The sequence below is a fragment of the Sceloporus occidentalis genome, unplaced genomic scaffold (assembly GCF_023333645.1).
Source record: "Sceloporus occidentalis isolate IW3139 unplaced genomic scaffold, rSceOcc1.0.p SCAF_7, whole genome shotgun sequence".
Taxonomy (NCBI): Eukaryota; Metazoa; Chordata; class Lepidosauria; order Squamata; family Phrynosomatidae; genus Sceloporus; species Sceloporus occidentalis.
In genome coordinates, this window is record NW_028316987.1 from 57,484,789 (window position 1) to 57,556,877 (window position 72,089).

General features: G+C 40.5%; 2 protein-coding genes and 1 pseudogene across 8 annotated transcripts; 1 reads left to right on the plus strand and 2 right to left on the minus strand.

Moving 5' to 3' along the window:
* Positions 1 to 696: 696 nt before the first annotated feature.
* On the minus strand, positions 697 to 13,023 carry CBX3 (chromobox 3). Of its 3 annotated transcripts, none has more exons than XM_089533053.1 (6): positions 12,935 to 13,023; positions 9,322 to 9,372; positions 4,315 to 4,457; positions 2,775 to 2,940; positions 2,273 to 2,367; positions 697 to 1,296 (listed from the first exon to the last, which is right to left on the minus strand). In XM_089533053.1, exons 2-6 carry the CDS (start codon positions 9,343 to 9,345, stop codon positions 1,170 to 1,172), a joined length of 555 nt encoding a protein of 184 aa, XP_089389179.1. In that variant the 5' UTR covers positions 9,346 to 9,372; positions 12,935 to 13,023; the 3' UTR covers positions 697 to 1,169. The 3 variants fall into 3 exon arrangements, with proteins under 3 accessions (XP_089389179.1, XP_089389178.1, XP_089389180.1); XM_089533052.1 differs by lacking the exon at positions 12,935 to 13,023 and adding an exon at positions 11,438 to 11,526; XM_089533054.1 differs by lacking the exons at positions 9,322 to 9,372; positions 12,935 to 13,023 and adding an exon at positions 11,438 to 11,572.
* HNRNPA2B1 (heterogeneous nuclear ribonucleoprotein A2/B1) lies at positions 11,747 to 24,954 on the plus strand. Of its 5 annotated transcripts, XR_016281936.1 has the most exons (12): positions 11,747 to 11,997; positions 16,820 to 16,930; positions 18,002 to 18,148; positions 19,140 to 19,350; positions 20,122 to 20,223; positions 20,301 to 20,381; positions 20,531 to 20,593; positions 21,048 to 21,167; positions 21,733 to 21,855; positions 22,510 to 22,592; positions 23,947 to 24,050; positions 24,678 to 24,954. XR_016281936.1 is itself a non-coding variant. In XM_089533050.1 (11 exons), exons 1-10 carry the CDS (start codon positions 11,968 to 11,970, stop codon positions 22,569 to 22,571), a joined length of 1,050 nt encoding a protein of 349 aa, XP_089389176.1. In that variant the 5' UTR covers positions 11,747 to 11,967; the 3' UTR covers positions 22,572 to 22,592; positions 22,753 to 23,236. The 5 variants fall into 5 exon arrangements, 2 of the variants coding, with proteins under 2 accessions (XP_089389176.1, XP_089389177.1); XR_016281937.1 differs by lacking the exon at positions 22,510 to 22,592; XM_089533050.1 differs by lacking the exons at positions 23,947 to 24,050; positions 24,678 to 24,954 and adding an exon at positions 22,753 to 23,236.
* A 2,407-nt stretch (positions 24,955 to 27,361) lies between these two features.
* Positions 27,362 to 28,393, minus strand: LOC149309792 (nuclear factor erythroid 2-related factor 3-like; annotated as a pseudogene).
* Between the last annotated feature and the right edge of the window lie 43,696 nt (positions 28,394 to 72,089).

The following is a 72,089-nucleotide window of genomic DNA, read 5'->3' on the forward strand; positions in this document are numbered from 1 at the left end:
GACCTTTTTGCGATCTGCCAATTCTGAAATTCTTTGGCTTCCTCAGACTAAAAGCCTGATACAGCAAATTCAACGACCTTGTCTGATTATTGAGTTGTCCTCAAAAATGATCAGTGTGAGGATTCCTCATACTGACAGCCCAGTGTTAAAACATGGAGGCACAGTAGTGTGCCCTCCCCAACGGTGGGCTTGCCACCTGTGGATGTGAGCTTCCAGACAGCAACCCCTACTGACTTCAATGGCCATGTGTGCATGCAGCCCCTTTCATTCACTTCAGTAGGAAAGCATTTTTGAGTGGAATTCACAATCACAAGTACAAATCACAAGGAAAATGTGTGGCCTTTCAGCTGGTGCTGAACTACAGTTACCAATATTTGTGATTCTGATCACTATACTTGTGATCATTTGTGAATTCCACTAAAAATTGCTTTCCAACTGAAGTGAATGAAAGGGAAGAAACCATCCAAGAGTGTCTCTCTCCTATAGGAAAATGTGTGGCCTTTCAGCTGGTGCTGAGCTACAGTTACCATTATTTCTCACCACTCTCAAATATTTGAGCTGATCACCGAGTTGCAAATCAACAGACAATGGGTCACTCATTCCTTATCCCCTGTATAAGGGCATAACTATCAGTAATAGAAGCTAACTCTTGTCTAAAGACTTTGTCTTTCACATTGCTCAGCAAAAAAGCACCAAAAATATAAAACTATTTTATTGAGAACTCACCAGTATTTACAATAAAGTAAATAATATACATTGCACCTTCAACTTACTACAAAGATTTTACCAGGTCCCCTTAGAACCAAGAAACCACAAATACTAGAAAGAATCATTTTATAGATTTAAGAGGACTAAATAGGGAGAAAGATGCATGCATGTCTGTTGTACAGAGGTTACAAAAAAGCTTTTGAGTTTGAATAAACTGCCATTAAGAGTTACTATTAACTATTAAGTTTTTAAAAAACATTTTACCTAGGATGGAGGAAGCAGTATCAAATGCTCTCCTTTAATAAACAAAACAAATAGCACAGATCTTTTATTGTTTCTGTTTAGGCAAAACACTTAACTTCAAAAATAAGCAAACTTGTCTCGTTAGAACAGCTTTCCACATTTCTTGTAAGTCAAACTCATATATATTTATATATAAAAATGAACAGGGAACTCAACAATTATTGTGCTTCATCTTCTGGGCACGAGTGCCAAGTTAGCCGTTCTTCATAAAAAGCAATTACAATTTGAGGACATTTCACATTTGCTTCTTTGGCCAGCACCAGGTCTGCTTCATCGGAGTCTTTCCTGTTTTAAGAGAGGATTCTGATTAAAAATATTACTTAAAAACAAATGATCATGAGTTTCCAAGCTCAGACTTCTAAGCATCACTACAAACACCTTCTAAAGCATGGTGTATGAACAGCCTGTAAATGTTCATTCAGGCTAGCTTTATACACTGCATGGGACTTTATTCAGTCATGTCTGGCTATGTTTATCACCCATACACTTACTAGGAGAGTCAAAGGAGCTGAAAGGATTCTTCCTCAAATCATTCAAAGTGTAATAATATTTGAGAAGTGTGAGGAACTGCAGTTCTTCAGGATCTTACTGCAAGAATGAGATTCTGGGTACCATTTCCACCAGAAGTAATGGCTATGTTGCTATCCACCGGATGTAATATATACTGGTAAAGTAGCTGATGGCAACTGAGAAGGGAGATTATTTGATTATAGCTGTGAATGCAGCAGTCCCATTAGAAGTATCTCTATGATGGTTTCTGTTAGCCAGTTTCAAATACACATACACAAAATTGGTCTCTCAAATTTAGTAGTACATAAACTTTATAGAACCAAAGGTTAAATGTTAAACTGATTTCTAAACAGTCTGAATACATTGATACTAAATACAGTGGACCCTTGTTATATGCTGGGGTTTGGTTCCAAGATCTCCCGTGTATAACAAAATCCGTGTATGCTCAAGTCACATTATATATAATGACATAGCAAAATGGTGTCCCTTATAAAAAATGGAAAATCAAGGTAAATTTATACCTTTTTGGAACATTTTCAAACCATGTATGCTTAAATCCGTGTATAAAAAATCTGTGTATAAGAAGGGCCGACTGTACTACTAAGAACAGTAGTTTAAGTTTAATATATGTTGTAAGCGAATACAGTATCAAATAGGTCTGTTTTAAAATAGCAGAAAGTACAATTCTCTATCAAGATGACCCTAAGGTTAACTTCAGACTAATTGCTAACATTTCCATTCCACTACTTACCATTTCATAAGAAACATAAGTTCTCCACTGCTGTCTGTGGCTCCAATTATTCGCTCAGGATCAAGTCCTCTTGCAAATCCCCTGGGCTTATCAACCTGTTTGATTAAATATTTAAAGAGAATAATATTAACATATTTTTCAACAAATGTAGACAAATCACCATAACCATTCCTCCGAACAAGCTCAGTAGCATGTACAATGGTGCACACAACCTGAGACCTTGGGCTCCATGTAGTCCTCCACCAATCCCAGTGAACTTCCATCACTCATTTTGTGTGTGTGTGAGAGAGAGGGAGGGATGTATGAAGGATAAGAATGCATGTGCAGGTCAGGCTGAGTGTGTGTTTGTGTGTGAATGGCCCAACAACACCAAGAGACCCACACGAGTGAATAGGGATTTGAATGTAAATGGCACTGATCCTAATCTGATATAGTAACCATGATACTGCACTAATGCATTCAAGAATCAATCACATACCAAATAAAATTTTAATTAACTTACAGAATCCCGTTTTTTCTTTGCCTTGCTGTCATCAGATTCACTATCTGAAACAGATTTTCTTTTGGCACCCTCTGATTTCTCTTTACCAGCTTTCTGAGAGTTCAAAAAAGCTTCTATTAACTCTGGACAATCTAAATTTTCTTCAGGCTCCCATGTGTTATCAGCACTGAAACATTTATGGGGGGGAAATGAGAAAAATAAATAATAAAGGACTAAACCTGAATTTCAACACAAAAGCAAATACAGCTCAGTTGTGCTCCATTATCAGAATACTGTTTTCACCAAAATCCTATCCTCACTCAGTATTTTATCTAAGTCAATTGCTACAGAACTGTATTCACTTCAAAGACACTTGTGTACAGTTACTTATACTTAATACTAATAATGTCTTTAAAACTATTGCAATTTACTAAGCTGTACTGGACACAGCTAATAGTTTGTCAAGTGTACTGGATACTTATCACAAAGTTCACATACAGCAACTCCACAAGCAATGTTATAGATCTGCAGAATTGTCTTAGCAATGCTTAGTGCACAGAAATCTAGTGAATGAGGAAATATTCAGGAAGTTTCTAAATTTAGTTTCCATTCCATGTGCACCTGAATGAGTGAGCAGACTGCTTACTATTGTACTTCAAGGGGTCCCTGTGAAATCACACATACAGGTCATGCTGACTCATGTCAACAATATGATACACCATGCTAGTGAGTAATTAGCCAATCACCTATATGTACAAGTCCGGGAGAGCACAAAAGAGCCTACTGCTTCCCTGTAACTGTGCTTCTTTCAGGGGCCACCTGTGAATGCACATAACCTGCTCTCCTGTCATTTTGTAGGTCCTGCTTCCCTTGAACTTAATGTTCATCACTGCAATGGACAACTGGAACTGAGAATTTGGTGGGAGCTCCATTAAGAGCAGGCACTGTGGTGGAGGTGGGACTCTCTACAAACAGATCATTTGGCTGTGAAAATTTTCAGATATATGCTACCCATATGAGGGAATTCTGTATTATCATGAACAGCATTTTTTGTTTTGTTTTAAAATGCCTTGTATTAATTGCATTTTGTAAGTACTGCCCAACTTCGTACTGTTGATTTTCAACCAATTTATTTATTTTAAATCTGATACACCATGCTAGTGAGTAATTAGATACAGGTAGTCTACTTTTACTACTAACATCTGAACTAACTCTTGAAAAGCGATGAAGTACTATTAATAATAATTGACAATAGCAATTCATTTCTTTCCAGCTCATTCTGTACTAGTTAGGCTTACTTCTGATCTGACACACAAATTGCAAAAGACATACTTCCAGTAGTGTAGGAGGAAGATGTTACCTATGGCCATCAATAACATGATCTGCAGAAAACTTTTCACAACTGGTTAGTAATCCTTTCAAAAAGTTTTCATTCTTCTCCAGCCATGCCCACTTGCCCATATGCCTCTTATATCCACACTTTCTGTGTTCAGTTGCAGTCAACACCGTTCATCCCCAGCATAGCTGACATGCTAGAAAAAGTAGTTCTGACGTTGCTTACTCGGTAAATCCTTTCCACTTCAAGAAGTATTCAACCTTGCCATTAAAAACACGCCGGTCCAGGACTTTTTCCACAACAAATTCTTCAGGTTCTGCTTCTTCAACTTTTTTACCTTTGCCATTCTGTTTCTTCCCCATCTTATGCTACAAAACAAAATAATCTGGAAAATAACACCTCTCAACAGCAATGCTATCATCACTCATATACATAGGTTTTATTTTGCTAATTAAGATGTTACAGAGCTAGTTTTAAATAGACCCCATGCATTCTGCCATACCTCCTTTTTATAATATAATTCTAAATCTCAAATTGTTGCAAGCTATTCCCTTTGCGCAGACCAGTGTGGGAAACTTGTGGCCATCTAGAAGTCACTGGATTGTCTTTACCATAATTATTCACTAGTGACTATGCTGGCTCATGGGAATTACTGTCCAACAAAATTCTAGAGGGCTATAAGTTAGCCACCCTGTATACAATATATGGATATGAACAAGTGTTCTGTCAGGACAAAAAACAAGTTTAAGTACCTCTGGGAAGGAGTACAAAAGACAGAAGAGCTCTTCAAAATGCTCAAATATAAACCAGAAACTACAATGGACCCACTGTATTAGCAGGCTGGTATCTGCAAATTAGAGATCCTGTGGATCGTCCCACATTAGGCAATGGTGGCACATACACACAGCTGCACCAAAACATGTATGTCACCACCCATTGACTAATATGGGCTTGAGTACCTGTGTTTTTTCACAGATGCAAGGGGGGGGGGGCGCTGGACCCAAACCCCCAAGGATGGGAAGGGTCCACTGTATATGCACTGGGAATAGCTGGATGGGGATTTTTCAGATGTGTATTTGAACCCACCCCCCACAATTATATCCACAGATCATTCCAGCTTTCATTATAGAAACTATTACATATTTGTATAAAGCTTCAGAGTTTTTCTTGTCATGTTAATAGAACTTTCTTCACAGGCACTGCTATAAGTAAGGCTAGCATTCATGAAACTTTCATAATCAACCTCCACAGGTTTAACACAAGACTGAAATGGATTTAAATTCAATTCAATAGAAAGCACTAAGTGGCCACACATTATTTGGATAGCAAGCGTTTACATCCACATCATCCTCAAAGCATTTCAACTTAAACAATACACCATTCAGCAGATAATGTTATTTCCCCACCACAATTTTGCTATGTACTGGTTTGAAACCAGTGTATTAGTGTCATGTTAGAATTGTGTAGTTCTATTAGTAGAATATGCAAAGTTGTGAACACAATTTTGGATGCATTCCTTAAGCGGCCATTCAAAACAGCAAACATAAGAAAGACATAACTTTGTGATCTTTGCAAATATACAATCCTGTGATAATCATAGTGGAGAGAAACCATCTAGGATTTCCAAACTCCAAATTCTGTGAATCCAAGAAAACTTTGTGGACTTTATTTTTTAAAAAACATCACCGTTTTCTTGTACTACAAAGGAATCCTTTCAAAAAATGATTGTAGCTACTTCAGTTGTTTAAATTGAATCATATATACAGGCAGGAAGCAAGATCACTGTAAGCAATTCACACAAGCAGTTCTTTAAATCATAACCAGGATTACTGAAATGTAATTCCAGCACACCCCATTTCCTGGCCGCAAAATGGTAACGGAGATGCTACATTTCTGGAAATGGTGAAGCCACTATGCACACTGTAAGCATATACACGATTGCAGCCTGAAAACTATAAATGCTTAAATTTGTAGTAACATATATGAAAGCTATTTAAGCTGAGAAGTAAAAAGGTTGATCATGTTTGAGGGGCTATGTCATAAAAACAGATGCAGGAGGCTTGCTTCTCCCAACCAGATAGGAGAATACCAAAAGGCATTGATTACTATCTTCGTGAAACCAGCAACATACTAGGTACAGAGATATATTTTAGATTTGGATGGTACTGTATATTTTTCTTGTCTATACTAATAGTTTCATTCTGTGGTGCTGTCAAGACTGCCTTGCATAAAAAATGTATATTTGCATATTTTGAGGTTTTTTTAAAAAATGATTTTGCTCACTGCAAAAACTGAAGTACACTCATCCCTCCACATTGATGGGGTTAGGGGCACAGGACCCATGAATGTGGAAAAACCACAAACAACAAAACACTGTTTTTACCTGAGAGAACATCTCTCTAGGAATCTCTAGATCCTCCAGTGCAACTCTGTGGTCAACATCTGCCACACACTGGCCACAGAATTGCACTGGAGGAGCTACAAATGCCTAGTGGAGTGTCCTCTCTAGAACCTTCAACACAACTTTTGGTTAAAGTTGACCACACAGTTGCGCTGGAGGACCTAGATATTCCTCGTCACAAATGTAGATGGGACAAGTGTATTTCACTAGTGTTTTATTCAGGAACACTGATAAACATCTTCAGATCCAAACTGGTTCTCTTGTTCTCAAATGTTCCACTGCCTCCATATCATAACCAAGAAGGAAATGTCCATATTTTTCCCAAGTGGAAGATGTTCCAGAAGATGTAACTGCAGTTGAAAGAAGGTAAGGTCTGTGCTTTGAGTATTTTCTCTAATAATGGGGAACTAAGAAAAGCATCTCACTGCTAGCCTGTTTCTCAATTATTTCTTTGATTTTGATGTGATCTATCCTAAAACTTGCAATAGTGTACAATATAAATTCAGTTTATAAACACAGAACTGCAAGGCGCAGATGCACTGCTCCCCTAGGTTCTTCATATCTACTCCTCCTGCACATCAAAATCAGTATTTCTCACCTGTCTTTTGAAATTTATTGTTGTCTAGAGATATGTGCAGCTGCTTATTCATGTGGACCGTAGAGGTGCAGGGTATGTACTTGGTTGACAAACATAGCATTTATAGACCATGGAAGAATGTGTGGCATCCAACATTCATGATGCCTTTCTTAGAACTATACAATGAGCCCTCCATTTTCAAACCAGATTATGCTCAGGTTTTTAAAAATATTTTTACTCATTTGATGTAATAGCCAATACTTATGCATACTAATAAAGCCACTTTTTGCTATGGAATTTGTGTGAAAACCTGTAAGTTATGCAGAAATCTGCATTCATATATTCCCTAACCCTAGTCACCTGCACACCAGGGCACTCCACTGTCTCAAGAGAAAGGCTGAAGAATTTCTTGTAAAGCTAGTTAGGATGTTCTGCCCCTCCACAGGGAAATGGGGAAGGTACTAAGCATCACTGATTGCCTTTCTATATAAAATGTATGGGCAAGTAATGTTATTCTGAGAGCAGCAATACAGACGTAGGGCAGATGGTTGCACTTGATGGCCCTTGAGGACTCTTCCAACTCTATGATTTTGTGATGCACTGGATTTTATGAAACAGGTCCACAAATTTGGATTTCCTGTGATAACTAAGACAAGGTTGGTGTGAGGATCCTGCTTCTCTCCTTTCATCCAATCCTTAGGGATGGGATTTTTTCCTCTTTTTCCTTCTTCTTCAGGGCAGTCCTGTCTATACCTACCAAGAACTCTACATCTAATGGAGCAGACTACAGGATTAGCTACTGGTCCCCAACCTCTTCTTCAGATCAGGGACAATCTCCTCCTTTCAAAGCTAGCATCATAAAATTAGAAAAGGGCGCAGACAAGATTTTTGCAGCTGTGGTTTGGAAGGCCAGTACAACTATCCTAGGGGCGGAAAGGAAAGATTTCATTTGGGTGCCAGGCAGCAGATACTTTTGAGTACCTCTGTTATTTACTGTTCAAACAAGCCCAACTTTTTTTCTGCTCAAGCTCCAGGTGAAAAAAGGTTATAGAGGTATTTGTGCAAAGGAGGCATATCTTGAACAAATGATGTTTTAGCTGGAGATAGGCAGGCATCTTAATTGTGGATTAACTTTTGAAGTTCAACCAACCAAAAGTAATTTCTCTTCTGCACTCCCAACTCCATAGGTTGGACCTTTGACCTTTGCCAAACTGAGTTCATTTCAGAAAATTACCTGCTTTCTCCTCACCATGCATAACATCTCTAACATGTCTTCTTTGCTCAAATTATAGTAAAAGAGATTCCACCCAAACATTAGGAAGAACATTTTTACTGTAAGAGTGTTTGGCAGTGGAATGGACCTCCTCATGGAATGATGACGCTTACCTTTGGAGATCTTTAAACAAAGGATGGATAGGCATCTAAGTGCTTTAGCTGTTTATTCCTGCAGGGCAGGTATTTGACTAGCTGGTCCTTGTTCTACACTCACCTTTTCCTAAGCTAAGCAGTCCCAAATGTTGTAGTTTTGCCTCACAGGGGAGTTGCTTCAGTCCTTTGATCACTTTGGTTGTCCTTTTCAGCACTTTTTCATCCTTCCAACATCCTTTTTTAAGGTCCACGGACCAGAACTGTACACATTATACTGGAGGACACTACCCTATCAAGTGTGATGCTGCATATTTTGTTTAAAAAAATCCTTTTCCAATTATATGCAACATGGAGTCTGCCTTTCTGCTAGTACTGTACTAAACTTCCATGGTCAGTTGTTATATTGTCTTTTGTAAGCAAACCAGTGTTATGTACAGTATCTACTGCCTATTAATATAATGTATGTAGCTGGAACAATATGGTCATGCAATTTTAGGTAGAACTGGCAAGGGTTTCTTTGATGCTACTAAAGATTCAGTTTTTGCAAAATGTTGTCTAAAATCCGTGGCAACTTACTCCACATTTAAGACTAATCTTCCAATGATGCTTGGGTCATTCCTTCTGTTACACAGAAATGAATAATTGCATTATCTGTAGAATAGGAATCAAGTATTAAGTACATTAGCACAAAAATTTACCTGAACCTGGCAAATCCACTGATGCTAGAATTTGCATCTCCCCCCAGTTGTCTTACTTTCAGGGTCTTGTATTTGGTACAATAATGCTGGGAGATGTGGATGTATCTTTTTGCACAGAGATGCCAACAATAAATCTGAAGAAATAAGGTGGTAAAATCCTTACATATTTTATGTGGTCATGAACTTACCAATGTAGATTTATTGGTGGCCATTTTTATTGCAGACTTGCTGAGCTTTTACTAGAAAAATGCATGACAAAAGGAATGTTGCATTACTCAGAGAAAGGCATCTCAATACAAGCATTGTCCTTTTCTATCCAGGTGATTTTAAAATTCAAGCACATTAGCAAAATTGCATGTTATATCTCTATTAAGCTACGCATTATTTGGAGTTAACTATTATTACCTACAAAACATGCCATGCTTTTGAACTAGCCACATCACACATTCTGATCTCACACTCAACCAACATTTGCAAGGAAAGCTTACATTGCAAAACCCTGAAAGAGGGTGGAATCATGCAGCACTTTAGATGATGTTGGACTGCAACTCCCAGGATTCCCTGTCACCAGCTATGCCAGGTGCTAGTTCTGTGGAGAGCTGAAGTTCACAAGCATCTTAAGGGCCACAAAATGCCTATCCCCCTTGTAAGGAAATAGGGTACAGTCAATTAGTGAATCCTGAATCCATTTGGATCCTTTTAAAAATTCAATTGGACAAAACACGCTGCAGAAATAATCCAGTTTGAGACCTCCTCAACTGCCCTGGCTGAATGCTAGGGAATCCTGGGGACTGTAGTTTTGTGAGACATTCAGCCTTCTCTGTCAGAGAGAGAGAGAGATTCCCTAGCACTGAGGCTGGGCGGTTAAAGCGCTCTCAAACTGGATTATTTCTGCAGTGTGTTTTGGTCCAATATGGTGCTAACAATTAACAAAAATATAGGATTACAACTGAATAAACTGCAGTAAAGAAATAATATATAGGTGACTTATGTATCTTAAAAATGATTGCAGAATATATATATATATACATATGTCTGTCTATCTATCTATCTATCTATCTATCCACACACATTCATAATGCCTTTACACAGCTCAAATGCAGGGGCTTCTTTGCAAACCGATGCTGAGCATCAACCAGCAAAGCCCCTCTTTAGCCCCGCAACCCTGGCGCTTCCCTCCTGCCTCCAGAGCTCCAGCTCAGAACAAACGGAGCCAAGGAGCAAGGAAAGGCCTGCTGCAGAGCACCGAGGCGGCCTCAAAGGCGGTTCCCAGGAGGAGGGGAAGGGCAATAATGCCAGGCGGGACTGACTCCCACAAACCCAGAGAAGGTTCACCATTTGGGATGGAAACACCCGGCCATCACCCCCCTTCCATCGACTCCAAGGGGGGTGTGTGTATTTGTATGGGCACACACACACACACACACACCTTGCAGTCGATGGAAGTACGGTGATATATATATCTATATCTACCTAAACACACACACACACACTATATATATATGTATGTCTATCTATATGTAAAGGCCAGTCGACACCCCACGCTTCGCCCCCATTGGCAAGCACCTCAAGGCGATGAAGCGTCAAAAGGTGCGTGTGTGTATATATATATATATATATATATATATATATATCTATGCAAACTATATGTAAAAGTCCTTCGGCGGTTCATAATATAAGCCACACACATATCTATATATCTAAAGTGCACAATCTGCGCCTTCAGCCTGGGCCTCGTTCTTCTGCCTGGTTTATGGCGGAAAGGGGCTGAAGGAAGGGTTAAAATCCCGCCGCGCACTTAACACCGGGAAAGGGGGGCTGAGGGCGGTCAGAGCCCTTCCGATTTATGGGGAATTTAAACCTCGGGGGGAAAAGGGGGGAAGCATGTCGGCCTCCTCTCGCCCTCTTCCCCTCCAACCGCCAGCCATTTAAAGAAAGAGGGAGAGAGGCCTACTGCAAAATGGTCGCCTCATGAATCCCTATAACAATAGTAATAGTAATAATAATAATAATACTAATGGAGACCGCGGGCTTTCTGGAATAAACACTTTTCTCGGGTGAGATCTGGATACGAAACATAGACTTCGACGGAGAGGCGGCGGCGGCGGTTGGGCTTAGATTTAAACACGAAATAAAATGGAGGCGGGAAGCGGAGCGGAGGCCCAGGAGGAGGCCGCGCCTGGAGCCTGCCTGGGAGTTACATAAAACGCAGCGCTCCAAATGAGGCCGCCTCACGCGATGTTATGAGAGCGCTTTGAAAGGAGACGGAAAGGGAGGGATAGAAAGAAAGAGAACGATACGGACTTCAATGGCGCCCAGAAGCAGCAGCAGCAGCAGCGTCGGCGAAGGCGGCAACGGCTCCCCCGCTTTCCCTGAGGAGGAGGAGGAGGAGGAGGAGGTCTCTCGCTCTCTCTCTGCTCGCTCCAGGCGCGCGCTGCAACTGTGGCGTCGTCGTCGTCGTCTACGCGAGGCAAAGGGGGCGGGGGAAAAGAGGGGGCGGGCTCAGAACGCTCGAGCCGGGCGGGGATTGGGCAGGGCCTAGCCGAGGCGACCAATCCCCTGCCCGCGTCTAGGCCCCGCCCCTCACTGCGCCGCGCCGTCTTCGTCGTCGCAGCAGCCGCAGCGGCCGCCATTATCTCCACCCTCGAGCCGTTGGCCGCCTCACGCGCTTCTCCTTCTCCTTCCGCCGCCTCGCGCTGAGGAAGACGCCGCTGTAGCTGCTTCGCTCTCCGCGAAAGAGCAACCAGGCCTCCCCCTTCTTCGCTTCGCCGCCTCCTTTCCCATTCCTTTTTAATTATTATTCTTTATTAACAACCTCCCTTTGTCGGCCGAAAATGCCTCGCGGAGACCGGGAGAGCGACTGGGTGAGTGAGGCAACGGACGGCGCGGGTCCATGATAATGATAATGGCCGGCCATTTCTCTTAAGAGGAAAGGAGGTCCTGGCGGCCTTCGCGCCGGGAAGGATAGAAAATGGCGGGCGCTGGGAGAAGGAGGGAGGGAGGGGGAGAGAGAAGGGGAAGAGGGCTCCTTTCGGCCCTCAACGGAAACCTGAGGAGAAGCCGAGGCCCGAAATGATGGCTGTAATGGCGGCTCAGGGATATGCCCCCCAACAAATAACGACGAGAAAGCCTTACTGATAGGTAACCCCCCTCAGTGTCAAACTACAGCTAATTAAGGCCATAAAAACGGAAAGATATGTTATTTAAACGCTATTACCACCGTGGGAACTTTACGGCGTGTGGGGAATAAGGCCTTCGTTAATGGGTTCCTCCCCCCCCTTTCCCCCCTTTTGGCGCGCGAGTAGCCTTCGGGCCTCCTTCGGCAATTTCCGGAAATAGCGGTCGTGTTTCTTCGGGCTTTTCCGGAAACGGCCGAAGGAGGCCCTCGGAGACCGAACGAGCGGGCTTCGGGAGTTTTCGGAACGAGGCCGAACGGTGCCGGAAATTGCCGAGAGGATCCTCTCCCCCCTCAGATGACGAGGCGCCTTTTTGGCCGTTGTCTGAACTAACGTTTCTTGTAAACCGCCTCCCCAATTAAAAAACCGTTAATTTTTAAAATTAAAAACAACTGGAAACCCTTGGTCTTCCCTGAACATATTTTTAAAAAGCGAATAGGGATGTCGACAAAGCGGCTATTTTTTCTCAAGTTTAAGAGAAAACGGCGATAGCTTTTAAATTTGAGAGAAAATGGCTATGCTTTTGAAACCAGGGCAATTTTTGTGGTTTCGCTTTTTCTTATCTGAGGGAGGAGGGGAACGCTGCGTTAATTTCTAACTACGTCACGAAAAGGCCGCCATTTACCCGAGAAGACGGGAGAGCCGTATTCTCAAAACCGTGTTACGCCAAACGTGGTTCGTAGGCCGCTGCGAAGTAGGCGGGACGGCGCGGAAGCTACGTAAATAGCGTATTTACGGAAGGAGCGGGGGGCGGTGCGTCATTCGCCGAGGGAGGAAAGCGCTAACTGCGGCAGAGTTGCGCCGTTGGCGTAGTGCGGTGACGCAGCGGCCGTTAGCTGAGGAACGCTTGGGGGGGCGGGGCTTGGTTGCGGCGATAGAGGGGGAGGAAGGTTCTGGAAGGTTGGGGGCGGGTTCAGGGGCAGCTATGGAGGTCGGCGGCTCTCTTTGTTAACGTATGGGAGGGAGGGAGTCGTTCCCAGAAGCAGACACGGCTGAGTCTTTTTTCTGCGGGGTGCGCGCGCAGCTCCCCAGGCGCGCGCCCAGGCGAGGAAGAAGGGGCGGAGCCGCGGCGGCAGAAAAAAGACTCAGCCGCCCAGCCTTTCGCTCGGCGCCATTTTCTCTCGCAGTCCCACTGAGCGCTTCGCAATCCTAGCGTCGTCACATGGCGGAGCCATTTTCACTATGTCTCCAGTAGGGTTCCCCCTCCTTTTCTTTTTATTCAGCTAAAAGCCCGGAAGTGGGTTTTTCATCACGCCGCCGCCGCCGCCTCCTTCGTGGCCCTTGGCGAGGGCTCTGCCACAGAGGCTTTAGTACTGCTCACAGGAAATTGACACCATTTTACTTCTTTAGGATGGATTACCAGTATTTTATTCCCAGTTAATTAGTATCTGGTTTCTTAGGATTCCTTACTTGTGGCACACCATTGTCAAAGGTTTTAGTAGTCTTCACATGTGAATTAGTAGTGGTAATAATAATTTATTTCTATCCTGCCTCATCAAGAAGATTGAGGTGGCTTACATCATTGAAAACTATATAATACAATAAAGTAAATCCCACTATTCCCCTCTCCTTGAAATAAACCCACATAATAATTACAGCACAACAGTGACTATAGTAAAATATAGATAAAATCACCATTAACACCATTTTACTTTAGCAGAACAGGTTACTCTATATAATTTCCAGTTAGATCAGTATTTGATTTCTTAGGATGACTTACTTCTGGCACGCAGTTCTCTAATTCAAGGACACTACAGTACTAATTTTTTGATTCCCTTGCCTTTCCTGGTTAGTATCAAAAACAGAACACAAGATTCTGCATTGGACTGGATGGCCCTCCTGGTCTCTTCCAACTCTTGATTGGTTACATTCCAAGTAGGGATGTAAATTAGTTAAATCAGCTGCACCATGACCTCAGGTTTATCACATCTGATAGAGATGCACACTGTTTACTCACTTGAAAGGTGCCTCCTGGTAAGTCAGGAGCGAAAGAGAGTTCATTGCCACTGAATCTCAAAAAGTGAAATGTTTTCCAGCTGTTTTCTCTGCTGGCTGTTAATAGAGATTGTAGAACAAAGCATCTTAGGCCTGTTACAGACAGCCAAAATAAAGCTGCTTCGAGTCACAGTGGAGGTATGGTGTTTCAATGATGCATGCGTCCTAAGAGTCCAGAAGCCACACCAAAGCCACGCTCCAGTCCTTAGGGCTGGAGCATGGCTTTGGTGCGACTTCTGGACTCTTAGGAAGCATGCATCATTGAAACACCATACCTCCACTGTGACTCGAAGCAGCTTTATTTTGGCTGTCTGTAACAGGCCTTAGTTTCCTAGGACGGCTCTCTAATGCATCTTGGATCAACCAAACATTTCCAGTACTGTGTTGGATCTGAGAGGAAATAACCTATTTTGGGTAGAAATGCGGTGTTAAAGTATATGATCTCTTCATATCTAGAGTACTTGACTAGTCATCTCAAAATCAAAATGCATCAAAACTAAATAGAAAGTGGTTTTTAAAAAATAAGAAAAGTGTTTTTGTTCAGAGTCCTAGCAGAGAAATTCCAAAACCGAGAGAAACCTAGATTTTGGAAATGGAAGGGCGTTCACTGATAAATATCCCTGGTTATGTGGCCTAGCAAATTACTGGAGTGAAATCTGTACATATTTCTTGACTAATAAGCTTTTCCTTTTGTTATTTTGAGACAGTTGTATAGTTCTACTGTATTTTTGGTGATCTTTTGAGCTGTGGGTCCATTGGCTCTGTTCATACTGCTTGCTAGATCTCCACATGGCATATGCATTTGCATGGGAGGTTGAGAATGATGCAAGCTTTCAGATTTTGCATCTGGGAAATCATTTGGAATGCTTTGTACTCCTCCGTATTAACATTTACACAGACATATAAGAGCCTAAATCCAATTACTAATCCCAATTAGAATAGGCTCAATGAGGCTGTCAAAGTTTTTTAGAACTGTCAGTTTACATTACAGCATCCTGTACTCAGAGTAGCAGTTGGATTTGTGCCATGGAATTGCAGCTTTTAAAAAACGCAGTGATGGTATACAATCTGAAATGCTTTAAACTGCTTTACATAATTGTTACTGATTTGTGTTCAGACACTGCTAGGGATTTTTTCTCTATCCATAAATTTTTAGTCTTTATTTTAAGATGAACCCCACTGAATGTAGTTAAAGGTCCCAAAGGCCATCTTTTTCCTGGTGTAGGGGAGGACAAAAACCTGTCAGGCCATTCATAAATAAATAAAGGAGCTTTGAAAGAAAAAAAAATCAGGAAAGAAATGCAGGGGCCCAATTTTTTTTCTTTTCTTTTTCTTTGCAGGTTAAGCATAAGGCAAGCCCCTTTGAGATTACTTCTGTGCGTTAGGAACGTGACGCTTGCAGTTTGAGCTGTGAAGGAAGCTTGCAGTGCAACACTCAGGCTGATTTCTTTTATTTACATATAGCAGCGTTTCTTATTGTGGAGAGTGTCCACTTGACTATTAAACATTCGATGTAGCAATAGCTTACATAGAAAACATAGTGTTATGAATATATAGAAGCACTGGACTGCATGTCAGTAATTTTTATATAGCCAGGGTTGTATGTAGCAGTTTTGAGAATACAGAAATATGTGTAGTTACATAGTCATTAGGAACCAAAGAAACATTATTTTGTGGCACTATTAAGAGATAAACATCTGTTTAAGTTATAACTTATACCTGTAGAGATGTTCCTAACATCTCATACTACAGTAAACAGTCAAATTATAAAAATGTATTTGTGTGTCATCCTTACTAAGAGTATACTCAGGGGACATAGTACTTTAATCAACATTGCAAGTCACAATAATTTCTGTTGGGTTTTAAGATCATTTAGCTCATGAAATTTATTCCCCCGCCTGTAATGGAAGGACAGATGAAAAAGCCACACCTTTTTGCCCAGTTAGGTGAACTTAATAAGGCTCTGGAAGGGAAAGAGAAAAACATGATTACCTGGTTGCTTGGAGAGTGCCTCCCCCACTGTCACTGGGGACTGGGCAATATATTTCTGCAAGATATACAACATTAATTAATTGAAATGCATTTTGAGTACTGTTAAACTAATTAGGGGTAGTACTAGTGGCAAAATAGTCTGTTTTGCAACTTTGTTTCAGATGTGTTAATATTAAACTGAGGCTGCTCAAGCAATTAGAACGATATTTTCCACCATTTCTAAAAAATCTTGTAAGATTCTCATTTCTTAGCTTTGTTTCTGTAGCTGTGACAGATTACTGCTTTTTAATTTGCTGTTAGATCAATATCTAATTTCTTACTCCATTTCTAAATGAGCTTTTTCATGCCTTTCCTGGCGACCATCAGAAACAACACAAGAGTCTATGTTTTAAATGTTATCTCAAGAAAGTGATTGGCCAAATAGAAAATAGCGTGTGCCCTAATTATATTGGGGAGAATTGAAACCTAGTGCTGTTAAATTATTTAATTTGTGCTATGTTGCTATCTTTTTTCTTTGTATTAGAGGGAAAAGGAGCAGTTCCGTAAATTATTCATTGGTGGCCTAAGCTTCGAAACTACAGAAGAAAGTCTGAGAAACTACTATGAACAATGGGGAAAGCTAACAGATTGTGTGGTGAGTTTTATGTGATAATCTTTGTTTGCATTTTGTTAAACTTTTTGAATTGGTTTAAGTAATCTACTCTTTGTGTTAGTCTCCAAGGAGCAGGCTTTAATATTCTGTTGAAATAAAAGAACATACGTTATTTTTGGTAACTGGTTTTTTCCCAGTGCAGAGACACCATATTTAGAGACGATTAGGCTGGAAAGAGCTGTACACTAGTGGTCTATGTTAAATTGCTTTCTCAAACCTAAGATCCCCGCTTTATGTACAATGCTGATCTGTGGTATATTGGTTTAAGATGGCAATTTTTTGATTTCATGGTTCAATATTGTTTGTAGATAAAATGCCAGCCTGCTTTTGACACTGAACCAGTTTGCAAATACAAGCTGAGTGTCACTTATCTGAAATGCTTAGGACCAGAAGTGTTTTGGATTTTGAAATGTTGCATATATGTACATAATGAGATCTTGGAGATGTGACACAGATCTAAACACAGCATTCATTTACATTTCATCATCACATGTTTAATTAGGATATCATCCAATCAAAAGTCCCTCTGAATGAATGAGGCAGAGTTAAGCCTATGTTTTAACATTTTTGTTGAAATGTGAAGCTGAAGCCCTAAATCTAATTATTAGAGTAAACCCATTGAATCAATGGGAACTTGGTAAGTGAACAGTTACCTGTATATGTTTCATTCATTTAATAGGGCTCCTGTAGTTGGGACTAACAATTTGATTTAGGGCACATTTCATGCACATCTTATACACAAAGCCTGAGGGTAATTTTATACAATAGTTTTTAATATTTTTGTACATAAACAAAGTTTGTATACTGTGAACCATCAGAAAGCAAAATTTTCATTGCCTCAACCATCCATGAATTTATTTACTTTGCACACGAACAAAGTTAAATTTCAGGATTTTGGATAGAGACTCAACCTGTACTGTTAAACTGTGGTTCAGTGTTATATAGCTTCTTTCTCCTTATCTGTAGCAAACAAACAAAAAAATCAATGTTACATTTTAGGCATTTAAGCAGAGAAAATATCTTCATTAAAATTCACATTTCTTCATTTTGTAGGTAATGAGAGACCCTGCAAGCAAACGTTCACGAGGATTTGGTTTTGTGACATTCTCTTCCATGGCTGAAGTTGATGCAGCAATGGCTGCCAGGCCTCATTCAATTGATGGAAGAGTAGTTGAGCCTAAAAGAGCTGTAGCCAGAGAGGTATACTCTTAAGACTGGGAAATTTCAGTTTGTGCTCTCCTTACTTGCTTCCTGTACCTTTTAAAATAGTCAGGCACAGTTGAAATTTGGTAGTATTTGGGGACCTAAGGTGTAGAATATAGTAATTTAAAGGAGGTGTTTTGACCAGTGAACCAAACTCCTTCACTCTTCACCTGTTTATGAGTATACATGTGGTGTATTTGACAATAAACAGTTAATCTGCAGGATGTGGTTAATATAAGTACAGCCGTCCCTTCCCTTACACAGGAAAAATGCGGATGCTGAAGCCACATTCAAGCGGCACCACAGTGGCACGCGGGGCACACGTCACAGGAGCGTGTACCATTGTTTTCTTCTGGCGCGGCTTCCAGCATTTGTTGGAAGCCATGTATGATGCGGGCGCACTGTATCTGCTTTGCAGTGCATGCTGATCTGTAGCATATTAGGGTGTCAAAATGGTAGATAGTAATAATAGAAAAGATAATTACTGGAAATGGTTTAAACAAATCCTTAAAGCAAGGGTGGGCAACTGTAGAAAGGTAGGGGGCCACAATAGCCCTCCCCCAGAGGGCTATTGGGCCATACCACATCTGCTCCCTCAAGAAATAAATGTCCTCTAGGGCACAAGGGAGAAAACGTGGAAATCCCCGCTCTCCAGACATATTGGGGCAAAAAACTTTTTGTGAAAAAAGTTTGCCCCCAAGAGACCGCCAAATGATATGGGCATGTTGTTCTAGGGCCATTTTGGAGGAAAACAATTGACCCTCTGGGGGCCATCTTGCCCTATGGGCTCCACCTAACCAACCCTTATCTAAAGAGTAATCGAGTTCATACTGTTTATAATGGCAGTCCCATTTTTTAAATAAAAACCCACATTCAGTGTAGCATTAATAAAGATAGATGCTGACAGTGTTTCCTGTAATAATATCAAGTAGAAATTCGTTTAGGGAACTCCACAGCTAATCTGTCAGTTTTAATTAACTTTTTCAAGGAATCCGGAAAACCTGGAGCTCATGTTACTGTGAAAAAGTTATTTGTTGGTGGAATTAAAGAAGATACTGAGGAACATCACCTTAGAGACTACTTCTCAGAATATGGAAAAATAGACACAATTGAAATAATTACTGACAGGCAGTCTGGCAAAAAGAGAGGCTTTGGATTTGTAACTTTTGATGACCATGACCCTGTGGATAAGATTGTGTGTAAGTAAAAATTACTAAATTTTGCTAGTGTTGAAATACTTTACATGTATGTGATTGTGGCCTGGTTCTATGTACCACTGCCCAGGTAATTAACTTGTATACAGATGTGGTGCAGCCAGTGCTGGGTGATACTTTTGACTTAAAATCCACTGTTCTCATACTTGCTAAGGAAAAAGCAACAACCGTCAAGTGCAATTTTTCATTGGCCTTGGTAGACAATAAATGACTTTGGAATTGTTACATTTGCTTAGACTGAATTTCATAATAATTTTTAAATATGCATAACATGTACAATATACATGATTTTTTAAAAAAAATAGTGAATATAATCTTGAAGAGTTTAAGTTACTGGCATTTATTTCCCTGATGACCTGGGCAGAAAGCTCTTTTGAATGGTAGCCAAGAACATGCATTTCTTTCTTGTAGAGACAGAGCATAGAAACATACCAGCTTTTCTCTTTACTCATCAGTGGTACATTGAACACTTTTTACAGGGCCAAGGAAGTTTCATCTCTTTTTCCCCCCCTCTAGAAATGGAAAAAGAAGAGCCGCAATCATGTTCTGCAGGGCTGACAGTGAGCAGATGTTGGCATACAACTGCCAGGGCACTTCTTGTCAACATCTGCAGTGTCCAGTTTATGGGCAGGTCTGGTGAAAGTGAACTGCATTCTGGCATTGCAGTCTTAGTTACTGTTTTCTCTAGCATATTGAATGAGATGGTTCTGGGTAGTGAAATTTCCCTTAAGAAAATATCTCCTTTTTTCCTTCCAGTGCAGAAATACCATACAATCAATGGTCATAATGCTGAAGTAAGAAAAGCTTTATCTAGACAAGAAATGCAAGAAGTTCAAAGTTCAAGGAGTGGGCGAGGAGGTAGGTTGTGAATTGGCTATACTTGCATATAAAGCATTTTTAAAATGCTATAAATTTACCATGCAAAATATTTTCAGGTAACTTTGGCTTTGGAGACTCGCGTGGAGGTGGTGGAAACTTTGGTCCAGGACCAGGAAGTAACTTCCGAGGTGGCTCTGGTAAGTCAGATTATCACTGTCAGCAAGAGACCATATCAATAAAGACAGCTACCAGTTTTTCTCAAGAATATAATGATTCTTCCTCTGCAAGGTGTGGGAGCACTGGGCCAACGCTAGTTTATTAACTGAAGCTGCTTTCTTTTCAACAGATGGTTATGGAGGTGGCCGAGGATTTGGTGATGGTTACAATGGATATGGTGGGGGACCAGGAGGTTAGTATATTAAGCACTTCCATTTGAGAAACTAACATAATTATCTTCTTCTATTTGGGATTTCTGTTTGCCAACTTACCTTGTACTGAGTTTGTTACTCTTTAAACACCTTGTAGTTTGTTGTTTAGAGATCTTTCCCAAATAAGCATTCAGAAGTTCCAGTATATGAGGCACGTTTAAAACACTTTTCAGGGCTGAAGATTTAGCATTCAAATTACAGTCCTGTTAGTTGTAGTAGAACAACCCAGACTAGTTCTGAAGTCTTTCCCAGCCCTTCAGAGTCCACTTTTGGCTTGGAGAAGGCAGGAGTAGTTAGGGGGACTACCCCTCCCATTTCTACTGGATTCTGGTAGACTGGCCATACACTGCTGTAAGGTCTTTCCCATTGCAGTCACTATCATAAGGCAAACTGTATATAAGCAACATATTTGTCATGTTTTTAACTTTATAATAGGGGGCAATTTTGGAGGCAGTCCTGGATATGGAGGAGGAAGAGGAGGCTATGGTGGTGGAGGACCTGGATATGGCAATCAGGGTGGGGGCTACGGAGGCGGCTATGACAACTATGGAGGAGGTAATGGTATTGGATCTTTAAGCATGTTTGAAATGGGGAAACACTTTAATACTATTAACAGTATTTGGTAATCACAAGTCATTATTTAAAGCATAATGATGAATTACGAAAGCTATATTTTAATACAGTTTTAGTAAACAAGAAAAAGCATTGCAAGGAATCCCTAGCCTTGCTTTTCAGCTCTCTTCTTTGGTTTACATGAACAGAAAATGTGGATCAGAAAAAAAATAGGACTGCAGAGGTGGCAGGGTGCAGGAAAAGAACGACATAATTTTCACATGCCATCTGAATTTGCCTCCAGTGCAGGTTTAGTGGAGAGAAGGGGAAAGAAGAGGCTGTTTCAGAGAGAAAAAAAGGCAATGTAAAGAGTGTTATGTTGGCTTAAGCCTCCTTCTGCCATTCAGCTCCCACTTAAGTGAGTGCATCTGTCTGGCTGAAAAGGTTCTGTTAGTGCTTTAGAAATAGGGATACAGATTAGTTTTCATCTGTGCAAGGATTTGACGTCATAGCATCTTGTTCCTGGTGCTACCATTCTAGTTATTGAGAATAAACTTTTTTTATTCAGGCAATTATGGAGGAGGAAATTACAATGACTTTGGAAATTACAACCAGCAGCCCTCAAACTATGGTCCAATGAAGAGTGGAAATTTTGGTGGAAGTAGGAACATGGGAGGGCCATATGGTGGAGGTACGTTGAAATGAAATAGCAGCTATATTTCCCGCCAACTTGAATAACACAGATAGAACAAGTTGGTCAAGTTGACTGGTCTTTAAACTGCCCTGTGAGAAAGGAATAGGAAATTTGCTACTTCGTTAGTTGATTTTAGCCTGTTTAATACTTCCATCTTTTTCTAAATTTGATATGTTTTCAAAGACTCCTTCCTCCATTAAAAATAGATTTCCCCTGTTCCATAGGAGGGTCTGTCTTCAGAAAGGATTGACATTTTCTCTTGCTCCATTAGAATTCCTGCCAGTTATGGCAGGATTTATCAGGTGGGGGGTAGTGCCCTCCCACTGTAACTCTACCTGAAGGCTTTACTTTATTTTCTTGTTTAAAAATTAATGCCAGCCATTCATAATTGGCAAAAAGTAAGGCAAAGAGGGGTTCTTTCTGGTGACCCATTAAATAAGAATCAATTTTGTTCCTGCACAGAACCCTTTCTGGAGCTTTTTGGTAGGCTGTGTTTTAGATTTTGTTAGAATTGGTGAACCCTAAGCCTTTTATTATATTCAGTATGTCAATGAGATGCTGAAAGTATAACACTTTGGCATGTTTTTATCTACTTTGATATGGGCTCTTGGTCAGTATTAATTTTGCCTTGGTCCATTTTCACAAATGCAGGGAACTATGGTCCTGGAGGAAGTGGAGGAAGTGGGGGATATGGAGGGAGGAGTCGTTACTGAATTTCTGAAAGCTTTTCATGGGTGAGTGTACCACTTTAAATATTACAATTGCAGTGTTTCTTGGTTTAGTTGCAGGGGTAAAAGCTTTTAGGATCATATTATCTTTCCTTTAAAAATAAAAAACTGGGTAGATGGATAATTTCGTAACCTATTTTTTTACTCTTTACTTCTGTTGAAACAGGCTTCACTGTATAAATAGGAGAGGATGAGCCCAGAGGTAACAGAACAGCTTCAGGTTTTCGAAATAACATTGTTAAGGAAACACTTATCTCAGTCATGCATAAATATGCAGTGGTATGGCAGAAGACACCAGAGCAGATGCAGAGAGCCATTTTGTGAATGGATTGGATTATTTAATAACATACCTTACCGTGGAGGAAGGATTGTAAAAATGCCTTTGAGACAGTTTCTTAGCTTTTTAATTGTTGTTTCTTTCTAGTGGTCTTTGTAAGAGTGTAGAAGCATTCCTTTGATAATGTTAAATTTGTAAGTTTCAGGTGACATGTGAAACCTTTTTTAAAAAAAATTCTCAAAGTTTTGAAAAGCTATTAGCCAGGATCATGGTGTAATAAGACATAACGTTTTCCTTTTAAAAATTTAAGTGCGTGTGTAGAGTTAAGAAGCTGTTGTACATTTATGATTTAATAAAATAATTCTAAAGGAAATGTTGTGTAATTATAGATTTATTTAAAGTACATTGTAAATTAAGGCAAGGAGTGGGTAGTAGAAGGTCCCACCAATACTACAAAGTTACTGTTGTACATGTACAATGTTGGTCAGATAACGTGTTCTGTAAATCACCAGGTTTAAAGTATCTAGATAACTTAAGGGATATCTCTGCAAGGAGAAACACCTTTTTAGATCTTTTAGATGCTGCTTCTTCAATGGCAAGGAAAGGAAATATCCCCAGCGAGGTACTCTTCCAGGGACACAGGTCTAGTGCAAGAGAACTCTTGAGAACGGCACTAAGTTCAGCCAGTCTTAAAAAGCTGTGCTGTACTTCTGCAAAGCTTTAACTACAGTAGTTTTAAGGATGCCAACGAAAGCTGAGGGTGTAGAGCAAAATAGTTCTAAGCTTCAGTTAAACTTCTTTAGGTAAGATCTTATTTACTTTTTCTTTCTTAATATTCCAAAAAACAAGAAACTAATACTATATGACAGTGTACTGTTTGAGTATAGTGGTTATATTATTTAGTTTAACATAGCAATGAACCAAGTTAACAATTATATATTGGAAAATTAAGAAATTCTATTTTTGTTTGTTTGGGGGTGTGGGGTTTTGTTATGTTTTCGTTGTTGTTTTTGTTTTGCTATTACATTTTCATTTACTTTAATTTCAGCTGCTTAACCTATCTTTTCCCCTACTGGAATCTAGCTTTATGCATCATGGACAAGCAATAGACCTGCTGAGCAAATGAACCAGCCAAGTGTCCATTAATGCTTTGCAAGGGTTCGGTCCCTGCAATGGTTAGTTAAATGGTATGTTACAGCTCACTTACACAGTACAAATTGTCATGTTTGTCTTTCGTTTCCTTGAAAATCTAAATATTAAAAGTTCTGGATGTTAAATAAGCCAGTGAAACACATTCAGAGCAACTAAAAGTATTTTATTTGTGGAAGTTAATTGTCTTTGAATTAATGTAGAACTTCTGACATGTGAAAACATTCTTTTTTGCTGATTTGTGGCAGATTTCTTCTTAGAGCTGTCTAAAACGTGTATACAAGAGCTTATTCTATAACCAGGGTGAAATTTATGATTTGCTAAGTTTGGTTGGGATAAAAATTAGTTTTTCTTGCATAATTACGTTGTATTTAATTATAATTCTAATGTTCACACTGCAACATAGACGACAGAGCATTTTGTTTAGATTAACATACTGTTCGATTGAAGTAGTCTGCAATGGCAGAATCAGTCACAGATTTTTATTCTACTCTTTAAAAAAAAGACAACCAACATTTGTTACTTGGTACACAATCTGCCCACTCTTAAAAAGCCTGGAGTTGCCTCATCTATGCTAAACAACCAATTGCTGATATTTTTCCTGCCAGTAATACAAAGAGGCATACATGATAAACGTCTTCAGATACTTTTTTTTTCTTTGGCAGGAAGGTGCCAGGCTGCAGGTAACTAATGAAGAAGTGGTCAACCACAGAAACCTCAAGAAATAAGATATTTCTATTGTCATCACAAAATACTTGGTTTTACTGGTTTTATTAACTTTTGGAGGTTAAATAAATACTGCAGCCTTCTGTGTAATGCTTTTAATCATACAGCTACAACTGTTTATAGAATTCATTCTGGCTAGGAAATCAAGAGTAATGTGATGGTAAATACTGTGTTATTATATTTTTATACGTGATAATAAACTTTTATACAAAAATATTCCTAGTCTGATAACCTTTTGGCATACATTGCAGTTAATCCATAATTCTTCCATGCCACTGTAAATGTATGTGTTTTCTGAAGTAAGTCTTCAACAATGCAAACACTCACTTTTATGATACCATACATGCTAACAGTGAACTCAAATTTCTGGCTATACCGTTGCAAAACCAAACCGTGCTTGATTGTTATTTGGGAAGAAAAACCTAAAGCACCTCACTTCATAGGTGTTTGCTAAGGGTCACTGTGTGTTTAGAGGCAAGAGTAACAGGAATGGAGTATCCTGGAAGAAGGTATAAGAGGATGGCATGCTTTACAGAAGTACCCTGCACTGCAGCATTTTGTTATAGGTCTCACTAGTAATTTGCATCCAATACACATGATAATACTGCTGGGAAAGGAGGTACAGTACAATTATGGGAAGAGCTTTTTGTTCAAGGGTCAGTCACCCATATCAGAAATATCACTTCTGATACTACTGGGAAATACCAGCATTTTTGTAGTTTTACATACTATGGTTTCATGTGTGAACAAAAGCCCCCAATAAAGTACATAGCCAAATTATTAGAGGATATGTCATTTTTCCATAATGAGGATCCATCCTGTTCAAAAGCAAAACCATGAACCTGGCTTTGGTGAACCAAATGTAGAACCTGTTTGAGAGGATGCACTCTAATAAATTCCACTAGAAGGTAACACTTCATACAGAAAAAAGACATTTCAAACATGGTAGTATGCCACTATTTCTAGAAGGCATGGCAGGGTGAATGTTGATTATTAACATGACTAAAACATTCTGCGCTTAATTGTTCAACATAAGACACTTGTATCTAGCCCTCAAATGCAAAGAAACAATTTTGATGTGGATGCTGGATTCCTATATTGAGGACAAATTAGCTGATGAACTGTCAGATCTTCATAAAGCATTTTCCCAAGCAACCAGTTTCAAGTGTAAGATGCTCTGTTGTGTGCCTTCAAGATTTGTTGAGAGGTTTTGCCATTGCCTTCCCCTAAGGCTGAGAGCATGCAACTTGTCTAAGGTCATCCAGGTAGGGAGTTGAATCCTCAGTCTTCAAACACCACTGCCACACTGGCTCCTTTTCAGAGATGCCCACAAGGACATACTGCATTCTCTGCTTGGAAGCCTGGGAAGCAGGTTCTGGTCTTACTGAAAGGTGAAGCTCCCCAAAAGTCAGCCAAGTTACTCCTTGTGAAGGTTCTCAGCTTTGAAGTAGAAAACATTACCAGTTATAGGTACTGGCAGCTGGTCAGAAGATTTGATCAACACATTGTCAAGTTGCTGAATAGTCTTCAGAAGGCGAAAGACTGGAATGGTGTTTTCTGATTTGTTTGTGTGTGTGCACCTCCAAGTTGCCTGTTGTGTGGTCACCCCATGACTAAGGAATACTCAGGTAGTTTTGCTATAGCCCCTAATATTGGTGCTCACATCTAGGTACTGACCAGAATTGAACCCTGCTTAGCTTCCAAGATCAGATGGAATCTGGTGCCTTTAGGGCATTTAGGCCACAATTGCAAATTTTTTTCTGGTTCAGTGCTGTGTATGGTTAAACTAATTGTACATCTAATGAGTATGAGGTTTATTTCCCTCCCCCCCCCCCCCCAATCAAGTGTACTAAATTGTTCAGGATTGTTTTATCACAAATAAGATCCCAATCTGAAGCCTTAGAATGCAGTTCCATTTGGCTGGAAATCAGCTAGGTTATGTCAGGCAAGCCATAACACTCAGCCTCATCTCTCGCCTTGACTTTGTGAACCATAATGAGAGGAGGATTTGTTGTACCAAGGACACAGGGCTTAAACATTCAGAATTTAACAGTGATAAATTATGCAAAAGAAATGTGCAATTTCTATGTCTTATGCGAAATATAAGTAACTTATGCAGATCAGGAAAGAATAGAATCGGAGTTGGAAAAGACCGTAAGGGCCATCCAGTCCAACCCCCTGCCATGCAGGAAATCTAAATCAAAGCATCCCCGACAGATGGCCATCCAGCCTCTGTTTAAAAACCTCTAAGGAAGGTGAAACTAAACTGTTTTAGCATCAAGTGTTCACAGCACTATGTATGTAGTAGTTGAGAATATTTTATATTGAACTGAAATTTATAACAATTCTAGGTTCATAGGAGTGAAGATTAGCAAAAAACAGCCATCTGCCAATGGCTGATTCAGTTTCTTTTAAAATAGTGCACTTTGGAAATTTAATGGTACAGAAGTTATATGGTGTATTGTGATAATCTAAATAGATAAGGTAAATCCTTTTAGTTACTGTCCTGCATAGAAATTTGACCCACAACAACTAAAAAAGCCCACCCAATCCTCATTTACATCATTGTAACTTTTTAAAATCTTTATACCTGCTGTGTTATTTGAAAAAAAAAATGCCTTATTCATGTTATAGTTCCACTCCTGGACACAGCCAAAACATTGCCATTGCCATGGCTGTAGCAGTGTAGAGTATGTTGATTTAGATTAACAAGTGTCCCTTAATCCACTGAAAATGTCCCAACGATGATAATTTATTTTTTGTTTTATGTTGCTGATTGATTTATTCCACAGGGCCTTTTCCTTCTTTAGCTTTTCCCTTTGTGTTGGAGGGTGATACGCATAATCTTAGCTTTGTAATATTTTACATCAGCAGTTTTGAGCAGTGTTTTTTCCTCATCTTAGGTTACAAATGAGTAATAGTTGTTTATCCGTTAGGTGGTAATTTGATAGCATTCTAGTAAATGAATCAGCAGGTAAGGTCACAATATCATTTAGGGTGCATGGAATCCTCATAATTCATAATTGCTTTCTTTTCTATTTATGTTGCTTATGTTTCTAATTGTGCCTTTACTAGACTTCTCCAACCATATGTCATGCTTTGGCATTTTGATGTGTGCTTTGACTATGTGTGGTCAAGGAACATGTCTACAAGTGATTCTGCAGTCTGACCATAATTTCTTTGACAGTCTGTGCAGCAATACTGGCTATATGCTAGGCAATAACATCCGAACATTCAGAAGTCAAAGATTCCATATCACTGTTGCAGGTAAAAAAGGATGAATTGCTGTGATTCAGATCTAAAGAAAGGCCAGCCTCCAAGGCTAAAGATGTCAGGTTTATTTCATCAAGTCCATTTGCATCCACATTAAAGAAAACATCCTGGTTTGTTAGGCTCCTACAGATAAAGATAACAGCTGGTGAAAATATCTCCAACAAGATCATACCAGGAAGTTGTATATTAGAATTGATTAAGCTACAACTTAATGACGAAGTCTCCATCATCTCCAAGTCCCTTCTCTGCATTTATTGTAGGATAAATGTGATCCCATTACAGTAGCACGATGAAGGTTCACATCTTGATTGATGATCAGGGTTAAATCTCCAGTGTTGTGGAAGTTTGACGAATTCACACTCCTGCTGTTGCTGACCAACATGAAATGGAAAAAAAAGTGAAAACATGTTCCCTATGAACATACTGTATTAAAAATAAGGCTGCTTTCCTTATCCCTTGGGAAATATCTATGCATCACTTGTCCTTAAATTTCTGAAAGAGTGGTCCTTATTTAGAACATTTAGTTATAGTCGCTACAGAATTTCTCTTCTTATCCAACTATGCAACACCATTAAAAGTGACAACACAAACAAGACCATTTGTAAATAGGAGATAAATGTGCATAATATGGAATGTCATTTTATTTAATATTTTCCTACTGACAATGCAAACTGAAGGCCATCATCACCCAGTCCTACTGAAACAGATGGAGCCTAAGCTGTTTCTTAAAAGGTTATTAGGCTGAATTATGTAAAATCCCAGGCCCTGGGTTTTATAACCTACGTTCCATCCCTTGTTACCAAGGCTACTCAACAGGCTGGAGTTTGGAGTTATGTGAGTACAGAAATACAGATATGCAAAAAACAAAACAAAAGCTGTGGAAATATCAAGCAGCTTGAAAAATGGTATAGAATTAGCCTTTAGTTTGGAGCAGTGATTCCCAACCTTTGGTCCTCCAAGGGTTTTGGACTACTGCTCCCAGAAGCTCCAGCCAGCTTGGCCAACAGGAATTAACATTCATTCCTCAATCCTTTAAAAACCTCTGGCTATCCTGCGGTAGGAAACACCTCCTGTCCAGCTTTTCCTTGCCCCCATAGAGCATGAAGCTGTAACACGAATCACTATTTGCATTTTGTGATATGCTTCACCATTTAGTGAGGCCACACACACATAGTAACAGTTATCATGTCACAGAAGGTATCCCTTGCTAACGTACAATTCTAATGTAATAAGGGCCAGAGGAGAAAGGCAGGAAAAAGCAGCTCCATCCTGCATTATCTGCAAGAGGGTCAAAACCCTGCTGTCTGCACCGAAGGTAGCCCAGACACCCACGGTCTGACCACACTGCGTGGTATCACACCACAGCATGTGATTATTCCCCCCACCTACCCAGCGTGCATGTGCACCAACACACTGATTTATAACTGGTTTGTTAAAGCAAAACAGCTGATTCTGCAAGTCAATACCAGAGTGTCCAGTTTCCAGAGGGGTAGTCTTGCTAATCTGTTGCAGCAAAACCAAATCCAGTGGCACCTTAAAGGTTAACACATTTATTACAGCAGGAGCTTTTGTACACTTTAGCCAACTGCAGCAGATGCATGAAATTACCCAGCAATTCAGGTATGGATTGTACACACTGAGGTCACAGGGAGATTAAATGCAGAAAATATTGACAACACTGCCATTTGAAGAAAGGATTGTTCTCAGTTTCTCTCTCTTTTTGAATGTTTAAATGGATGTCCTAAATGGATGGACTCTATTAAGAAGGTCATGGGATGGGGATGGGTTTACAGGAATGAAGCAGAACAATGGAGGACAGGGAGTCTCGGAGATGTCTCATCTACAGGGTCACCGTGGGCTGAGATCAATTCAAAGGCAGTTAACAACAACAAAAATACTTGTTCAAACTTCCATTACAGTGGGTAAAAAATTATTAAAAATTAGAAATAACAGATTCATCTGACAAATGAATGGATTATAATTTTCTTTATGTTTGAAAATTTTCTTTCAAATGCATTGTTATCAGTACAGTATGTATTTCTTCTAAAGAAGCAATATTGAAAAAAAGAAAAGAAAAGTATTGTCCTCCTAAAATTATTATCCACCAGAATATGCATCAAAAACAAGCTAATGTAATGCAGCATATCTTACTTCATTCATATGTTACTTCCCATACAAAAAGATGCAATTTTTGACCAACACTGGAGGAAGAAAAGGGAGAAATGTGCTTTAGCGTTTTTTTAATGTGCCTAAAGGCAGAATGTGGAATGGGAATAAAATGTACATGCCTGATGATGGAAATATTACATTTGTAGTACACACCATATAAGGTAACAAAGATTTTAATCTTCCTGTGTGAAAATGTCCAAAGATTTAGCACTAAGGAGATTAATATTATTATACATTTGGATAGAACATATGTAAAACTTTAATGTATTAATGTGAAATATAGTTTTAGTACCAATGCCTCAAAATCTATGACAGAACTGCATTGTCAATGTAACTATGCTGCCAGAGATCCATCATCATAGTTTTTTCTGAGGATGTCATCCTGTCCAAAACCAAAGTGATTCCAAGGTGTTGCCAATGTGACCGGCATTGGAAGCACCCTCCCAATTGGGAGGCCAGGACTAGAACATGGAGCTGGAGACCTGTCATTGTTTTGCCACAACTGCTTGTCCCCATGCACCCCACAACTAGGAGAGTGCTAGAGACATCATTCCCCAGTGCGCTGATCTGCAGTACCTCAGAAACATTTCAGTTGGTGCCAGGATGCAAAGGTTGGCTTCTGGGGTCATGTTAGGTTGTTAATCACTGTAAATGTCAATCCCAAGGAGTTATGTGATTGTACATCCAGTTTACAATCTCATAACTGCTGAAGAGGATGCTGGCCCAGATCTATATGCTGCAATCACATTGTTAATACAACTAATTAGAATCTACTGAACTCAAAGCCTGGATACTGCAATCAAAACTTTTCTTAAGTGTGTACAAAGTGATATACACACCATGATCACAATCCAGTAGGCAAGCACAAGAACCCATTGATTTCATTGTGCCAAAGCAGGAGTGGAGGACATGGACCCTTCAGATGATTCTGGGTTTAAAGTCTCTATCCTGGACCATTAGCAGTGCTGACTAGACTTAAGGGAAGTTGCAATCCAATATTATCTTTCCCAATCCATAGTTTGAAGTGTGCTGTGCCTCCTCCTGTCTGTCTGTTCACATATTTGATATACTATATATTGTAAGGTTTATGTTTTTAAAAGGGATCTACAGTACTTTCTGAATTGCACTTAGAGAGAGATGAATCACATTGTGCCCTTTTAGATTTAAAGGCAATGCATGAAATATATGCTCAGCTGTTTGGGAGATTAGGAATCAGGATGTAAACCTGATAATGCTTTCTAATCATGTTTGTTAATTACACAACAGCATTGATCTGCACATATGATGGTTTGTTTTTTTAAAACCAAGAGGTTATTAAAAAGCACACTCCAGTTCATATTAATGCCAGCACAGCTACCCCACTTGGCGTTACCAAAGGCTGTCAGAAAATAAATATAAAGATCAAACACACACAAACACTGATGTTTGAAACACCAAATCAAGTTGGAACTAAATGGACTAATAAGCATCACGGCAAACATCTGGAAGAAAATCAGTTGCATAAATCATCATCTATTCACTGTCCCAAATGCTCTGATATGTGTTGGTGCGCCCTCCCAATCTGAAAAGGCAATATTTGCTGTATTCTGAGAGTTTGCAGTACTGGCAGCTATGTCATTTTTTTGTCATGCAGTAGTGAAATGTCCCTAGATTTAAAGGGTGGTACAGTGCTTATTCCAGAGCACCACAGGAAAATGCTTCATAGGAAGGCAATTCTGAATGCTGGCCCTATCAAATTCCACAAACATACTATTTGGAAAGTTAGCATCTAGGTATATCTGTAAAAATATGTGTTGGATCCATGAACTTTCCTATGCTATCCTATTCCCCCAGAAGTCCTTCCACTGCCCTGAAAGTGCTATATACAAAGGATGCTGACAGATGAGTTGAAATGTTATCAGGGCTGGATACCCAAAAATTGCCATAAGCCCCTTCCTTCCATGAACAGAACCGTTTTATTTTCCAAGCAACAGCATGGAAAGTTACTTTTAAAAGATTTGTTGCATAAGTCGTTACAAAAACCCTCCCCCAATTTAATTAATAAGTATTAATGGTGCAAAAAAAAAAATCCAAAACAACCCCTGAGCATATTGTTTGTTATATTCATTGCTCTTTAATTACATTTTTAAAAGCAGAATTAATAAAAGGATGACAGAAAATGTGAAAATATTCCATCAAAATGTATTTTCAGAAAACATCAAAACATTTAAAAAGTCAGTAAAGGTAGCTGAAAGTTAATTAGAAAATGTTGCATTATATTTTAGTGACATACCTACTTGCTACATTATTTTTAAAATACAGCTTTATTGCATCTTCATTATCAAAAAGTAGCTGTTTGCTGGAAACTCTGTTGCTTGCTAGCTCTGAAATAGGCATATCTAACTCCCAGGACTAAGTTGCAGGAAAAATAAATTTGGATCTACCTTCTCTTCAAAATAATGACGTTGTGGAAGAAATGAAGAAAAGGCTCTTTTCTTTTATCCAAGAAAGAAGAAAAATACAGGATTCCTGTTGCTTTGTGCATGAAAAACCTGAACCTCAAGGCCAAACCAACAGTTTTAACACTGCTGTGATATACTGCATAGTGAGTTTGTTGTTGTGTGCTGTCAAGTCAGTTCAGACATATGGCTACCCTAAGGCAAACTTATCATGTGAGTTTATCACACGGGGCAAATCCCAAGAAGAAATGGGGTTTTTCACATTATGTTGTTGTTAAAGTGGTGTTAACCCGAATGGAAAGTAGACAAAAGCTGCTCCTTTTTACTTTCAGAAAAATCCCCAAAGTAAAAAGGAGTGGCTTTTGTCTAGTTTCTGTTCAGGTTAACACCACTTTAACAATGAGATGTGTGAAAATCAACCTGCTTTTGAGGTTTTCCCCTAGCTTTTCAATCCCGTTTTTGCACGGGATTTCTCCCATGTGATAAACTCGGTTTTCTTGGCAAGTTTCTTCAGGGGGGATTTGCCACTGCCACCTGCTGTGGCTAAGAGAGTGTGACTTGCCCAAGTTCACCCAGTTCAATGGGTTTCCATTGCTGAGTCAGGATTTGAACCCTGGTCTCCCAGTGTCCTAGTCCAACACTCAGACCACTGCACCATGTTGGCCTTCAACTCTGTGAGCTCCTATATCACAAATACTGGTGAAGAGAGACTGAGCTAGTGAAATTTGTTTTCTGTGCCAGGACTCTGCCTCAAGTCAAGCAAAGCAAGAAGAAGGCAGTCTCTTTGAATCCAACAGATGACATGTTTCACCAAACTTGATGTATAATGTACTAGAGGGAAGGGATGCAGGGATCCAAGAAGACATTTTTAATAGCAGGCTACATCCTCCTGTACATATTTTAGAAACAGAATGGTCCAAAACACACTGCAGAAATAATCCAGTTTGAGACTGCTTTAACTGCCCTGGCTCGATGCTAGGGAATTCTGGGAACTGTAGTGTTTGTGAGACATTTAGCCTTCTCTCTCAGGAGAGCTCTGGTGCCACAATAAACTATAGCTCCCAGAATTCTCTAGCACTGAGCCAAGGCTGTTAAAATGGTCTCAAACTGGATTATTTCTGCAGTGTGCTTTGGACCTTAGTTAGCGTCTCCATCCCTAACTAGCCACTAGCCAGAAGAAACAGGGCTGTTAGGTCAGTTTGGCAGCATCTCTGTCCACACAAGATTGCACCTATATCCATCCAGGAAAGGTCAACGTAGTCCAAATGGCAGATATCAATACCTCTTTCAACTTGCTGTTTTCTGGCACAGTCAAACCTATCTCCCTCCTGTTATCTTGTTTGTTTCTAAGCCTGAGGGCAAGGCCTGTGTCTCTTTCTGAAACCACTGCCAATATCCTCCTGTTAACTTAATCTTAGAGAGGCAGTGTGGTGTAGTGGTTTGAATGTTGGACTCTGATTCTGGAGATGAGGGTTCAGTTCCCTGCTGGAGCATAAAAACCCACTGGGTGACTTTGGCAAGTCACACACTCTCAGCCTCAGCCTCTGAAGAAAACCCCATGACAGGTTCACCATTTGTGTGTGTGTGTGTTCAGTTTGTTTCTTACAGCAGTACTAAGGTGAACCTATCTAAGGAGCTTACCACACGAAGGAGACTGGGAGTTTAACCCATGAACATCCTGGAAAAAACTGAGTAGTTATGAGAAACAATTTCACAAGACGTCACGCAAAACTAGCCATTAAAGTGGTTCACAAGGAAACATCAACGCGCATCTTTTTTCCTTCCGGGATTTCAGCAGCAATGCATTTCTGATATCACTTTATTTATGCAATTGCGTGAGATAATCATTTGTGCAATTACTCACCGTTTTTGCTTTATCTGTGGGATGCTTCAAATGCGCTTTCATCTCTCTTCAATGCTGAAACTAGCTCCACTGTGATCAACTTCATAGGGTTTTCTTGCCAGGATTTGTTCAGAGGAAGGTTTGCCCTTGCCTTCCTCTGAGGCTGAGAGAGTGTGATTTGCCCAAGGTGGGGCTTTCATGGCCAAGCCAGGATTTGAACCCTGGACTCCAGAGGAAAGAAGGCAAGGGTTTCGCTTCCTCGCCCACGGATTCTCCAGCTCCTTACCTCTCCTCTGGGCAAGGCTTCCTCCCTCCCTCCCTCCCTCCCTTCCGCAGAGCTGCCCTTTTGGGTCTTCTCCTTTGTCAGAATCCCCTCAGAGGGAAGGGCAGCAGCTCTTGTGGAAGTTCCTCCTGAGTAGAAGGCTGACATGTAGGACATGTCCTGGAAAAGGAGGGCATCTGGTCACCCGGCCCTCGCAGACCCCTTCCTCCTCCTCTGCCTTCGACCAACTGGACCAGCGGGCAAGGAAAGTTCCTGTGCCACCTTCCTCTTCCTCCTCCTCCTCCTCCTCTCTTCTCCTCTCCCCTTCTTTCCTCTCCTCCTCCTCCTCCTCTCCTCCCTCTCCTCTTTCTCCTTTTCCTGCTCCTCTCCTCCCTATTCTCTCCTCTCACTTCTCCTCCTCCTCCTTTCCCTTCTCTTTCTCCTCTTCCTCGTCTCCCTCTCCTTTCTCTCCTCTTCCTCCTTCTCTCCTTGCTCTTTTCGTCCTCCTCTCTTCCTCCTGTCTTATTCTTCCTTCCTCTCCTCTTTCTCCCCTTCTCCTTCCTCTCCTCCTCCTCCTTCTCTCCTTGCTCTTCTCTTCCTCCTCTCCTCCTCCTTGCTCTTCTCTTCCTCCCCTTCCTCCTCCTCCTCCCACCAATCTCCAGTCAGCCAGTGCAGCAAGTGGAGCTGATGGTCAAGACATTCCAGCAGGTGGGACCCTTGCACTGGATACTGGGGGAGAGGGATGGAGCTGGTGATAGGACTTAACCACACCAACAGCTGCCATGAACCGACGCGCACGTCCTTACGTCCCACCAATACAAGTGGCCTAAGTAGCACAACACTGCCTTGGCTTAGATCTGCCAGGAGTATTTATTTCATTTCATTTCTATTCCACCTTTCTCCCCGCAGGGACCAAAGGTGGCTCACAGGTAAAATGACAGCTTTCTGCAACAGTGGATATTCTTCTTTGCTGCCAACACCTACAACCTGGAGCACTTTCAAGAGATGAAGGACCTGTGGTCATGTTCCATGGGAGGGGACCTGGCATCCCTTCCTACAGGACTCTTCATGCACCAGTGAACAAGCCTGCTGCAGAGCAAGAGCCATGCACACCTGCAAAACTGCTGCTTTATTTGCCCAGGTGTGCAGCTTGTCAGTAGTAAGTCCCACTAATTTAATAATAATAATAATAAATCATTTATTTATATCCCGCTTTTCCTTGGAGATCAAGGCGGGTTACATAATGATAAAACATACAATAAAATACAAGATATAAAAACAGTAACAAACAAAATTAAAAATACAAATTACAAAACAACAAGACTAGCTGAAGTACAAGTGCAAAGGGGCGGGGGGGAGAAGGGGCATTACAGCGTCTGGGGGAAGGCTTGTTTGAAAAGAAAGGTTTTTAATCTCTTCCTAAATAGGTCGAGGGAGGTGGTTGAGTGGAGCTCGTCGGGAAGGGAGTTCCAAAGCTGCGGGGCTGAGATAGAAAATGCCCTCCGTGCAGTCATAGAATGTTTGGTAACTGGAACCCTCAAAAGTAGCTTCCCAACCGATCTGAGTGTTCAGGGTGGATTATATGGGGAGAGGCGGTCCTCCAAGTACCCTGGGCCCAAGCCATTTAGGGCTTTACAGGTTATAACCAACACCTTGTATTGCGCCCGGAAGCGAATAGGCAGCCAATGTAGATCCTGCAGGACTGGTGTTATATGGCTGGTCCTGGAAGATCCAGTGACCAGCCTGGCTGCCATGTTCTGCACTAGTTGAAGCTTCCGGGTTTGGTACAAGGGTTGCCCCATGTAGAGCGCATTACAGAAATCCAACTGAGAGGTTACCAGAGCATGTACCACTGTTTCAAGGTCCCACTGGCCCAGGTAGGGTCGCAGCTGGTGTATCAGCCGAAGCTGATAACAGGTACTCCTGACTGTTGCATCCACCTGAGATGTAAGGTGGAGTGACGAGTCCAGGAGCACCCCCAGACTGTGAACAGAGTCCTTCAGGGGAAGCGTGACCCCATTTAGGACAGGTGGACAAATCTCCAACCCTGGGCCTGAGGAACCTATCACGAGTACTTCCATTTTCTCTGGAATTCAGCAGGCCTTGTTCCTGAGAAGACAGTCTGGCCTTACTCCTTATTTCTGAGTTCAGTGGTCACAACCTTAGGGCCAGAGCTGTGTGTACATGCATTTTATGCAAACATTTAGTCCTACTTTTGGTGATGGAGTTTATAATGTGAGAACCTAGACAGGGTGGTGGGAGTGCTGGAGCACCCCTTCAAGACTAGGCTGTTGAGCTGGGTCTCCACCCAAAATCAACAGGGGAATGCCATTGACATGTAGATGTAATGGGGGTCACTGGGGTAAAAAAATTGAGAACCCATGAGTTACATGATTCCTACTACATACCCCCCCCCCCCCCCCAACATGCCTTCATATAGGAAATTAAGCTTCTAATGTAGCAGTCTCCTTGGCGTCCGGGTTTTCTATGTGATAAATCCTCCATCACCATTGAAAGAACATTGCATCACAAAAACCACAACCCCAGGAGTCCAGACCGAGTACAATTAATAATACTGTTGGTTATTTGTTTCATTTTTAATGCATGTCATATTTTCTCCTATTATGGAGCTCAAGCCAGCATACATAGATTTCCTCAGAAGCCAGAGATCCAAGAATTGACCAGAAATAGATGTGCAGAACTTTCAACAAAATTACTGCAGCTTTTGCCCTCTAGTTCATGAGAACCAGACCTAGGTTGGCTGGTATAAACCTGGACTGGATCAGTGCAGAATGAAATATATTTTTCCATTTTTAAACTTTCTCATTAAATATCAAATAGTAATAGTGACTGTGGTGGGTTTCTATGTCAAAGCAGTAGTCAGTCTGCATGAGGATTTAATCTGGAGTCTAGGGTTGCATCTGCACTGTAGAAATAATCCAGGTTGACACCACCTGTGTGTCAATGCTATGGAATTCTAGGAATTGTGGTTTTTTCTGTTTTTAACTTTTGTATGATATTAACTCAGTCTTATAGTGTTTTAGTGTCGTGTTTTACATTTGGATTAAAACTTTTTGTAAAACTTTTTAATTTGTTGTAATGGAAGCCACCATGGGTCCCAGCCTGGGGAAAACCAGGTATATAAATAAAGTAAACAAACACACACACACACAAATAAATATGTTGGTCTATAATTTCTATCATTTCGATGAAGAATGGTAAATGCTGTAGTCCAACAAATATGGAGAACATTGGATTGGGAAGGGTGTTTAGGGTCTCCGTAAATGCATCTGACCACTCTACTAGAATATTTACAAACTCATATATTTTCTTAAATCCCTTAAAAAATTGTATGTGAACATGGTAAACCTTCTGCTAGTCCTTCCACAACCCCCTTAAGACCACAAAAAGAAATGCCATTTAGAGAGCCATTAACAGAATCACTCGATCTAAGATTTAATGATAATGCCATAAAACAAGTTTGCTTTGATGGTTGGATGCTTTGCAGTTGATTTCAGCCACTACATTATAGTAAGCAAAGATTTAGAAGAGAGGATCAAATGTGACAGTCAGACTAAAGACCATGGGGTAAAGGTTAATGAAATCTGTTATTGGGAGCATATTTCAAAGTATTTAAATTGTGTCACAAAAAATATGTGAAGAAGTGCCCTCCATTTCCACTGTAGCCACAGCAGTTAAAGAGAGGTTTATGTGCAGCATCATAATTTAGCCTGAATATACAATTATAAATGGTCAGCTTTCCCCAGCCTGGTGTCCTCCCCCACCCCCCACCCCCCCAATACATTGGACTATAAAACATTACATTTCCAGCCAGGATGGCTATGCTGAATGGAAAAGATGGTAGGTATAGCGCAACATGTCTGAAGGGCTCCAGGTTGTATCAGGATGGCCTAGCAATACATTTAGCACCCTTTTCTCCATGTTAGTCATGTGGTGCTGCACATAAACCTCTCTTTCAACTGTTGGCTATAGTAGAAATGGAGGGCACTTCTTCACAACTTTTTTGTGACACCATTTAAACACTTTGAAATAAGCTCCCAATAACAGTTTCTATCCAACCATCAAAGCAAACTTGTTTTATAGTATTATCATTAAATCTTAGGCCCCATTCCCACTGGGCTATAAAGCGAATCAAGAATCGGATTATAGGGACATTGTTCCCATTTGAACTCGTGTTCAATCCTTGTTTAAGGAAAATCGTTCCCATTTGAATTCGCGTTTGATCGTACTTTGATCGATTTCTCCAGTGAAAACCCAAATCAGTGGTGGATAACTGGGTTATCCTGACTGCACTTTTCCAGCGGGTTTTTTTTTTTTTTTTTGCAGCTGCCATGTTGGATCCAGGGCAAACTAATGGGAACGACTGGTGTCCGAATCAGTATTTCAGGAGGGGAGGAGCAATGTTCAAGGGGCTGTCCCAGGGGTGTCACCAGCTTTGTTCTCTTTCCTGGCATTCCTGGCGCCATTTCCCCCCGTTCATGTAGCTTTTCCCCTGGTGGAGCGGGAAGCAGGGCAAGGAGATAATCTGCGTAGACAAATGTATTTATTTTTTTAAAAAATTAAGCTTTCGATCTCCTAGGCACTCTGTTGGGTGTCCGATCATTGCAAATTGCTCCATTGGCCTCCAAACGTGGTAAGCGCATGACGCCCCCCTGCCAACCCTCCCTGCTCCACATAGAGACCCACTGTGAGGAGACCCACTGCACACCCTTTTTATAACTATTGTATCTTTTCCCCCCTTTTTCTGTTTTTGCTGAGTGCCTAAGCGCCTCAGTGCTCCAGCGTCTGGGCGGCAATCACAATTACGCCTAGCCACCCAAGTGCTCAGACACTTCAGCGATCCACTGATCACCACCCCCCCCACCCCCCAGAAAACAGAAAAACAGGTTTGGAAAGACGCAAATGGGAATGGGAAACAAAAATAGCTCGCATCAAAATGCATCGAATCAACTGATGTCACTGTGAGTTGAATCACCTAAGCATTTGATTGACAGCTTAAAAAGGGAAAAAACGGTTCCAGACAGTCAATGGGAACGGGGAACAAAAAAGTCCGTGTCAAATTACAATGGAGAAATATAAATGGAAACGAGAACATGGGTCAAGAAAAACCAAGTCCATTTGCTCCCTTTTGTAATGGGAATGATGGACATGATTCCAATATGACTCGGGAACTCGCTCTGAGTTTGACTCGCAGCAAGATTCGACACATTATCACCCAGTGGGAATGGGGCCTTAGATAGAGTGATTTTCTCTGTCTCCTTGGTTGCTGTCTCCATCTCTCTTGCTATCAGTGCTTTGGTCTAGGGATGCAACAGTACTACCCCACTGCATGTTATTGATAGCATTATATTTTTATCTATAGACTTTCTGTGATGGCATTTAATCCTCCCAAATTTTCCTAGTTCATTGTACTCAGTTATGTTGTTTACACAATGGCCTATTCATCTAGTCTTCTTGGGAAAATGTTTTCCATATTTTCCCCCTTGGGTCATGGGACTTGGAGACTACAAAAGGGACCAACCTTTGGCACTGGACTTGGCTGGCTTTCTCTTTTAGGACTCAGGGCTTGAAGAGGGGAGGTTCAACAGGGTCAGGCTTCCTGAAAATAGACTGGCCAATGACAAGCTAAATGGATTAGTTTGCCTCTGGAGTCAGGGGTCACTTGACATGATGAAAAGGAGGTGAAATTACACCTGCTTCAGCATATGCCGTACTAAGCACTAAATATATGCTTCATCATAAACACTAAGCATATGTTTCAGCATATGTCAAATTTAGCACACTAAGCAGACCTGCTGCGATAAAAAATAAATAGTTAATGAAGCAGCTCTTAGTTTATCGGTACCATTTGTTTGTCCATTTCTTTATTCTGAGTAGGTGAGCAAATAGAACATAGCACAATGCAATCTGATGAATTTTTACATGGAAACAAGTCCTATGGAGCTGACTTCTGAGAAAGTTTATATAGAATTTTGGTATTACAGTTATCAGGCAGTTATCAGGCCCAGCCTCACTCTCCTCAATGCAAGAGTGGATTAAGCAAAATGTTCAACATTATATGATTATGTCCTGAATTTGTAGGCGAAACACCTTTTTCCAAAGGAGATCTTAAATTACAAAAACCAGATATTACAAATACAAAAAATGCAAGAGTGGGTTAAATCAGAGTTTGTAAATCAATAAAGTATTGGGACAAATTCAATAAATATTTTATTCTCCAGTATGTTTGCCTCCAGACGTTGTTGGACTACAATTCCAGGGCAGCTTACCAAAGGTAAACACACTGAGGGATGTATTTTTACATATTCCTTCTGGATATCACTCCCACAAATTCCGTCTCCTGTGTTGTGCTTCTGTTGATGTATTTTCAAACACTACTTGTTCTGCAGAGGTTTTTGACAACAATTCCCAATGATATGTATATTTACATTAGAAACCTTTGCCATTTTGTATCTCAGCTTTGGTCATTGGGCAGGCTGTTCAAGTTTTCAATGTGAAGCCAAAGGCTTTCATGGCCAACATCCATAGTTTTTTGTGGTTTTTTTCAGGCTATGTGGCCATGTTCTAGAAGTGTTTATTCCTGATGTTTCACCAGCATCTGTGCCAGCCACAGATGCTGGCAAAACATCAAGAATAAACTCTTCTAGAGCATGGCCACATAGCCCAAAAAACCACAAATACTATGTTCATGTTTTTTCAGACCACTAAAAATAATGAATTATACACACCGTAAAAGAAACTGAGAGCCCTCTACTGGTTGACACTGCTCACCACATTTATTTGATTTTGCAGTCTTATGCAATTTACTTTTGAGTGGATAGGTATAGGATTATGCCCGTGTTCCCCAACAGAATCATCCTGCGATGGGCTGGATTACAAATTCTACCATCCCCAGAAAGCTAATAATGCATTGGAATATCATTCAGCTTTTTTAAAAGCTTTTTTTTTTCAGAGCCACATAAATAAGCTGTTACTGTATTATGGGTTATCAAATAGGCTTTGACTTTTGATAACCCTGTGAACAAGAGATCTGAAATAACCTGTTTCTAACACCCCTACTCTGGCCTTGAAAACTCAGGGCTTTGGCTTTCTTTATTGGGTCAATCAATCTATCTGTAGTCTGGTCTAACTCTTTTCCTACTGCTTTCAACTTTTCCCAGTACTGCTGTCTTTTCCTGTCATTTTTAAAAATATAATATGCTCAAAGTACAATAACTTTTGTTGAGGCATTTTGGCTTCTATTACAAAAACTAGATTAGGTAGACATGATTTGCTATAGGACCCATTTATTTGTCTTTTTGGTGGTCCATGGCATAGAACCACATTTCACATGAATTGAGTTTTCCTCCTTCTGTTACTGCAGAACAACAAATAGTAAGTGCAATTAGGTGTCTACTGAGTTACACAACAGGGAAAATATTTACAACATGACTGGAACCATGTAGTTCAGTGATATGTATTAGACATCTAGTTCATATTGGATGTGCAAAGCAAGTAAACAGTGTTTCCAGAATACAAATCTTTTAAGGGCATATTCTAAGAGAAAATGCCATATTGTGCATTGATGCTCTGATATTATAATGTTTGTAAAGAATGAATACAATTTAACTATACTAATATATTGCAACGTTATGATACCATTGCACTGGGTTTATAAACTATAAAATGCTAATGTGCTTCAGACACTTTGAACCATTACAAATTGGCTGATCTTGCTTGCCATACTGTAATGTAGCTATTAAAAGCGAATTCAAAAGCTCTAGTAAGGGAATAACTTTTATGAGGAGCATAAACATGTGATAAAGTGGTGAGCGAGCCTTTGAGTTCTTAAGAACTCTTCTTCACAAGGCGGGGTTGGGGGTATTTAAAAAGACTAGGTATGATGAGGTACACCCCAAAGATTGCAGCTTTTAACAGTGTCACCATTCAGTTAGACTTACTCATAAATACAGGATTGTAACCTGAATTAGCTATACCATGGTAAGTTCCAGATACGGTTACCAGGCCAACAGCATCTTCTTACCTGAGATTTTAGAGTAAAACCTAACAATAGGCACAGGCCTTTGTTTACTGAAATCAGCTTTTTAAAGTTTAGAATGCATGTCTGACTACACTTGGCTTCCCCTTTCCACTGTATTACAAATTCCAGGAGAACATGGTCACTCCCACCTAAGGATCCTGTCACTTCCACACATTAACTAGGTCATTACTGTTGGTTAGTATCAGATCTAAAATAGCTGATCCCCTTGTTTCCTCTTCCATGTTATGGACAATGAAACTTTCTATAAAGCAAGTGAGGAATTTGTTGCACCTTAAATTCTTGGCAGAGTTTGACTTCCAACAAACATCAGGATAATTGAAATCTCCCATTATGACTACACCTCTCCTTTTGGAATGTTTGGTCATCTGTTCCAGGAAGGCATCATCCAAGTCCTCAGTCTGGCTTGACATCTGTAGTAAACAAAATTGTTGTTTGTCTCCCCCTTAATTTGTATCCAGATGCTTTCAACCTGGCTTCCAGTATTTAACTCATGGCTCTCTTCACATTCTTGACACATATGCTACTTGTTCTTTTTTCCTGCTTTATCTATTTCTCTGAAATAGGTTATACTCCTCTATTACTACATTGCATCTTATCAAGTTTCAGTGAAGTCTATTTTATCATATTTGCATTTTCCTGTGACTTCAGCCAGTACCCTGAGTTATGGCAAACCAGATTTCAGATCTGTTTCAGTGAATGAGGGGGACTGGGAAAAAAACACTACAACAGCTTGAAAAATATAAACTCTAATGGTTACTTGTTCAGCTCTAAAGAGGATAAACAGACAGCACAAGTAAGGAGAAAAACAGTAATCTTTAATTTAGCAAAAGCTGGAAATGACTTTTAGTTGATTTACATTTAGGAAGAATCAAAAGAAGAATAATTAAATAATAAAGTCTAGTGACTGGCAGATATGTAATCTCCAAATGTTATGTCCTGTCTTTAGGCGAAAGAATAGCCTTCTGCAATCTGATGCCCTCCAGATGTGAGAATATGTTAATTGTAGTCTAACATATCTAGAGAGAAAAGGGTTGGGGGGAAATGGTAGAATATAATTGTTTTTCAGATCTAAGACTTCCTTCTTGAACTGCTACCTTAATTAAAAGCGTTATGGCATGGGTGAGGAATCTTTCACCTTTTCTAGATGAACGGTCCCTTACAGTTAGCCTGTCTGAGGTTTCTGCAAACTAAAGTTCAAATAATCTGAAAGACAAAATGTTTTTCACTCCTTAGTGTCTACAATATCATTATTGTTTTTGTTGTGTGCCTTCAAGTTGTTTCCAACTTATGGCAACCCTAAGACTCATGAGGTTTTCTTGGCATGATTTGTTCAGAGAAGGTCTGCCATATCAGATAGTTTCACCTTAAAATTTATAGAATTAAAAATAGAGACTGGTAGCATTAATTGGCATTATAGAATGGCACAACAAAACAATAACCGATTTGGGACTTTAAAAAAAACGAATAAAATATTCACACAGATCCATTAGAAGAGGTCTCTTTTAATAAGATTTCTGATTATTTGCTTTCCAATATACATAAAGATATCAAAATCTGAAACTAAACAGGCAGATGCAATTGATGATATTGGAACAGTATATCACAGAACGTGTCTCAAAAATGACTGGCCAATAAATCTGTTTGACAATTTAATTGGTGTAATTGATAAAATCCATGTAGTTCACCAGGGAGGAAATTTAATTACTCTATACAAATCTGATTGAGATTTAGACTAGAATTTTCTGGGGGAACTTGGTTTCATGCAAATTGTGTTACGGCTAAGATCCCCTTGATTTAGAATATGTTTGGGAAGCATTCTCATCAGAAGTATATTTGTTTCACTTATCATGTCATAAACTTCTATACTGGATTACTAGAATGGATTTCTCTACATTAGCAAAATATAAATGTTTCTAATGACAAAATGCAAAGATTGTGCCTGTTCTATGCACACATGCAGGGTTTTGACCGCACTTCAGCCCTTAGAGCAGTAAATTAATTCATATCAAATTACAGAAGCTTTGACTGCATTTGTCTCCTGTATATCAGGTCACCATCATTTTCAAGCTTCAGACAGAAAAATATAGCCAGTACAGACCAGAAACAACTCACTGGGTCCACCCTGATGTACAAATACTTAGGAATAAACTACATTGAGTTAAACACAAATTATTTCCAAATAAACATGCGCAGGATTGAGTCCTACTCAAAATCTTTTTTTCCATTGTTCTGTTCTGAACTTTAGTGTGTAAATTGTGGCTTAAATTCAGATGTAAATGCCAGGTCTAAATTAATCTGTTTGATGATAGATAGTATATGAGGATACGTTGTATAAGATCGTCTGGTTTGTATGTGGAAGACTGTAGCTCCAGCAGAAGTATACAACACCTAGTCATTAAGAGTCCCATTTGTTCAATTGCACTGTTGTAATTCAGCCTTGTCCAGTTGCAACCCTGCCATGTTTGTTTAATGCACATACAATTTTAATTCATTTGATATATAATTTATTAAATAAATATATCTGGCCAAGCCATTTCCTTTCTCAGTGAAAGTTACTCTGCGGATGCTCAGAGGCACTGATCTTAAGGAAGCAGAGGTCAATCACAGGGACTTTGACTGTGTGCATCAGAGTGGCCCCAGAGTTTTCACTGGATTCATGTAAGGTCAGCTACATTAAAAAAGATTTTTCAAGCATAACTTTTTATAATGCTACTAAATGGCCAGTATCTCAAATAAAAGGCATGACAGATAACAACAAAATGTCTATTACAAAAAAATATCTGGAAAATGGAAAGCTCAAAAAATTCAATACCAACCAACGGTTTTGGAGACAACATTGGGAATGATTTGTGTGAATTGGCCTTTAGATTCTGTTGTGTATATACCTGGGGAGATTCACTGTTGTTGTGTGCTTTCAAGTCACTTCTGACTTTTGGCAACCTTAAGGCCATATCATGGGTGTTTTCTTGGCAGGATTTGATCAGAGGGGGGTTGCCTTTGCCTTCCTCTGAGACGGAGAGATGGTGACTTCCCCAAGGTCACCCAATGGGTTTCCACGCTTTCAAAGTTCTGATGTAAAGCATGTGGCCATGCACTGCACCGGCATGTATTCATGGTAATGAAACAACCTTCAAAAATAAATTATTCTGGCTCCAAGAGAGAGATAGAACAGACAAACAAAATGAATACAGATTTCATTGTGTGAAGCAGGGGGGCTTCCCCCACCTCCTATGAACATATTACTCTACCTTTGTTAGAAAAGGGAAATCAAAATGATCAGAGGCTCATACACTCAGCGCTTATATGCTCTGTATTCCAGCTGTGCTGTAATATTGTAATAAAAATGTTTGGCCAGTCATTGTTATGCCAGTGCTGTTTAGCAGCTTGCTTCCAATATTGCATTACAAAAATTACATATTTCATATAATCAGGTCTGTCTCTTACTTAATCATCCTACACTACATATAAATCTTTACAATGGACAGGTCCATAAATCACATGCATTTTTTCATTTTGGATCTTATTCTAAGCCAGGCAGATTCTTATTTAAATTGCCCCATGAATAAATCTAATAAACCTTATTCACTTACATCATCTCAAACTTTAAATCTTGTTCTGACTGAGGTCATAAGTGAAATCAGGATTGAGGGCAAAACTAGCAGCTGTAACAACTGTAATAGCTTGCCAAATTATATTAAAGGTCTCAAATAACATTAAAAATGAGGAAGAATTGAATTACTTTATTCAAACATGTTATGCTGAATCAAGCAAATATAGGGCTTAACCAGAATGTGACCGTACTAAATTTAGCATATGCCTCCCTTTAATTTGGGACTGAAACCACCTGCTATCTTTACAGTGAGATACATGTTACACAACAGATCCTAAAATTTGGTGACTGTTGAGATTCACATGTAAATACTGACAATTTCTGATGTGAATGCATAAAGCAGCTACATATATCTCCTGCTTTTTGGAGATAGTGCTATCACAAGAGTTGCATCAATTTGTGTTGTGAATGGGAGGTTGGAGAGAGGGACTGAAGAATTTCCAAATGCTCCCCAAGGTGTATCTGTTTCTAATTGCTTGGAAAAGTTACTTTTTTGAACTAGAAGTCCCAGAAACTCCCCACCAGCCTGAAGAGTGGTGATTTTGAATGCACATAAATGTAAAAGGAGCCAGTGGGTTGAGTGCTGGACTATGACTATAGAGACCAGGGTTTAAATCCCAGCTTGGCCATATAAACCCATTGCATGAACTTGGGCAAGTCACATTCTCTCAGCCTGAGAGGATGGCAATGGCAAACCTCCTCTGAAGAAACTTACTAAGAAAACCCCATGATAGGTTTGCTTTACGGTCGCCATAAGTTGGATACGACTTGAAGGCACACAACTTCATATATAAAAACACACGTACATGTACATAAATTACTTGCACATTTTGTGCAAATCTTCCTTTCCTTGTCCAGTTTTTGAGTGAATTACTTCCTCCTTTTTGGCATGGAATAGATGGCTATTTTACTCTCTGGCCAACAACTGGGGGATAACTGCACTATGCAATTACACAATTACACAACACAACTACACAACTGCACACTTTGCTAGCACTTAAGGTGAGATGGTTCTATTCTATGGAATCCTGGGATGCTTAGTTTCATAATGTACTTAGAGCTTTCTGCTAGAGGGCTCTAATACTCAGAGGAGTGAAGTGGAGCATTAAGTATTCTATGTCCCTTACCAAACTGCAGATTCCAGGATTTCAACAGATGGAGCCATGGCAGTTAGAATGTCCCAGTGCTATCACTGGGTTGTATGGATACACCTTTAGTTATTTCCACTGATACATTCAATTGATCTCAAGGTTTAGATTCTGGTATCCATCTTCTGGCCACTTCCAGAGTTAACCAATAGTCAGAATTGATGCAAGGAAAATTTAAATGCCCAGCAAAACTTGCCTAATTTCCCATTCCAGCTGAAGTTACTGTATCTGCATTAGAGAGAGCATATGGAGCAATGGTATGAAAAGAATTGTGTAAGTACCAACTGACATGCTGAGTCTCCTTTGTGGGATCTTGATTAAAGCCAATTGGGCTGGAAATTACATATTTCCAAAATCCACTGGTGGTTTCTCTCATTGTGAAGAAACATTTTTCATCAATGTAGCCAAGTGACTTCTTAAGACAGATCAGCCCTCTACTGATTAGTGACCAAACTAATTCAATTGGACAGTGTCATAGCATAGACTATGACAAATAGCACTGTATCTATTTCTTGGCAAGAAAAACTGACATAACTTGCCAGACAGTGCTTTAAAGAATGCCACAGGATATGCTGGTGGGAGGATTCTGGGTGTTGTAGTCCAAAAACAAGGTAACCTTTCCAAGCTCTGCTTTTTGTTGTTCCTCTCAACTACTGCACTAGTATTAATTTTCACACACACTTTTCTATTTCTTTTTGTTCCTGAGATTTATAATTGCAACCAACTGGAGAAAACATTTGAAACAGTGACATTGGGTCAATCAGATTTGGCTATGCTATAGACAAGCCAATTGAGACTAAGGCTATGAAGCACTGGCAACATTCTTACTGGGGTACTGGGAAAGCCACATTTTGAACATGGCTCTTCTTCACATCTAGTGACGCATAAAGTATCACCATAAAGTATCACCACTGGGAAGGCTGCTTCTTGCCTAAAGGGAGAAAAGCTTTATGAAAAGCACTTGTCTCAGTTTCAGTTTCATATTTTTTGACAATCTCATTTAGGTGACCCTCAAGATTCATGAGTTTATATCTGAGTTTTTAAATCAGTTGTCCTCAACCAGATGTGACTTTCAGATGTGCAGCACTCCAGACCTCACTATGCTAAGTTGGAAAGCCATTGGTCATGCCATCTGGAGACTACATTGTAGTCTAGCACATCTGGAGGGCACCCAGTTGTGGAAGGCTGATTTAGACATTGCCCTGTAATTTCACAGATAAAATGTGCAAATTCAGAATGGTAACACAGTCAGAATACCTTACCCATTCACTGTAAATTCCCACACAGACACTTCTACAGGAGAAGATACAAAAATATATTGCAAAACCTATAGCTGGAGATAATTGATCAACTATGTATTGTGCAATCCAAACATTGGTACATATTACATTCTTTACCAAGAGCCATACTGTGAACATAAACAGTGTTTAACCCATGACGACTTTCTTAAATTGGTCAAGATCACACAAAGGAGACCCAGCATGCTAATTGGTACTTATGAAGTTCTTTTCATATCATTGCCTCATGAAGTAGACCCAGGGTTGTCCTCACAGGGGAAATAAAATGTCCTCCACCATTTCCCAGATTGCCCAGCCCTGATGACACAGGGCCCAAACTCCAGTTCTGGTGCAAACTGTCTAGACAATATTCAGCCAGTTCAACACCAAACCAGAGGTATAACACCCTTAGAACATTTTAAATTTACTTTTTGCTCTGGGAAGATCCAGAACCCTCTGTTATGACACCAGGCAGCTATTTTCAATGACTCTCACACTCTGAAGTCAGAGCGAGGCACTCAACCATGTGATAGACACAGGGCACTTCCTTCTAACCTCAGAGTGAGTGACTCACGCCACTGACAGTGGCACTGGGCAGCACAGTCAGACACACATGTGAACAGCTGCCCGATGTCACATTGGCATACCCAAGGTAAGCAACTTCAGGGCTAGAATACTCCAGACTGCTCCTGGAGTATTCTGGCCTGTGCAGACCCATCCTTAGTCTACAAAACCTTATGCTACCAACTTCATTCTCTCATTTAGTCTCAAAGGCACTACAAGATCACAAAAGGCACTACAAGATCCCTAAGTGGAGAGTAATTTAGTTTAGTGTGGGGGACATGGTAGCTTAGCACTTAAGATGCCAACTCTAACAATCGCAAGGTTCAAGACCCAAGTGCTGCTTGATGGAGTGAGCTCCCATCACTAATCTTAACATCTGCCAACCTAACAATTTGAGAGCATGTAAAAGTGTAAGTAGATAAATAGGTACAACTTCGGTGGGAAGGTAATAGCATTCCAAGTGCCTCAGTATTTAATCATGGCAATGGAATTGTCTTTGACAATGGGCCTTATCACATATGAAACAGGAGCTCCAATTCGAAGCGAGGGGGGAGCAGAGTCACTTCGGATCCAAGGCAATTCACGTGATGTATTATCATACTTGAAGAATGAAATTGTGGTCTCTACTTGGGTAAAGCGGAGCGAGTGCACACTGTATTACCACACCAGAGGGACTCAACGATTTGAATTGGCACCCTTGTGCATGCTCAGTGGGGCTCTGGATGCTGTCATCCTTCCCTGCCCCCACCTTAGCTGTCATCATTCATCAGGGCAAAGGAGGAGACAGGAGATGATGGGACAGGTCACTGGAGGTCACTGGGGGCGAGATCGGGGTGAAGGAGGAGGCAGGAGATGATGGGACAGGTGGCAGGGAGTCATTGGGGGTGAGATCAGGGTGAAGAAGCAGGCAGGGGATGATGGGCCAGGTGACAGGGGGTCATTGGGGGTGAGATTGGGGTGAAGGAGCAGGCAGGGGATGATGGGACAGGTGCTAGGGTGCCAGAGGGGGCAAGATAGGGGTGAAGGAGGAACAGGGGATGATGGGACAGGTGACAGATTGCCAGAGGGGGCGAGATCAGGGTGAAGGGGCAGACAGGGGATGATGGGACAGTTGGCAGGGTGACAGAGGGGGCAAGATCAGGGTGAAGGAGCAGGCAGGGGATGATGGGACAGGTGGCAGGGTGCCAGAGGGTGTGAGATTGGGTGAAGGAGGAGGCAGGGGATGATGGGACAGGTTGCAGGGGGTCACTGGGGGTGAGATCAGGGTGATCTTCCACATCAGACCAATTCAAAGTGAAATCAGAGTGAGCTTGGAAATAATTTTTGTGAATTCGCTTGTTACCGAATTCACAACAATGAGGAGTCACTCCGAGCTGACTGGACCCGCCTCGAAATGACCCCCATTATTATCATGTCTGGTAATACATCATGTTATAACGTGAATATGCATGGCTAGACCCGCAGTGACTCCGGATCTGAGCTGCAAAACCCCTCATGTGATAAGGCCCAATGCTGGCTCCTTCTGCTTAGTAACAGGGATGGAGTCGGACAGGACTACAGTCGGACACGACTAGACAATCATCTCAAAGGGGAAACCTTTACCTTACCTTTACCTTATCTTAACTTTTACACCTTCCTGAATTTTATGCCTTCCCATTTTGTTTCTCACCTTCAGCAAGATAATGTCTTGGGCCAGCCACAGCTGGAAGAGACCCCAAGGAGATTATCCAGACCAGTTCCAGATCACTTCACAGTTTTTCAATCTGGTTCGGTAGATTCAACTGCCAAGGTGATGGGCAGAAGCAGTTAAAATAATGTGAGCTGGTTGAAGACCACTAAAAGGGGGGGGGGGGGTCGTCAAACAAAGCACTATGAGATCCTTTCATTCATGTTGATACATGGGTTCTTCTGCATACCTGTTTTAAAAATGAATAAGCAGCATAAATAATTGTCCCATTAAAATTGATAAAAACACATTATTAATGTTTTAAAATTTAAAACTGTGAATCACAGTAAACTAGGGAAACTTTACGTTACATTGGAGAATGATACATAGAATCATAGAATCATAGAGTTGGAAGAGACCAGAAGGGCCATCCAGTCCAACCCTCTGCCATGCAGGAACTCTCAATCAAAGCATCCCGACAGATGACCTGTTTAAAGACCTCCAAGGAAGGAGACGCCACGACACTCCAATGAAGTGTGTTGTACTGTCAAACAGCTCTTACTTTCCTCATGATGTTTAGGTGGAATCTCTTTTGCTCAAACTTGCATCCATTGTTTTGTGTTATAGAATCTAGAGCAGCAGAAAACAAGCTTGTTTCATCCTCAATGTGACACCGCTTCAAATACTTAAATAGTGCTATCATATCACCTCTGAACCATCTCTTCTCCAGACTAAACATACCCAGTTCCCTAAATCTTTCCTCATAAGGCATGGTTTTCAGACCATTCACCATTTTAGTCGTCCTCTTCTGGACACGCTCTAATTTGTCAACATCCTTTTTGAATTGTGGTGCCCAGAACTGGACACAGTATTCTAGGTGAGGCCTGACTAAGGCAGAATAGATGGCACTATTATTTCCCTTGATCTAGACACTATACTTCTATTGATGCAGCTTAAAATAGCATTGACATTTTTAGCTGCCACATCACACTGTTGACCCATGTTCAACTTCTGGTCTACTAGGACTCCCAGATCCCTTTCACACATAGTCTCATTCAGCCAGGTGTCTCCATCCTATATCTATGCATTTCATTTTTCTGCCCTAAGTGCAATACCTTACATCTCTCCATGCTGAAATTCATTTTGTTAGCTTTAGCCTAGCTTTCTAATCTATTAAGGTTTTCTTGTATTTTGGTTTTGTCCTCTGGGATACTAGCTACTCCTCCTAATTTGGCGTCATCTGCAAATTTGATAAGCATTCTATTCCTTCATCCAAGTCATTGATAAAAATGTTGAATAGCACTGGGTCCAGGACAGAACCTACTAGTCACTTCTCTCCTGGATGAAGAGGAGCCATTGGTAAGCACCCTTAAGGTTCGTCCGGTCAATCAGTTACAAATCCACCTAACAGCCACATTGTCTAGCCCACATTTTACCAGCTTATCTGCAAGAATATAATTGTCAAAGGCCTTACTGAAATCAAAATATGCTATATCTACAGGATTCCCTTTGTCTACCAAGTTGGTAATTTTATCAAAAAAAGAGATCAGATTAGTCTGGCATGACTTGTTTCTCAGAAACCAATGTTGATTTTTTGTGATAATGGCATTGCTTTCTAAATGTTTACAGACTCTCTGTTTAATGATCTGCTCTATAATCTTTCCTGGTACAGATTTCAGACTAACTGGACGATAACTGCTGGGATCCTCTTTTTCCCCCTTTTTGAAGATGGGGACAATGTTTGCCCTCCTCCAGTCTGCTGGGACTTCTCCTGTTCTCCAGGAGTTCTCAAAGATGATTGCCAATGGTTCCAATATTACATTTGTCATTTCTTTTAATACCCTTGGATGTAGTTCATCTGGTCCTGGAGATTTATATTTGCTTAGATTAACCAGATATTCCTGTACTACCTCTTTACTTATTCTGTGCTGGATTTCCCCTATTGTGTCCTCTGCTCCATTATCCTCAGGTTGAGCACCCTTTTCCTTTTGTGAGAACACTGAGGCAAAGAAGGTGTTGAGTAACTCTGCCTTGTCTCTGTCCCCTGTTAGCATTTTGCCATCTTCTCCACATAGCAGCCTTACCATTTCCTTTTTCTTCGTTTTGCTATGGACATATCCCCCAAAAGCTCTTTTTATTGTTCTTAACCTCTCTAGCAAGCCTGAGCTCATTCTTTGCTTTTGCTTTTCTGACTTGCCCCTTAGATGTGCTAGCTATTTGCTTGAATTCCTCCTTGGTTATTTCCCCCCTTTCTCATTTCTTATACATGCCGCATTTAAAACTTAGCTCAGTTGAAAGTTCCTTAGTCATCCATCCTGGTTTCTTGAGACACCACCCATTTTTCCTCCTTGTTGGAACAATTGGAAGTGTGCCTTCAGTATCTCCCTTTTGAGAAACTCCCATCCATCCTGAACTCCTTTCTCTTTTACTATTCCTGACCATGGGGTCACCCCCAGTATTTCCCTAAGTTTACTGAAATCAGCTCTCCTGAAGTCTAGAATACGCATCTGTCTATGCCTGTAATTCTTTGGAATGGGTACCAAACTCTTCATTTTCTAATGCAGCATCAAGCAAGGAATGCAAAAAACAAAACAAAACAAAAACACACAACTCCAAAACCAACCAACCAACAAACAAAACACCCAAAACACCATCTGGGCACAGTTTCTGTTGCTAGCAAAGAAAATAGCCTGGTCATGGTCCATAAACTCTAGTGGAATGAATTGGTGATCATAGATAAGACATATGAGGCATCCATTATGCATTACATATCACTGTGTATCAGCAGAGGTTATTAATGCAAAAGAACATCTTCTATAATAATAATAACTGAGATTGCCTGTCTGTCTTCTAGTCTGTGGTGGTCATAATTCGTGAGGACTCTGTGCAAAATTGGACCAAGTGTCTTGTGTTTTCAGTAGTCAGCCAAGCTGAAATTTCAGCCTTGAGGGTGAGAGCATGTTGAAGCAAAGAAAGGTGCCTGTCTCTTTCATTTTCACTCTCACAATAACATTTCCTTCTTCTTAACTCCCTCAGTTTGTCATCATCTGCATACAAGTTCACTCTCCAACAAACAGTCCATACTTCTCATTTAGTCTCTTTTTCTAACCTTACTTGCCATCATAGCAGATGCCTCAAAAAAGAAGGCTGGGAAAACAGAGGGCCCTTCTTGGGGCATTACAAATAGACCCATTTGGGACATGTCATCTGGAAAACAAGAGACACTGAGTGAGGCACTGCTGCTAAGATTCCTAAAGTAGGAAAACAAGATTGTAGAACAGGAGATCTAGGAAAACAAGATTGTAGAATGGGAGAACCAGCATGGTGTAGTGGTTTGAATGTTGAACTATGACTCTGGAGACTAGGGTTTGAATCCTCGCTCAGCCATGTAAACCCACTGGATGACTTTGGGCAAGATACTGTCTTTCAACCTCAGAGGATAGTAATGCAAACCTCCTCTGAAGAAACTTGTCAAGAAAACTCCATGATAGGGTCGCCATAAGTCAGAAAGAACTTGAAGGCACACAGTAACTACAGGAACGGGAGAGGTACTGCTCTCCTGAAGTTAAAAATTGGGGAGCAGGAAAATAGGAGACCCCATAGACCCCTTTAGAGATACAGACCTAGACAGTACCAGGTACACTTTGGTCAGTACAGTCGGTCCTTCTTATACACGGATTTTTTATACACGGATTCAAGCATACACGGTTTGAAAATGTTCCAAAAAAGTATAAATTTACCTTGATGTTCCATTTTTTATTAGGGACACCATTTTGCCATGTCATTATACTTAATGGGACTTGAGCATACACGGATTTTGTTATACACGGGGGATCTTGGAACCAAACCCCAGCGTATAACAAGGGTCAACTGTATGTATAAAACTAGTTGGGAAGAGAGAACAACATATAGCTAAGTCAGTTACAAATGACGAATGGCTGCTCATTAAAAACAAATTATTTAACAAACCTCTTTGAAATGAAGGACCAACATTTGCCACCATTTTATTAAACCAAGCTTTGGTGCACAATAGCTATAGGACTCATCTAAATTTAAGCATATGCTTAAGGCACTTACGTTCAAATCAATGGAACTTTATTTTCAAATACATTGTGCCCAATATTTTATATCATTTCTATTTCTGCTTTTAATAACTAGGACTTGTCAAATCCATTATATTTCAATCGGTGCAAGAAATTAAAGAGGGCAAAGTTTAAAGAGAAAATAATGAAGCTTTTCCTCCATAAATTATTTTTTTTAAAAACTAAGATTCTGCAATCTTGTAACAGTTTTGTAATCCACCAACCGTCTTACATTACTTTATCTTTATGAAGGTGATAAAGAAAACATTACATGGTGCACTTGATTATAAATTCTAATTTTATGAGGATCAAAAATTGCAGACTTGCAAAGCTTATGTTCTTGTTTATATGCATACACATTTAAGTGTCAGCAGATGTTCTCTGATCAATAAAACTCTCTTTAGATATATTACACTGAAGTGTCCTTGGTCATAAAAGCAGGCTGGGGATATTTAACTACAGTTTGGCTATGAATGATGATAATCAACTATAAAGTTACAATACACATTGCCAGTGTGGCGAGTTTTATTTTGGCTAAGGAAATAAAAGTTATTGATTTTAACCATGCCATTGAGACAGACTCTGATTTAGATTCTGCGCTGCAGATTTATGGAAATAGGAAGAGGCAAAGATTAGGTGTATTCAGCATGCCTGACTATAAGGACCTTCTATGCAATCCAGCTGCTTCTTGTGGATATTGGCTGCTTCAGTGAAATGTTGTGGAAACATCCAGTTTGTGTTATTTCTGATAACTGTAATGACACAAATATGTTGTTTGTTTGTTTGTTTATGATATTTCTATATTGTGAAGTCGAAGGCTTTCATGGTCGGCATTCATAGGCCCCATTCTCACTAGCCCATTTGCTCTGGATAGAACTGGTAGATCTGGTTGCCCCCATACCGAATCAGCCCAGGGGCCATTCAGACTACCTTTTCTACTGAATTGTAACCTGGATTAAGAGTTGGAAGTTCCCATTGGCACTGGTTTAAACATATGTTCCACCCTCTGCCCTCCCTCTGACCTAAATCCCTCCCCTGAACTTGACTCAATCATGACCGGGGCCCAGTTCACATTTGCCAGCAGCAGGGAAGAAATGGGTTTTCCTAAAAGACATGGGAAATAATCCACTTTCGGACAATGGCTCCAAGGTGGATTTGCCCTGGTTCGGGTGTGTATAACCTAATTCTGATGTGTTTAAACCGGTGCCAATGGGAACTTCTGACTTTTAATCTGGGTTACAATTTGGTACAAAAGGTAGTCTGAATGACCCCTAAGTTGTGGGTTTTCTGGGCTATGTGGCCATGTTCTAGAAGAGTTTATTCCTGATGTTTCGCCAGCATCTGTGTAAGGCTATGGAACGCCCTTAAAGACATGGGAGTGCCAACACATCTAATAGTCCTGATGAGGAATCTGTACTCAGGACAAGAGGCCACTGTCAGAACAGAACATGGAGAAACAGAATGGTTCCCAATTAGCAGTGGGGTCAGACAAAGCTGCATCTTATCACCCTACCTGCTTGGTTTATATGCAGAACATATTGCAAGGAAATGGACACAGGAGGAGGAGGAGTGAAAATAGGAGGAAGGAATATCAATGATCTAAGATATGCAGATGATGCCACAATACTAGCAAAAAACCGCATAGACCTGGAACAACTACTAAGGAAGATCAAGGAAGAAAGGGCAAAGGAAGGCCTACTGTTGAACAAAAATAAGTGCAGGCAGGAAATCAGAAGCAGATTAAGAATGGGGAAGGTGGCTATGAAAGAACTAGAAAAGTTTCTAAAATGCAAAGATACACAATTGAACACAAAAGTTAGAATTGTGCAAGCCATTGTTTTCCCTAATTCCATATATGGATGTGAGAGCTGGACCCTTAAGAAAGCAGATAGGAAGAAAACCAATGGATTTGAGATGTGGTGCTGGAGAAGAGTGCTGAGGATCCTGTGGATGGCCAAAAAGACAAACAAATGGGTCCTAGACCAAATCAAGCCAGAAATTTCCCAGGAAGCCAAGATAACAAAACTGAGGCTGTCTTACTTCAGACATATCATGAGAAGCCATGACTCACTGGAAAAAACAATAATGCTAGGAAAGGAGGAGGGAAGCAAAAAGAGAGGAAGCCCGCATGCCAGATGGAGGGACTCCATTAAGGAGGTCGCAGGTATGGGTTTACAGGACCTAAGCAGAGCAGTGAAGGACAGGGAGTCTTGGAGATGTCTCATCCACAGGGCCACCATGGGTTGAAATTGACATGAGGCCAGTTAATGAAGAAATGGTTAAAAAAATACATCAATTTTAATTTTAAAAAATGGTTTGTTTGTTTTTTAAAAAAATTGGAGAGTGGGGCTATAGTGGGGAATGTGTTCCTTGACTGAGGGGATACCTTGAAGTAGAGGGCTCTTCTATGTAAAATATGTGCATAAGAATTATCTGTTACATTTATATCCTGTTCTCTTCCTGTTTATTTGATCCTCACAACAAACCTGCAAGGTAGGTTAGGCCAAAAGAGAATGACTGTCACAAAATCATCTAGAGAATTACACTGAAGAGAACAGAACCTGGACCTTTCAAGTCCCAGTCCAACATTTTAAACAATGTTCCATGGCAACTCCATTTCAAGTAAGATATATAGGAGGGTTATGCACTGCAGTGTTCCAAAAAGCACTGTGTTTGGAGTATATATGTAAGTAATCCCCTAAGCAAATCACATTCCAGCAGTTATTTTTTAATTAGTCCAGTTTCAGATATGTAGATGAAACCAAAGAAGGCCAGACTGAACATAAACTCCATCACATAGTGCTGAGCACAAATAAACTCAGCATTGAATATTTGTTGCCATGAACATTACTGAGCAGCTGCCATGTGCCTGATAATATTAGCAATACTGCCATCTAATGGAAGCAGAACCTGCACAACAGCTGAAACAAGACTGCCGACTAGCAGGGAAATGTGTGTGTGTGATTTCCTACATTACAACATACTGTACTAGGGTAATCCAAATGAGGTTGCACACAATATTGGTAACATCAATGGAAAGAAGAAAGAGAATGATTTCAGAAAGCATTATGTGAAATGTGTCTTCATCATGCAGCAGAGATTGAACTTGCAATTCTCCAGCTGTTGTTGGAGTACAGGATCATTGGCCCTAACCAGCATAACCTAAGGAGTTATGAGATGAGAGCTGTAGTCCAACAACATCTGGAGTGTCACACATTCATCAGCCCTGAATTACATGCATAAGCATCAGTTGGTTCAGAAAAATAATCTTGAGGCTTCTTTACAAAAGACAACTCTCTGCATCTAATTGAAAGGTTATCAGAGTATAGTCCTCTATAGCGGTTCCCAACCTTTGTTGGGCTGCGACCCCCACTGTGGATGAAAGTCCCATCCATGGCCTCCCTGATTGGTTGGGAGGCCAGGAAAGGGCGGGACTTTTGGCCACCTACAAGCCCTAGCGGGCTTTGCAGCCAGAAGACTCACACCTTCCCGGCCACCCAACCAATTAGGGAGGCCACCAGGGGGAGAATGGGCGGGACTTCCGGCCACAAAGGCTGCTGGGGCTTGCAGTCCCGTCCCCATCCCCGTCCCCCTCTCCCCATGGTTGTCTGGCAGCCGCGGAGAGAAGGGAAGGAGCCCCGTCCCCGTCCCTTTCTTCCCACGGTTGTCTGGCAGCCGCGGAGAGAAGGGGAGGGGGAGGGAGGCCCGTCCCCATCCCTTTCGCCCCGCCGGTGCCTGTGCCAGTGCCGGCACCTGCGGGGAGAAGGGGAAGAGGAGGCAGACACGTCCCTGTCCCCTTTTCCTCACGCGGTGCCTGCGCCAGCGCGGGCACCCGCAGGGAGAAGGGGAGGGGGGAGGCAGGGGGATTCCCAACCTGGTGACCCCTCTGAGAAAGGGTCGAGCGACCCCCAAAGGGATTGCAACCCCCAGGTTGGGAACCCCTGAGGGATCTTCTGTTGGAAGGATACATCAGTCTTGTGTCCTATTATGTTGCTGAACATTAATCCCAAAGCATGGTCCATTTGAAAACCCTTTTGCATATGCCCTGTTACAATAAATTAGAGCTGAACAAGAGCACAATCATATAGTAGAAACACTATAGCACAAGGAAAGAGAGAAAGTAAACAGATACATCTGGTGGGAACATGGGAGCAAAGACTTTTCTATTTTGACAGAATGATGCAAGGCCCATCTTGCACAGTGTGCTGGATATTGCTGATTGCTGTGCTGGTGTGTGTGTGTGTGTTAATGACATATGTTTTAACCTGGTTTTAATTTTTTCTGATTGTTTAATTGATTTACTTTTTGTATTTTGTGGACTTTTAAACAATGTTTTTGAGTAGATGTTAGCTGCTTTGAGTTCCTATCTGAGAAAAAGACAGGATGGAAATCATCATCATCATCATCATCATCATCATCATCATCATCATCATCATCATCATCATCCTTGCTTGAAGAACTGATTTGGAATGAGTGGGATATAGGATAATGGATCATGAGTGAGGTGTGGGCTCCAAGAGATCTGGTTGCCATTTCTTCCACCTGGAATTTCTGGAGAACTGGCTCTTCCCAGACCACGTCATATAGAATCCTTAGTAATGTTATTTGTATGAATGGTAATAGTGTGATATAAAACAACTAGCAAAATTAAAATTATATCTTTAAATTCAATATCATACACTGTTGATGAAGATTTAGGTATGAATAAAGCAGTCATGGAAATAATAAATAAGGTTCTTGAAGTTTAGAGGGAGGAAAGAAGGAGAAGGAGAAGTGTTGGGAAAGGAAAGAAAGAAGGAATATATGGAAAGGTTAATAGTAGAGGGTTCTAGCAAGGAAAGAAGTGAATGAATGGTAATGGATAGGGGGGTTGAAGAAAAAATAAATATGAAAAATATAAGAGACAAGATTTAAATCCCACTCTTTCTATATACAGTATATATGGAAATATATATTTCCATATATACATAAACATATATTATCTTCTTTACTCTGTATGTATTAGCATATGTATAAGTGGTGGTTGAGATTGTATGTATGTAAAGAGTTGTAACTGCATTGTAATGAATTGTTTTAATAATAAACTTTTTTAAAAAAAATAAATTCAATATCATACACATAGCTTAAAAGTATTTACATGGACTAGTTTCATGTGGTTAAAGTGAAAATTTGGTAAGATTTGATGTTTTAAAGAACATTTTAAAATAATTAAAAATGTAATTAAAATATATAGTGTGGTCCGTACCCCCGCACCCCTTCATGATGCCACTGCCAGGTACATTTATTAAATGCCTGACTTCACTGGCTTTCACAATACTGATAAATAATATCAATTGCAGATTTTTGGACTACAATTTTCAGAATCCTCTTTAGCAATTCAGCTCTGGTAAATAAGGTAGGATTCTTCATTACATTTGAGGCAGCAGGCTAATTTAGTGGGCTAGGAGAGGCAGTGTGTTAGCCCTATCCTCCAAGTGAGAGGAACAACCAGAAAGTTCAGGTGGCAACATCTAGACAGATGTTGGCATAGTCCTCCAGCATCTTTCACCTGTGTCTAGGGTTGGCCTTGGCAACTCTCCCACTTTATCAAATACTACTTGTGCAGGAGTGCATCTTTCTCATCAATACATAGTTAGGGATTAGATTCCAAAGCTACTTATCAGAAAAGCCCAAATAACACAGTATTTCAAAAATCAATATGAAATGACCTTGGACTGTGCTAAAAATAAAATGGAAGGCAGTACAGTTTCAGGAGCAATGCATTCCTTGCCAAGAACTTGACTAACTGTGGTCTAGTGAATTATAATTTGTACATTATGGGAAAGGGGGGGGGGAGTGTGCCTTTTTCACAGAAAGCACAGATGCCATCAGCTCTGTTTATAAGCAGAATACGTCAAATGATCCACTACCAAAAAAGAACTCTTCCCAAACACTACCCTACTCTGAGTGGCTATAAAGTCAGACCTCTGTATCCACAGATTCCACCACCCATGACTTAAAAATATTCCCAAACAATAAAATTATTCCAAATAGCAAGTCTTGATTTTTCTGTTTTTAAGGGACACCATTTTACTATCCCACTGTATATAATGGGACTTGAACATCCATGGATTTTGGTATCCACAGGACCACAGGGCTCCTGGAAGCAAGCCCAGCAGATACCAAGGGTCCAATGTATATACAATACATGACTTTTAGAACTTGAAATTACTTATTCTTGCTGAAAACCTATGGAGCTAGCTACTAGAACTGATACTTCTTGTTGTTGTTAACTGCCCTCAAGTTGGCCCTGACTCATGGTGACCCTGTGGATGAGACATGTCCAAGCCTCCTAACCTCCACTGCTCTGCTTAGGTCCTGCAGATTCAGGCCCTTGAATTCTCTGACTGAGTCCAGCCATCTGGCATGTGATCTTCTCTTTCTACTGCATTCAGCTTTCCCTAACATTATCATCTGCTCTAGTGAGTCATGCCTTTTCATGATGTGGGCAATGTATGACAGCCTCAGTTTCATCATCTTGAGTTCCAGGGAGAGTTCAGATTTAATCTGTTCAAAAACCTATTAATTTGTCTTTTTCTCAGTAATTTGTCATTAATTTGTCATATCCTCAGCACTCTTCTCCAGCATCACATCTCAGATGAGTTTATTTTCTTTCTGTCAGCTTTCTAGCTCTCGCATCCATATAAGGTAATGAGGAATATAATGGTTTGGATGATTTTAACTTTAGTGTTCAGCTATACAGTATATCTTTACACTTTAAGATCTTGTCCACTCCTTTCATGGCTGCCCTTAACATTCTTAAGTCTTCTTCTTAGTTCTTGACTGAAGTCTCCATTCTGATCCACATTTGATCCAAGGTGCAGGAACTGATGTCCACACACATTATTTTCAAATGCAAAGAGTATAGAAGACTGCAAAGATATGAATCATACAACTGTCATAGATTAAGCTCTCTATGGAGTCTGTGACAAAGAACCTATGCTCTATTCAGTTGTCTAACCATACAGCACAGTTAATGATATACTCATCCATAATGAAAACAACCTTGTAATGACAGGCTAAGGCATTTTTGTGGTATTTCACATTTAGCTCACCTATCAATTTGGTCTAGGCAAACATATGGTGACCATCTGTGGGAGAATGGGACTGTCTGCCATTCAGAACACAATCTGAGAACAGGGAGACATTTCATTTTCATTGGACTCTGGAAAAACTACCCTTCTGACTACAGCTCACAGATTCCCCCAGCAGCAGGACATGGCTACTGGCCCTGCTGGCTGGGAAAAAGTGTGGATGTGTCTCCATTATAGAGTTACACTACACCAGTTTCATACCATTTTAACTGCTATGGCTCCATCCTTCCGAATCTTGGGGCATCTAGTTTGGTGAAGGACAGAGGTTTTTGTTGACTGGTGTTAGTGCAGTCTAGTGGAGAATTCAAAGTACCTCACTAGACTATAAATCCCAGGATTCCATAAGATAGAGCTATGGCAGTTAAAGTGGTATTGAATTGATATAACTCTTTAATTTATATACACTCTGGGAGTTGTAACAAAAAAGTAATTTTCCCTCCAAACTCTGTTTTTCATCTAGCAGAGTATTATATGTAAGACCATATTATTAATGGATAAATGGTGGCAGTTGCCTTAGGCCCCTTGCTGACTAGGGGGAAAATATATCTTGCTTCCTCTTCTCCCCCAGCTACTTCCTCAGTCTCTCAATATTGTTGTTGTGATCAACATATACTCAGTTATCACACTAGCTCAGAAACAGAATTAACGCAAAAATAAAGCGAATGTAATGGGGACAAAAATGACATCTTTTTACTTTCGGGAAGTTCCAAAAGTAAAAAGGTGTTGTTTATTTCAGGTTTGCAGAAACGTCGTGTGATAAACCTCACACATTTGCAGGGTTTTTCTACTTTAAATCTACTTTAAATCCCATTTCTTAGCAGGATTCCTTTAGTGTGATAAGGTCCTAAGTGACTGAGTAAAAACGCATGAAATCAGGCAGTAGGCTCATGGTAGTTGAAGGGCTAAAAATGGATTCAGAGGTGAAGATTTTTGTGTTATTGCCCACTATATTTTCTATGCCATCACTCCTAGAATAGCTGGCACATTTGCATACAAGGGGCACCAGTGGGGAACAGCTCCAGGGCCCAGCCCACCCAAATCTGGACTTGGTTATTAGGGTCTGTGTGACGATGGCCTTCCCAAGACTGGCCCCCACAATTCCTAGTACTGGATACCTGCCACTCTCACCATCGACTTTGAACCCTTCAGAATACCTCACTTTTGGGGTGACTGGCTCTGCAAGTAAACTTAATGTGGTCTAGTATGTGTTAGTTTTGTGTTCTTTATGGTAAGTATGACCACCATTTGATTTAGGATTAGAGAAGACAGTCTGAATCACAGTTAACAAAACACCTAGAGAATTAATGTGGTTTATTATATTCTGTAGAAAAATAAATGCTTTAAGTTCAGTTCTTAGTTCCAAACATACAGTCAGCCCTTTGTATCATGGATTCAAGCATCCACAGCTTGAAAATAATAATAATAATAATAATAATAATAATAATAATAATAATAATATAAATCCCAAAAAGGAAGCCTCGATTTTGCCATTTGATATAAGGGACATCATTTTACTATGCATTCTATTTAATGGGACTTGAGCATTCATGGATTTTAATATCGGGGAGGGGGGGCTGGAACCAAACCCCAGTGGATACCAAGGATCCGTTGTAACAATATTTAACCTGAGTTATGTCAGACCTTTGCCCTTCAATCAATTCAGACAAACAGTACACATTCACCTTCCACTGACTCTTCCAACGTGACTCCTCCAACTAACAACTATCAACTACTTCTCTGTCTGTGTGTCTGAATACACACTCCTGATTTTTATACTTTCTGGTCTCCATTTCACAGTCGCTCTGAACTGTGATTTGTTGCCTTGAAGTCAAGTCAGCCTACCACCCCCTTCACAGTCTGGCTTGAGGTGTTCTCTGATTGTGTGAAACTCCTAAGCTTTCTGGAGTAGTTGTGTTATTCATCTTCTTGTGGAAGAATGGTATAAATGTAGTGTTGTTGATGTTAACAAAAACAATTCAGAACAACAGCAAGGCTGAACCCAGATAGCAAGTCCATATCCTCCCCAGTAAGTCTAGGTTCATCTCAAGGTGCATCTACACTGTAGAAATAATGCAGTTTGACTACACTATAAGTGCTGTAGCACCATTTTATTTTTTATGGAAATGTGTAGTTTTGCCATGCCCTTAGCTTTCTCTGCCAAAGAGTGTTGGTGTCTCACAAAACTCAATACCAAGATTCTGTAGGATGGAGCCAGGCAGTTAAAGTGGTCTCAAACTGCATTATTTCTACAGTGTAGATCCATCCTCAGCCATGGAAGTTGGGAAACTTAGGCTTTCCAGATCTTTTGGTTTACAAATCCAGTAATCACTTACAGTTGACTATGATGGTGGAAGCTTCTGTCCACTGAACTTTAAAACAACTAGAGGAACATTCCCCCCCCCCCCCCAATTCCTGCTCTGAGGTCTGAACAAACAAACAAAAAACCAACAGCAACAGAGTAAGAAAAATTCTTAGGGTAAAAATGTGGCTGAGTGTGTATCAGCATCTCCTATCAGTTACTGTTCCAATATTACCACTCTGCCACATCCTCCAGCATTTTCCAAATGAAAGCTGGGACATGTGCAGCCAAGGAACATGAGAGTATGATCAAGATGGCAAAATGTATTAATGAGGAAGAACACAAACTGCTGAGTTACCGTAATTGAATGTATTTTTCCACTTTATTCTCAATTTGCATCAACTGAAATAAACTGAAGAAAAGGGGAGAAATTAGTAGGAGGAGAGAACCCCAACCCCATCTCTCTGCCTCTCTCATATGTGTATTAAAGAGGACCATTTGGAAGAACCCCAAGGAACTTCTGGGCAAAAAAAAAAAAAAATGTTTTTAATTATTTTAAAACTGTCTCTAAAAACATCACATCTTATCAAATTTTCACTTTAATCACATGAAAATATGTACATGTAAGTACACTTAGGCTGTGTGTATGATATTGTAATTTAAAGGTAATTTTAATTTTGCTTTATGTCTAGGGCTGCCATAATTGTCCACTTTTACCAGGGACAAAATGTAGGACAAATTCAAGACCAAACTGTAGGGCAACTGCAGGACAAAACTCAGCTCAAAATGTAGGACATTTAAGGTCCACCATTTTTCTTCAATGTCCTACATTTTGGGCTGAGTTTTGTCCTGCAGTTGTCCTACAGTTTGGTCTTGAATTTGTTCCACATTTTGTCCCTGGTAAAAGTGGACAATTATGGCAACCCTATTTATGTCACAACTATTTTCATTACATTCAGTGATATATGGAAATTACAGTTTATGAGTAGCATTAGTACACATTTTTTTTTTTTGCTAAGGATTCTGTATGGTGTGGAACGGGAGGAGGTCAATGAAGCGGTGGTGGTGGAGTCACCCTGAGTTACTGCATCAGGTGATGCCAACAATAGTGACACTACTGTCTGGACTGCCAAGGGAAGGGGCAGATTGGTCCTGCAACAGGCCTACCAAGATCACTAGCAGATAGGGTTGCCAAGTGAAATAAGAGATAGGGCTCCTGTCTCTTTAATGCAGGTATGGGCAGCAATAGAAGGGTAAGGGGCCTGAATTAGTCTTCGGGAGACCTTGGAGGACTGCACCTCCTTGCCCTAACTATTCTTACAGAAAAATATAAATAAATTCCATTCTCATCAAAGGCTAACTATGGTACAAGGGGAAATTTTCACCATGTTTTGGGGCTTTAATGCCCAGGAAAAGCCTTTTATAACAACAGAAAGTGAGTTTTACAAAAGGCCCATCCTGGTTCTAAATTGGCCTGTGGGGGCAAAACATGGTGGGAATGCACCCCCATACCCAGTAGAGAGGGCATTTTTGAACAAAAATACTTGTTAAATGTTGTGGACCTTTTTTCTAACCATTAGAGGGCCTTATGGGCCATAAGAATAGCCCTAGGATCTACACACAACCTGTGGGCCACACTTGCTTTACCTTACCAAGTGGAATAAGGCTCCTTTAATGCTTCCTGTTGTACTGGTTCTATAGAAAGGGAATTTCAGCAGATTTGCTCATCATGCACAGAACACCTGCTGAATTTTCCTCTTCTACATAACCATTAAAGGAGCCTTGTTCCACTTGGCAACCCTACTTGCAGATGGCTTTCGAAATTAGCCCATGGACCACATGCCTCACTAGGGCTGCACGTAGTGCACCAACTACTCAAAGCAAACACGTTCAATATAAGAACAGGTAGAACAAAAAGGATTGGCGTGACTAATGTAGGAGGCAAAATCTTCATACCTCTTTTCATCGGATAGAAGTTGAAAGAACATGTTATCATAGTAAAATATTATTCTTGGAATTATGAGAAGGTCAGTGTTAATTTAAGAGACTTGTCTTTTAGTAAAGTTTGCTCTAAAGCCTGTTGCAGTGAATAAAAAAATAGACTTTTATCCTTCTTGCAACTAATACCTGCCAAAAGTGCAATTTTCCTTAATGATCTACAGCAGGAATGGGCTACCAGACAATGAGCCCACCCATCACAACAGAGGTTCATTTATTTTCTTTTAAATGGGTATTTAAATTGTTGAATAGTGCATACACCTCACTCTGATTTCGTAGGCAAATACTCAGAAGTGGTTTTGCCAGTTCCTTCCTCTGAAATATAGCCTACAGCACCTGTTATTATTCATTGGTGGTCTCCCATTCAAGTACTAACCAGGGCTGACACCACTTAGCTTCCAAGATTGGTTAGGAGCTAGTGCCTGTAGGTCAGTTACCTATTTAACAAGTGAATTGACCCTCACTGAGACGTCCAGGAAGTCTCCATCTCTGTTTTGAGGAGTAGATCACCAGAGTAGATCATCACCAGCAGGATTTCAACATTGTACCAGCAGAGCTAGAACCAATCTACTTGTCATGCAACTTTTATCATAGGTGGCTACACATGTCATATGTCTTTCTGAGGAGTTTCAGTATGAAGCAAGTTTATTCCTATGGTCACAAGTTACATGTTTATGAGCAATCTGAGACAGTTATAATGAGCTGGCTAACCACATGAAACAAACACATTGTCACTTCAGACAAATTGTTCATTTAAAGAAGGACACAGCAATCAGCTACCTCTGAACAAACTGGATATCACAATGTTGGAAGGGGAGTCTTGATGCTTTTGCAAGAGTGTTGTACAAACAATCCACAGAAGCTCCAGTTTAAAATGATATTTTAATTTTTGTTTTTCTTATTTAATATTTAAGTGGAGTTATCTAATCCATTTGCTTTTATTAGCGTCAGGAGGAACTCAACATACATTGTTTGCCATAAGGAATTAAGAAATTCTGTATCTAGATGTTATTTCCAATGGGGTTATAATTCAGAGACATAGCTGTGTTTGTTTGAAATACCAGTATGCAAAGGGATCTTGTAACACCTTTGAGACTAGAAGAGCAAGAGAAGTTGGACACCAGTTCATTTCATGCATCTGAGGAAGTAGACCATGTTTATGAAAGATTATGATACAACTTTTGCTCAATTAGCCTCAAAGATACTACATATTGCATACTGTTATTTTCAGTGTCAGTGCAACATGTTACATGCTACTAGCAGGCACAACATTACACCCAGTATAGTCAGGTAAATGCCAGAATCTATCAGGATGATACTGGTTACCTCCATCTCTATTACCCCCACTCCCCCTTCCTCTCCTCTCTTTTAAAGAGACTATGCAAAGCCAGAGAACCAGAAATAAACACAGCAATAACACAATTACAGCATGGTGTAGTGATCTGAGCATTGTACAAGGTGTCTGGATACCAGGGTTCAAATCCCCACTTGGTCGTAGAAGCATACCAGGTGACCTTGGGCACTCTCTCAACCTCAGAGGAACACAAAGCCAACCCGCTCTGAACAAATCTTGCTAAGATGGTCACCATAAATCAGAAATGACTTCAGAGACACACAGTAACAACCACAACATGCAAAGCCAGGCGTACCATTAGGCAGGGTGAAGCAGCTACCTGAGGCAGTACATTTTGAAAATGTAGCAGGAAAATTAATTTGTTATTATTGCATGTTGTTTGCAAGCTGTGGTGATAGATGCTTGATGGATTTGTTCTGCCTTATGTCCCAAAACATCTCTTTTGGACCTTGGTGGGGGTAAGTTGGAGGGGACACTATCTGCTGTTTCATCTCAGGCATAAATAAATATCACACAAGTAGTTTCTCAGAAATTGCATAAGTGCAGTCCCTAGTATGGGCAGTCATTCCACAAATACACCACTACCATCTTTCCTCTCACTTTTGACTTGGTGGATGGGGCGCTATTTGATGAGTTCACAAAGGGTGAACTCAAAGCCTTGGTGCCCATTGAACAATTGATTGCACAACTATGGGATCCAGTTGTAATTACTCTAGTTTATATTTTCACAACACTAGAAGTCTATAGGCTGTTGGCCGTGTCTTCTTCAACAAAACTTTCCATCAGACTGCAGGTGATGGAATATTACCAGAAAAATCTGAATATACTGTATTCTCATACTCTTAACCAATTCAATGCACACAGTCTTGTTTCAAAGTATGACTTAATATTTAGCAGTAAATGAAGCCAGACAGCCCACTGTTCTTGCTGTGGCAGAACATGGAAAAGTTACTTTTTTGGACTACACTATCCAGAATCCATCAGTCAGTATGTCAGCATTCTGTTCTTATTCTTACCAACTCTGGCAACAATTTTAAAGCAGAAAAGATGCTGGCCACATAGGATTCTTTTCCTCCTCTTTAGATTTGTTTCATATGATTGTATTAACATGCTGTTGTGTGCCTTCAAGTCATTTCTGTCTTATGGCGACCCCAAAGTGACTCTATTATGGGGTTTTCTTGGCAAGGTTTGTTTAGAGGAGGTTTGCCATTGCTTTCCCCTGAGGCTGAGAGCATGTGACTTGCCCAAGATCGCCCAGTAGGGAAAGAAACCTATTTCCCATTTGATGCAGTTGCCCCTCTCCTAATAATTATATTCACAGCAACCAAGGCTTTCATTCACTTTTTCCTTTTCCAGGTCAGTTTTAAGATTCCTTTGTTTTTATTTCTTCTCTCCTGATGGCTCTCTCCAGAGCCATAGGTTGCCCTCCTGCTGTCCCAGGGACACGCCACCTTAACATTTCACGCATCTCTTGTTTCTATAGCAACTGGGGTTGGCTAGATGCTCTGCACACAAGTTATTTATTCAAAAAGACCAATTTTGGCATTTTACTTGGCTCTGTGCACCATCAGATACTTGGTTAAGAGGTAATCTATAACTCTTCAGGACTGACTGGATATAACCAGAAGGCAGAGCGTAACATCTGTTCAGGAGACAACATTTCAGCATCCTTTTCCCTTTGCTCTGGGGTTTGATTGGAGTTGCTGTGGTTTCCTTTACTAGTGAGCTATGGTGATGGAGTAGTGCATAGTTGCACATGCTGGATATTCTATTAACCTATAATTAACAAATAATATAGACTCTAACAGACTCCCAATCTATATGTATGCATTAATCAACACATATTTGGGGGGGAGGGGGGATGAACTTAATCTTTAATGTACTTAAACAGTCATTCGTGTGAATGATGGCATAATTAAATTGCTTATAAAGCTTATTGGTGTAATAGCAGGATTGATTTCTCAACACAGCTTAGATTTTCCGGTTTTTCAAAAGCAGGGTTAACAATGTAAATATCCAACTTTCTGCCATGCATGGTAGCATTCTCAACAGGATCATTGTCCATGTCATGATGCATCGAAATTCACAAGCACAGGGGTCTATTAAGCAGGGTCACCTTAAAGGTTTAACTATTAATCTTAATTGACATGCATGTGGCTATTAACTATATTTTGATCTACAGAGAACTTGAGATAGTCTGCACATATTGAGAGACATTATGATACTGTATGGAAATTTAACATTTACTCTACACTTCTTAAACAGTTCATTATGGCATCAGGATAAGGGAAATATCAACTACTAAAGCTTCAGAACAGACTTGCTTTATAGCTGCAGTCTTGGGATCATTTATGCCAATTTATGTCCCATTGGTTCCAATCAGCTACAAAAACATGTGTGACCATTCTCAGGATTGCAGCTTTGGAACTGAGGGAACAAGGGAGGAAAAGTAATCTCTGGAAAAACGAGTTCCAGGGTTTATTTACTTGATTATACATTAATCCTGGAGACATTATGGTAGGTTTTACTGATGTCTCCTGAGTGACCTCCTGAAACACAAGACACAGTAACCGGATTGAATTTCCATGGCAACCAAGGGCCCTCCCAATTTCCAATTCAGGGCAACTGATGACAGGAGGAAATCATGTACCCAGGACATTCTGAATTGCTAGAATATTCTTCAGCCCACCCAGTGCTAACTAATAGAACAGTTTAAACACCACTGCTGAAAAATTAAAATGGTAACTATCCTCTTATGTCTCCAATATAGCTACTTCAAGCATCTGTTATGAAAGAATTGTCTTTATATCAACAAAGATGACTGAGGGCTGGAATAGACAGCCCTAAAGAACCACGTGCCACGAGCCCGATCTGGCATTTTTCTAGCCCCAAAGAAGTGGCCATATGCTGCTCCTTTTGGGGTAGAAAAGGGGCAGCTTTTCTGCTGTGGTGCCAGCTTTTTGGCACTCCTGCGGTGTGCAGCATATAAACACCATGCCACCGAGTGCTGCAATGCTGCCTGCCATCTGGTCAGGTGAATCTGGGGTGGCGTCAGGGCATTTGGGCCAGAACAGATGGCCCTAAGGGGGCAGCTTGACACTGCCCCTTTGATTGCCCGATCGAGGCTGCAACCTTGATCTGGTGTTTTGCTGACCCAAAAAGAAGCAGCAAAATGCAGTTTATTTTTGGGTGGAAAAAGGGGGGGGGGCTTTGTGGCACCGGCTTTTTGGTGCTCCTGCTGCATGTGGCGTATAAATGCTGCACCGTTGGAGTGCCGCAATACTGTCCGCCATCTGGTTGGGCAGGCAGCATGACGTTGGCTTGAGGGCAGTGTCAGGGGGTCCATCATCTAAACTCCTGTGGAATATGATGTTAGATGTGGATGTATCCAGCCCTCAGATACACTTTTAGTTTGTTGCAGTCCATACAGATTGCAACTTCTCCTGTTTTTCTGCCAAAGCCTTTTAAAACAATAATTCTAGAGGTATAATGCAAAATGAGTGAACTGTAATGCTGTTGATTGATTATTATTGTTGTTGCTGTTGTGTGCCTTAAAGTCATTTCCTACAGAAACCCTAAAATGAACCTATCATGGAGTTTTCTTGGCAAGATTTATTCAGAGGTGGTTTGTTATTGCCTTCCTCCAAGGCTGAGAGAGTGTGGTGGCCTGCCCATAGCCAAGTGGGGATTCGAACCCAAGGGAGGATTAGAACCCAGAGTCCTAGTCCAATGTTCAAACCACCTAGTCCACTACACCACACTGGCTGTAATGGTGCTATTATTGTCCAAAAGGATCATTCCCTATCCCACAGTCCCCTCCAGGTCCTAGTGTTGTTCCAAGGAAACAAACATTAGAATAGCTCAATTAAAATGTATTGCTTCATCACTATCATTCTAAGTAATTTTTTGAAGAAGAAAAAATATTGGAGAAATCAGCCCAACACACTTGCTAGTCAACCTGAGGAATAAGAAGGTACACACTAGTAATCCTAAGATCAGCACACACATAAAGTCAACCTGAGGAATGTTTCCATTCCCTATGCCACTAAATTTGCAGATCCAACTCAAGTTGAAATTGACTTCTATGTGTGAGCTGTGGAGTGGGTTGATCCTTCTGAACACAGGAGTCTGCTGCTTTATCCCTAAAGCTCTATAACTGTTTTGGAAAAGCAA

Excerpts from the sequence above, each read along its gene's own strand:
- HNRNPA2B1 (XM_089533050.1), top strand. The coding sequence starts at position 11,968 with ATGCCTCGCGGAGACCGGGAGAGCGACTGG. Across the intron at positions 11,998-16,819 it reads GAGACCGGGAGAGCGACTGG|AGGGAAAAGGAGCAGTTCCG; the intron begins GTGAGTGAGGCA and ends TCTTTGTATTAG. Across the intron at positions 21,168-21,732 it reads CTATGACAACTATGGAGGAG|GCAATTATGGAGGAGGAAAT; the intron begins GTAATGGTATTG and ends TTTTTTATTCAG.
- CBX3 (XM_089533053.1), bottom strand. The coding sequence starts at position 9,345 with ATGGCCACCAATAAATCTACATTG. Across the intron at positions 2,941-4,314 it reads AAGTGGAAAGGATTTACCGA|TGCTGATAACACATGGGAGC; the intron begins GTAAGCAACGTC and ends TAAATGTTTCAG. Across the intron at positions 2,368-2,774 it reads CAAAGAAAAAACGGGATTCT|GTTGATAAGCCCAGGGGATT; the intron begins GTAAGTTAATTA and ends TTAATCAAACAG.